At 43.4% G+C, this 53,921-nt stretch overlaps 2 protein-coding genes and 1 pseudogene across 2 annotated transcripts in view; all 3 read left to right on the top strand.

The window, feature by feature from the left end:
- The window catches only part of LOC116635847 (glutathione S-transferase A4-like), a 10,724-nt gene extending 3,750 nt beyond the window's left edge, over nt 1–6,974 (top strand). The window contains 5 exon segments of the mRNA XM_032410147.1: nt 408–540; nt 2,665–2,806; nt 4,140–4,271; nt 6,097–6,163; nt 6,166–6,974. Of these exon segments, the coding sequence (XP_032266038.1) occupies nt 408–540; nt 2,665–2,806; nt 4,140–4,271; nt 6,097–6,163; nt 6,166–6,218 (527 nt within the window). The 3' untranslated portion in view covers nt 6,219–6,974.
- Nucleotides 6,975–29,228: 22,254 nt separating this feature from the next.
- Nucleotides 29,229–36,175, top strand: LOC116635848 (annotated as a pseudogene).
- A 3,855-nt stretch (nt 36,176–40,030) lies between these two features.
- Nucleotides 40,031–53,657, top strand: LOC116635849 (glutathione S-transferase A2). Its single transcript, XM_032410149.1, has 7 exons — nt 40,031–40,226; nt 46,700–46,804; nt 47,595–47,646; nt 48,633–48,765; nt 50,667–50,808; nt 52,255–52,386; nt 53,229–53,657. Exons 2-7 carry the CDS (start codon nt 46,718–46,720, stop codon nt 53,352–53,354), a joined length of 672 nt encoding a protein of 223 aa, XP_032266040.1. The 5' UTR covers nt 40,031–40,226; nt 46,700–46,717; the 3' UTR covers nt 53,355–53,657.
- The last annotated feature ends 264 nt before the right edge of the window (nt 53,658–53,921 follow it).

Below are 53,921 nucleotides of genomic sequence, written 5' to 3' on the forward strand. Positions count from 1 at the left end.
GCCACACAGACCTGGAGTGATACCTGCTGTGCTTTTCAAAGAATTCAGGCTCCCAGCCTCCACCCCTGAATCAGAGTATCTGGGGAGTGGGGTGAGTATTTTTAACAACCCACCACCCTGAGATGAACTTTGAGAACCAGAAGCACTTATACTATAACACAGTCATAGTAAATGTATAGCGTCTTAAACAATCATGATTAACCAAGACACAAAAATGTGTGAAACCATCAAACAAATCTCAGATTTTCCATAAAGCAAATGGTAGGCATTTCCTCAACAACTGGGGTCTTTAACTCACTACTTTGGATGAAAACAAAATCACTCAACAAAATTAGAAGAGACCCTCCTACAGGCTTACGTGGACCATGGAAGGACAGTATCCTAACCTCACTTTGCTCAACCCACAGATGGACGCTTGCTTTTCGGCCAAGTGTCTATGATTGAAATTGGTGGAATGAAGCTCACGCAGACTAGAGCCATCTTCAGCTACCTTGCTGCCAAGTACGACTTGTATGGGAAGGACATGAAGGAGACAGTCAGGTAGCATAGTGTTCACATCTGTACTTGATTCTTATCTAAGCTCTGTAGTCCTGCACCTGCTGGGACCCAGTTAAGGTGTAGCCTTTCCGCCTAGACTGCGGGGAGAAGGCAAGGGGGAACAAAGGGGAGATGCTCTTGCTACACCCATATGCAAAAGCAATCTATTTCTCATCATTTTGATGCATAACTGAATAAATACTCCAGTTCTTCCCTTTTACTACTCATAGTGGTGGGCATTCAACATTCTCATATTCTCTCTCCACTCCTAACAAAATACGTTCTCATAAAATGACCTGGTAAACTATTCTACATGAAGGTGGAAATGACTGACTCAGCAAACAAACATTGAGCATTATATCAATAATCTATTACCACAAATAATGCTGTGTAACATATCACCTTGAAACACAGTGACTTAAGTCAGCATGCATTTATTACTGGGTCATGTGGGCTTTGGCATTATCTGGGCCAGGCTTGACTCCTCTTGGCTGGACTCACTCATATGGTCTGTGGTCAACCAACAGTCAGCCAGGAGGCTCTGGTTTTGGGTGTTGAGTATCAACCGAGGGGCAAATGAGCCACGTGTCTCTCATCCTCTCATGCCGCGCTTGTTCTTGGGGTAGCTAGGGAGGGTTCTAAGAGAGAGACTGAAAGCACACAAGGCCTCTTAAGTTCTAGGCTCAGAACTGGTCAATTCCACTTCACTCCATTAGTCAAAGCAAGTCATGAGATCAATGCAGAAAACAGACCCCATCTATTGATGGAAGGAGCTGTTGAGTTTTATCACAATTACTCAGGGGTGAAAATTGGTGTCCATGGTTTTGCACATATATACAAGCATCTACTATGTGCTGGGCACTATGCTAGGCCTAACTGAGGATGGCTGGATTATTACTCCCAGGAATGGTTCAGAGTTATAGGAGACAAGTAAACTAAAGACAAAGCAAAGACTTACAACTATTAAAGTTTTATCTGGATTTGGGGTCAAAGGGCCATTTTAATGGTCCTTGAAATCTCATCCCCACAAGCATGACACTATGGGATGGTCCATACATATATATAGAAGACATGGTGGGAGAAAGATCCAAATTCAATTGTTCAGAAGGAGAGAGAGAGTATATCATAGGAATGAGCAAAGTCCATAACAAGAAGCAGCATGCCCCAACTTTTCCATTGCTCCAACTTTAAAATGAACTTAGTCATCCTAACTTGCAGTCCCAAAAGTATATGGCAAGAGAAGCAATTTCAAACTGTGTGAAAAGAATCCTTTTATAATAATGTAAACAAGTAGTAGTATGCAAAAGCAATCTGTTTGTCATAGTTTTGATGCATGTGTTGTTTTTTTACAATTAAAGGTGACCAGCTAGGTAACAATCTAACCTGTAAGAAAAATGATTTGTAATTCAGATAGGACAATAATGTAAATTATGCTTTTATATATGTTAAAATGCAAAACACAAAGATGACCATTGAACCAAATTTGTTGAGCAATTAGCATATAGTGGGGGATACACAGACACACAACCCCTAATGTTTGCGCACTGGTCGTAGAGATAACTTGCACAGCATAACTGCACCAACAGGGAAATAATCAATGATAATAGATCTACCATTCTTGGCTATTGTTGTTGTTGTTTTTAGATTTTTGTGTTTGTCAATGAAAGGAAAATTTTAGAGAATGAAATCCAGGTATCTGTCTGACCTGACTAGGAAAGCAAACTTTTCTTTCTCAGTTGCCAGGTCAGGGGAAGACCTGCTAAATTATGTATCTTCCCTAAAGAAGTGAAAAGGTTCTGGTACTAATAGTTTTGCACTTCTGGTAAACTTCATTCGGTTGGGTTTTTAAAACCATAATAATTATTTATTTATGGCAGATTTCAACTTGGAGGCGCTTAATTTTTTCACACATCCCTTCATCCAATGAACATTTCCAGAGACCCTAGTATCCTCGGGTCCCTTGGAGGGCTCTGGTTCCAGAAATCATTCCTGAGCATGGACTCCTAAGGGAAAGGGTGTGAAAAGTCATTTGGCCCAATATCCATTTACGCCATCGCGGTGGCGAAGTAGGACACTCCCATACTCCAAGGTTACCGTGGGAACGCGAGTCACGCGCTCTTTTGTCAGGATCAACATGTACACTGATGGCACCCTGGACCTCATGATAACGATCGCGCTGGCTGCGTTCAAACCCTCCGCGGAAAAAGAGGAGGATCTTGCTTTAGTAGTGAAGAGAGCGAAAACTCGTTACTTTCCCGCCTTTGAAAAGGTAGGCGGCGGGAATCCAGTTTGCCTCGTGGCGGCAAGCTCTCACCCCGCGCCGGGCAGGGGCGCCTGGTTGCTCTCGCGAGAGCCTGGGTCTGGGTCGGCGACCGCTGCGCGCGCAGATCCCGCGAGGGGGCGGGGGGAGCAGGGGGCGGGGCTGTGACGTCCTCGAGCGGCCCCCAGTTCCCCCTCCCATTCCAGAGAGGGGCGAGAAATGAGAGGCGGGTTTCGGGCGCAGCAAGTTCCCACTGACGCTTCCCGGGATGCGGGGATCCAGGACTGATTTCCTGTTGCTGAGAAGAATAGTTCCCGAGTGAATATCTGAAAAGACCAGCTATGGTAGTGCTTTCTTGCCCTCGGACCAAAACTTTAATCAGGGTTCCAAAACAAATGACATGACGGAATTATGTGGAACCTCTAACAAAACAGAATGGCAATAAACCAAATGCAACGAAAGGATACAGCCTTTCTGTTCTGATTTTTAAAATAAGCCATCAGCAACCCAGGGCATCGGCACCTTAAATTCACCGTGTCAGATGTTTCTTTAATACTGGAGGCTAATCATGCCTCAATCAAAAGAACAAGGTCTTTTAAATTTACAACTTTCTCAAAGTCATTTTGGAGTGAATACTAATTACGAATGTCCTTGAAGTACATCTGGTAAGTTTCCAAACATAGAGGACAGCATGGGACATGGTAAGAAAGACTCGTTAGCAGAGGGCTCCATAAATAAAGGCTTGCCAGACAGAAGAATTCTGTGGGATTTCTCCTCAGTCTTAGTCTCGGGAAAGAATGATTTACTACTGATTAAGCTATAATGAAGACTCTTGCCGGTACCTCAGAGTCCTAGACGATCCAGTTCCTCTTTGTTCGGGAGCAATGTACAGTGTTGTTGAAATGCCTTCCATTTAAAAAAACTTGTATGATTATTTGAGTTGTAATGTTAAATGGGCTTTCTGATACTATTTTCTACCTCTGGTATAGTAGCCTGATTCTAACTAATCATGACCTTCGTGTCTGCCTATACTGGTGGGTATAGTTTTACTTAACCAGCTGTAGGCTTTTAAGAGAGTGCTCCGTTCCAGCCCTTCACTACCCAAAATGTCTTGATAATCACTGACAAACTTCCAGCAAGACTGTGCCAATTTACAGAAATGTTTAAGAGTGCGTAAGAGTTGGTTTCATCTGATCCTTTCCAGCAGTCTTGGAGATAATCAAGAAAAAGATTCTTTAGTAAATTTGATCTGGACAGAAGACTCCCTGCTTTTGTAAGTGTTTAGCCAGGCAAAATAGTCTTTACTTTTATTTGATATTCTTTGTTATTTCTCTTTCTGTAGATTTTGAAAGACCATGGAGAGGATTTTCTCGTTGGCAACAAATTCAGTTGGGCAGACATACAACTGTTAGAAGCGATTTTAATGGTGGAAGAACTCGATGCTTCTGTTCTTTCTGACTTCCCTTTGCTAAAGGTAGCGTATTCACATCCACACAAAGCCCATCCACACAAAGTGAATAGAAACGAAGACTAAAATGTATCTCCAGGTCAATCTTAAAAGAAGACTTGCTAAAAAATCATTATTTCATGCATCTTGGCAATTTTCTCCTGCTCCGTACTACAGGATCATTAGGAAATAAACCCTTATGATGGGAGAGAGATAGGTTATTTTGGTTTCTAACATAAACATTTAGTGCTTTCCTTTTTTTTTTTTTTTTTTTTAGTGCTTTAAGCGTTTTTTCCTGATGAAGCAACGCTGACAAGTCTGTCTTTGTCGTTTCCCTCCCCAGTGCCTACTGGACAACTCTGCCCCCCTTTAGTGCCCCTGATGCCGAGGACACCCCACCATGTCCCTCCATTGCTCAGAGCTTCTGCCTGGGTGTCCCTGCCTGTCTCCTGCTGTTACTGGTCCTTAGACCTCCCTCTCTCAATCCTGCCACTGCCAGACCAGAGCTGGCCTCTCTTCCAATTCCTTAGAAACATTTTATCTAAGAGGTGACCATAGGTTTTGTGGTTTAAGAATAGTATTTTTTTCTTACTACCAAAGAAATGAAAGTTCAGGTCTTTACGTTAGGTATTTGTATGAAACAAAAAAAGAAAAGACCTAACTAGCCAAATGCTACTACTGGATTAGACTCTCTGATCTATTATTTTACATTTTTCCTCAAAATAAGATCATACTAAATATTGTTTTGTGGCCCCCTTTTAACATTTAAAAAAATTATCATGAATGATTTGACAGGTTAGCAAATATTCTTCTACAATATCATTTTATTTTCATTAGGCAATAGAGTCACATCTTTTTGAATAATCAGAACTATATAAAAAGGGCATAAACTGAGAAAGCTTATTCCCACCACTGCCCTCCCACCTTTCTGCTCCTATAATCACTTTTATTGGTTTCCTGTGTAACTTCCCAGTGTTCCTATTTATGCAGATACAAGCAAATATGAATATCTATTTCTCTCTCATCCCCATCCCTGGCTTTCTTACACAAAACAGCAAATATATTCTGTTCTGCCCTGGACTTTTTTTTTTTCCTTTCTTTAAACTAAACCGTGCATTCTAGAGCTCTTTCCCTGTCAATACAGGGACCTTCCTCTTTCTTTTTATATATAAGTCATTTTAAATTACTGGCTTATATACCTTGTAAGGACATACCATAGTTTATATGACCAGTTTTCTTTTCTTGGAAACATAGGTTATTTCCACATTTTCACCCTGCTAACATTCTTTTTTTTTTTTTTTTAAGACTTTATTTATTTATTTGACAGAGAGAGAGAGAGCCCACAAGTAGGGGGATCAGCAGAGGGAGAGGGAGAAGCAGGGTTCCGCTGAGCAGGGAGCCTGACGTGGGGCTCGATCCCAGTACCCTGGGATCATAACCTGAGCCGAAGGCATACACTTAACTGACTGAGCCACCTAGGCACCCCCACCCTGCTAACATTCTTAACATGATTTCTTTGCTCGCACCTTACGCGATTTCTTTGCTCACCCTTATAATAAATTCCTAGAACAGGAATCGATAGGTCAAAGAATATGAATTTTTTAGAGTTTTTAATATGTGCCATCTACTTGGGACAATGAGTTTTTAAGAAGATAATTTCATTCACACTAAACACACTAGCCATTGTATTAGCTTTCCGGGAACCCCCAGCAAACAGGTGTTGAGGGGTTAACTCAGGTTCAACCCACTGGACTCCCTAAGCTGACAGTCTAAGCACCCTCCTCCCGTGGCAAAGTTCTGTTAAAGGTCACGACTGCTATCGAGGCTCTGACTTGACTGGTTCTCATCTCAGGCATTTAAAACAAGAGTCAGTAACATCCCTACAATTAAGAGGTTCCTGCAGCCTGGGAGTCAGAGGAAGCCCCCCCAGATAGCCACTACGTGAAGGTGGTCAGAAGCATCCTGCACTTCTAATGGCAGCAGGCCTTACCATGGCAAACAGCGATGGTCTGGTCACAGCATCGGTACGGGCCGCCCAGCGAAGCGAATTGTACATTCTGGGAGCCAAGTGTCTGAACAGAACAAAACCATACAGCCAGGAAAACGGCAGACACCAATTAAATGCAATACAGAGCCATTCTGGTGTGTGAAATTTTTGTAAACTTGTCGGTTGTGGGTGATAGTTCCAACTTTGATGAAATCAGTGTTCTGTGTGAATAAATCAGAGGCTGATTTATTTAGGGCAAGGGGAGGCCCACGTAAGGCACTGTTCTTACTGTCTGTACCGAGATCAGGACCCCTGTTGGAAGAAGGAGCAGAGATTGGGGGCCCAGGATCTCCCCAACACCCACAATGACCCTGAGTACTTGGCATAGGAAAAAAAAGTGACAAATGACAAATCAGGAGTAAGATGATGGTTGTTGCCAGAAAATCCTGTGAGAAAGGATAGGGAAACAGAGGATTTCCACAGAACATCATTCTGAGACCGTGAAAAAAAAAACTTGGACAACGAGACAACTCTCTTCCACCTAACAGAGCCACCTGAGACTGGGTTTGGCTTTGCTGAAACAAGTAACACTGAGATTAAGATATAACTGATATTTATACGAATTGACCCGAAGATTCCCTGTCCTTTAAGAGTAACCCTGGTGTTCCCAAGTTGGGTAATCTGGACCTCAGCCCCACATCCGGGTCCTGTGTGGTGGAGGATGGAGGAGCTGCGCAGGTGACGTTACAGGCACAGCTGTGGTTTCCGGTGGAGGGCTCTGTGGTCCGGAGCAGGGCTCCTGCCAGTCCTTCGAGGTATACAACTCTACCAGCTCTCAGCTGCTGCTGGGCCATCCTGCCCGGGCCACACACTTGCTCAGCTTCTGAGTGAGTATCCATGTGCATGTCCTTACTTGTGAAATGACCTAATGGCTCACCAGACGTCATGCCCTTTCCTCAGGACCACCACAGGCCAGGACCATTCCTACATGATATCCGGTCCCATCCATTTTTCCTCCCCAACTCAGGTGACAGGTTGATCAACAGAGTTAGGACCACCTGGGCCATTCGGCGTCCCCCAGCCCAGCCTGTGTAGGGCCTGAGCTCTTGCTCCCACCGTGGTCAAATCCCAATCCATCGCCTGATCTCATTCGCCACTCTGGCAAGGCCATGGCCAGCTACCAGATGATGCGTAAGACAAAGGAGGAGAAAAGGCTTCTCACAGGAAAACTCTGCCCCTCTCTGTGTGAGATGACTTTTTCCTCTGACCTCCACCAAAGCTAAGAGTCTGCCCTGGCAGAAATTAGGTGAGAAAAGGAAAAGAACTTATTTTTTATGATTCATAATCGCAAGCCAATCTCTATTTGTTATAATCACATGGTCTTGGTAAATAATTCAATGGTTTAGAAGACTTTCACAGTGAAAGAATAAAATCCTCCCCTCCCTGGATTGTTCTTAAACACAAGCGCTTCCTGGGTCCTCCCTCCTTGCTCCGGTGCCTCCCTTGAGAATCCAAGCACAGTGATTGAGTTCCCAAAGCTCTAAGCCTGTTTTGCCTAGGGCACTACTTCCTGGCTTTTGAAAACAAGCCCTAGGTCTGACCCCAACCTGGCACATTTTCCGAGTACACCCTAAAAGCACCTGACAGAGGGATGGCCAGCCAGGGCCAAAGCATGGTTCATCATCCAATAACCCCATATGTACAACTTGCTGTCTTTATTGTAATAGTTTTTACACCTTCATTCTTCCCTATAGGGTTCTCTTTGGGCCCATTGCCTAGTTACCCAAACTAGTAGAGGTAACTCTGGGTACCCAAGGAAGTGAGCCTCACAGAGCCCAAGAGCACTCAGCAACATTCAACTTCTCCCCCACCACCAGAGAGTCATAGCTTTGGACCGAAAGAAGAAGGACAAGTGAAGACGGTCAGCTCAATATACCTGTAGAAACAGAGAGTGGGGGCCTTGTTGGTCCTTGGTCCTCTCTTCCAGAAGATACGGGGATGGAGATCCTGTTACCAGCTTTGTTCTCCCATTTCAAGAGTTTAGCACTCTAGAAGGTGAGAATTTCTTTTCTTGGCAACTATGAATCTCCCGTTTCAGTTAAAGCCCATTTGTTTTGTTTGTTTAAACCTCAGCATACAAAGAATTAAAACCTGTGCAGTGGCCCCATAATGACCTTTCCTAACTTGGTGTTGATAATTAATCCTCCTTTTGGACTACAGCTTGGATTTTAAAATGTGGGATTGCTGCGTGAGTTTCTCTGCACAGGGCTAGAGTGAAAAACTTAAGACAAAAGACAAAGCCCCGCGACCCGCCCCCCCCCCCCCCCCCCCCCCCGCTGCCCCCGCTGGATTGCCAGCCTTGAGCAAAATTGGGAGAAAAGGATTTGTTTTTGTTTTTGATTTTTGATTTGGGGCACGGGGTGTTGGTTGTTGCTTTTAAGCAAAGAAGGAGGTTTATTAGCTCATATGTTTGAAAGAACAAGTATGAATCCAGAGACCTTTCAGACCCATCAGGATTGCCCAGATTTCATTCTGTGTTGGCCTCAGGCTCTTCCAAGGTTCTGTGGTTGGCTCACCCTCATCCCAGGTGACCCAGGGGCTAACACTGAGGTAACGCTGCAGCCACTGGGAGTTGAGGTTCCTCAAAGGAGTGGGCTGGCAGTGCCAGGAGGAGAGGGGAGACATGCTGGCCACAAAGGTTTACTATCTCCCCAGTTTACAGATAGGGAAAGTGAGGCTCGGCAAGTCTGTTACCCCATACGCCAAGCTCCCATCCTGTGTGCTGCCAGCAGGAATTATATTCTGGCCTTAGGGATGGGAAAAACTAGACCCACGGAGGGGAGACAAATTAGTCTAAGCTAATGAGTGGCTGAACTGAACCCAGACCCAGCAGTCAGGATCCATGGTCTTTTAAATAGATTTGGCAGTAGCCTGGTGTTCAGTTTGCGAGACTGAAGATAGCTGGGAGATAGTCTTTCCTGGTTGCTTAAGAATAGGCAGATTTGGATTGGGTATTCCCATGCCCTGCCCTCTGCAGCAAGCATATTGTACTTTTTGGTTTTTGTTTTTTCCCCATGGCCCTTTCCATCCAATATCTATTGTATCCTCCCCCAAACCTTGCAAGACTAAGACTTCTTTCTTTCAGATTGTAATACTATTGGAACTTGATGCCTTTTTTTTTTTTTTTGGATAAAGCTTTTTAACTAAGTAAAGCAAACACTCAGTAAAGGGGGTAAATCTTACATTTGCAGCTCAATGTTTTCTGTTTCTGTTCTTACAAATGTCACATTTCTTTTTTTTTAAAAAAAAGATATATTTATTTGAGAGAGAGAGAGCAAGAGAGAGGGAGAGGTGGGGCGGGTGGTAGAGGGAGAGGGACCAGCAGACTCCCCACTGTGTGTGGAGCCTGTTGCTGGGCTTGATCCCACAACCCTGAGATCATGACCTGAGTGGAAATCCAGAGTCGGATGCTTAACCAGATGGTTCAGTTGGTTAAATTAGAAAATAGAATTATAAATTCTTTTTTAGTTTTAGAATGCTCCCATTCCGCAAAAGCTTCTTTGTCCCAGTCAAAGGCTGCTCCCACCCCCAGCCCCAGGCCATCTCTGATCTGCTTTCTGTCACAGACCATTCACTTCTCCAAGATAAAACTGGCATGAACCCACAATGCCAAGGTAATAACCCTGGGTCATCTTCCTATGGCTTTTGCTTCCTGCAGAAAGGTCCAGTAAGACTTGCCCTCGTAGGTGAGAGGGTGTCCTACCTGAGCTGGTAGCCCCTTCTCTCAACAGTGAATGAAATAAGGTATTACAGACTCCGCTGGGCAAAGAGAGAATGTCAAGGTTCTGTGAGGAAATCTCAGAAGCTCCTAAGTCTGTTAAGGATGTTGAGGTCTAACCTCAAGAAAATAGGATTTAATGCAAAAGGGAGTTAGGATTCACTTAGCAGTTTCATAAGGCAGGGTGCAAAGGACGGGAATTTGGAGACTGTTCCAGCACCTGATCATGAGTATTCTGGGCCCCCTGACACAGAGCTTCCCAATCTGGGTGTCCTGGATGGGTTGCAGAAGCCAGGAATTAATCAGCCAACCCCTTGAGGCAGTTAGAGCAGTGTCGTGATTTACCTCCAGGGCTTACAAATATGACCATTTCTTCTCTCTACTAGTTTGTGAAATTGCCCTGGGAAGTGCTGATGGTGGACCCTGAGTTTATAACTTCATGAGTCGAGCCAGCTCTCAACATCACCCCACTTCCTTACCTTGGATTCTGCGTTCATCACGGCTTTTCGTACAGACTTTTTTTTTTTTTTTAAAGATTTTATTTATTTATTTGACAGAGAGAGACAGTGAGAGAGGGAACACAAGCAGGCGGAGTGGGAGAGGGAGAAGCAGGCTCCCCACTGAGCAGAGAGCCCGATGCGGGGCTTGATCCCAGGGCCCTGAGATCATGACCTGAGCTGAAGGCAGACGCTTAACGACTGAGCCACCCAGGCACCCCCAGACTTTTTTTTTTTATGTCCAGGATTGTGGGTGTGTTGGCCAGCTACCAGGAACATTCTGATGCTCCAGGCAATTATTTTCTTCTTGCAAAGTAACAGGTGTCTCTGGTTTGTATATATGTCTCCTCTGTGTGTTTTATTTCTTATTTCTTTTAAGATTTATTTATTTATTTGAGAGAGAAAGAGTGCAAGCATGAGCGTGGGGAGAGGGAGAGAGAGGATCTCCAGCAGACTCTGCGCTGAGCGTGGAGCCCGACGTGGGACTCGATCTCACAACCCTGAGATCATGACCGGAGCCAGAATCAAGAGTCCAGTGCTTAACCAACTGCGCCCTCCAGGTGCCCCTCCTCTTTGTGTTTTATCGTGGTAAAATATGCATAATATAAAATTTACCATTTTAACCATTTTTAAGTGTACATTTCAGGTGTGTTTACATTGTCGTGTGACCACCGCCATTCTCCATCTGTAGAAATTTTTCATCATCCCAAACTAAAACTGTATACCCAATAAATAATAACTTCCTATTCTCCCCCAGCCCCTGGTAAATACTGTTCTATTTTCTGTCTCCATGAATTTTCCCACTCTAGGTACCTCATATAAGTGGACTCATACAATATTTGTCCTTTTGTGTTTGGTTTCAAGGCTCACCCATGTTGTAGCATGTGTCAGAATTTCCTTCTTCTTAAAGCTGTCTCCTGTATTTTTTATGAAAGGAAGTTTTCTCCTGTTGTGTTACCTCTGAAGGCACTTACTCTATTGTATCTTAAGACCTGCAGAGCTGACACACAGACGCGGGGCTGTTGATCCTACAAGACACTGCCATCTTTGTCTGAGAAGCCAGCTGGGGTCCTGTTCCTTCTGGCTTCTCTGATCACAACACTCTTCCCCTCCACAGTTAGTTCTCAGATTTATGTAACCTCTCTCTGCACAATTTGTACGTTCTACCTCATATTTAATTGTAAAAACCTTTGTCCCTTCTAAGAGGAATCTCAGATATCAGAAGATAGGTATGGATATATCAAGGATCAAAGGTTCTTCATGCTGAAACTATACAACATAGAGATTGCTTCAGACATATGTCATGAGTGAAAAGTAATGTTTACTGGAAATTTTCTATGGACCAGGCTCTCTTCCAGGTGCTGTACACCCATTATAATATTTAATCCTTTCAATAATGTTCCAAGAGCCATACCATCATTTGAGATGGTACAGAGGAACTCGAGGCCCTGAGAACCCGGAGGACGAAGATTCCCAGAGATAGAACCAGGACGAGGGGGAAAAGCCAGGGCTACTCATGCCAGGCCCAAGGTGCCTTCCTTTTCCAGAGTTAAGAGCAAATAACTGTAAAATACAAGGCTTTAAAAAGATCCAGACACTTGTTGGGGAGAGATCATTCCATCTTGTTTCCCAGCATGGCCTCTGATAGCATTAAGAAGTCCAGTCCTGTGGAGACATCCTTGCTCAGCCCAGGCTCCAGGTAAGACCGTTCTAACAAGCCAGGTCCACCAGGCCAGTGGCCCCAGAAGGGGCCAGAGAGGCAATTCTCTTTTGCTTTCCTGGTAGTGGTGGTAGATCACTATGGGCATCCTGGTTGGTAAGTCTATGTGGCCCCATTCTCCCCGGCGGCATCCCCTAAGACCTGCCTGGCAGACTGAGGTTGGCTTCCTGGCTAGACTTCTAACCATGTGAGATAGCAACCATTCCCAGAGGCAACTGACTTGCCTCTCTCATCCCCACTTTCTATTAGCACTCCTCGGTGCTTTTAAATTCTCTTTCCGTAGCCTCTTGCTACTGTCTTTGAGTGCCTTCCTTGTGTCTAGCGTTGTGCTAGGCAGGTTTTACCTATGACTATGAGGTAGGTCTCTGAGAAGTTAATGGAATAAGTTAAGTGATTGAAAGGGAGTTTCCGCTGCCTGGCCCAGGAACGCCTGTTGCGAATCTCACTCCGGAGGAGGGTCAGGGGCGGGAAGGGCCTGCAGTGTTATCAGACTGCGCACACCAGTGACACCAGCACAGGGGAGAGGAGAGTGTGGAGAAGTCTCAGGTTCTGCTTTAAGCTGCATCACCTCTTCACAGGGCTGGAGTGCGCACCTAGAAGGAGCCAATATTTCCCAATAGTCTGAAGGCCTCTGTTGTCCCTTGACATTTGCAAAAGAATTCAATAATCTACTTAATTTGATTATTTTTCCTTTCAGGACTTTGTGGCCGAATGAAAAACTATAACTTAGTTGCATTTATTATTCCCAGAAGGCATCAAAGAGAATAGCTTTATGTAGTGATAAAGCATCCGGTCAAGTGCAAAACAAGCAGACAAAGGAATCTTGGGATTGGAAGAGATGCCAGAGTTAATTGAATCAGATGATACCTCCAGAGACACGTCCACTGAACGGGCGGGGCAGCCCCAGTCTCTTCTAGGGAATGGGATTACAAAGGCTTTTTCTCGGGTAAGATTATACCCTATCTGAACAATTTCCAAAATCAAATTTTCTGTTTAATCAGGGCATCCATATCAACAAAAGCAAAAAGATTTGAAGTGTGCGTGTCTATCAGTACTCTAAAGATAGATATTTATTCTCACAATTGCATTGAACAAAAATTAAAAACCAGCTGCTTTCTGCCTCTTCAACATGGATGTGTTTGTGTGTGTGTGCGTGTGCGTGTGCGCGTGCGTGCGTGTGTGCGTGTGTGTGTGTGTGAATCCAATGATGGATTGAGGCACAATGCCTGGCACACAGCAGACCCTAGATACATTGCAGTTTTCCTCTTTCTTTCCAACCCTAGAGAAGAGAAGTAGAGATTTTTGCTGATGACCCTGAAGCCGCTATCTGCCTTCAAGTTTGCCAAATATGAGGTGCCAGGCCTTGATATCTAGAACAGTTTCATTCTGTAGCATCCACATTGCTGATCTGGGGCAGGGAAACTTCTCTGCTCCCCAAGGCTGGCTCAGGCCCGGTGCAGCCGGCTTCTTATGAGCCTCTCTGGGTCTGGCCCCACAATTCGATCCTGCCCCCTGTAATTCAAAAACAATCAAGCTCTGAAAAGTGAGATTGTGGGGAAGGCGTTCCTTTGATCTGGAGATGGAAAGATGAGATGAGATCATCCTCATCCTTGAACGCAAATGTCTGCAGGTAGTAAATGCTCCCGTGGCCAGCCCAACTGCTGTGGAAATGCAGAAATCTTGCCACTGGCAGGAAAGAGATAGCACCCCCAGACCAATAGTGTTTGTATGTCTCTTGCTAAAAGTAAACAGTTAAGACCCACAGTTGGACTGGGACAGCAGCAGAAAAATAACAGCCATGCCCAAGACTGTGGTTATCTGAAGCACAGAATCCTGGCACCTCAGCGGCTGTCCCCCGGTGCCTCTGTCCCCCATCCCAGGGTGGAAGCCTCCATCTGTAGAGGGCACTTGTGTCTGAACTACCCATTCAGCTTACATGGTTTACACATACTACTCAGAGTGTGGCCCCAGACCAGCAGTATGGACAGCACCTGGAAACGTGTTAGAAATGCTAAGTCTCAGGCCCCCCCCCAGACCCACTGAATGAGACTCTGCATTTTAACCAGATCCCAGGTGATCTGGGTGCCCACTGAAGTTTTTGACGTGGCCTTGTATTATTACTTGTCTTTCCAAACAAACACACTCTTGGCTCCCCACGGAGAATGCTATCCTCCCCAGGTGTGAGAATGTTCTATTGCCTTTCATCCCCTACTTGTTGTCTACACCACAGGAGCCATCAGACATTTACTTAATAAGAACAACTTCAAGGCCCTTGCCTCCAATTCAAACAAGCCAAATACAAAAGGCGTTCAGAAGTAGGGTTGCTAATTTAGCAAGTAAAAATACAAGACGCCCAGTTACATTTGCGTTTCAGAGAAGCAATGGAGAGTTTTTTGGTACCAGTATGTCCCAAATGTTGCATATGTCCTGGATTTTACTGGCAGCCCTACTCAGGTGTCAAAGTCCTGGGTTGCCCTGACCCCCTCCCACCTTCACCTCTGCCTGCTTCAGGTTTCAGACCCTTACTTGCTTCCAGTGGTGGCAGCTTTGGTTCATGTTTCAAGCGCCAGATCATGGTATGATTTCTTCCTCCCACGGTGGGTGAGAGGCAGGTGGTAAAAATAGCACAGACTTTGGCATCCAGGCAGCTCCTTGACTCAGCAACTTCTGTCTTTCCGAGCCTGTCTCCTTGCCAGAGAGTGCCCAGGACAGAACACATCTGCTTATCCAATGTCCTTGGCTGCCTTTAGTTATCTCTTGATAACCAGGTCCCTGGCAGGCTCTCATCCAAACTCAGGCAGGCGAGGCCCAGTTGTCCTTGAGTCTGTACCCTTGTCCGGTATCAACTCCAGAGAACTGGATGTGAACAGCACGACGACGCAGATGGGTGCCATCCTCCCATGACGTCCGTCACTGGTCTGCCATGAATTCAGCTCTGACTGGAGCAATTCCTGGGTTGCAAATTTAGCATGAGATCCTTTCCTCAAGGTGCTTCCAAGCAAAATGTGGTAATTATATGGTGGTTATGTTGTACCTATAGCAACTTTTTTTTGTTTGAAAGGAAACGTGTTTAACAATCACCAATGGATGAGTTTTCATTTGGGTGGTTTCAACTGCATGTCTAAGGAAAACATGTTTGGGCTATTAGACATTCCATGCGTTCCACAAACACCATGTACTTTTTTCCCCCTTGCATTTCCCCTTTGGTTGGCTCATTTAAGCGCTCCTGCTGACACCACTAGAGGTCAGCAGAGGTAAGAAGGAACCTTCTATTCAACGGGTCTTTGCCTGGTGGTAGCTTTGAGAGGGGAAGTTGAATTCTTCTGTAACTTTTTCTTTTCCAAATGGGGAGAAACAAACCTGAAACTGATGTATCTACGTAATCATTAGTTTTACTAGGTCTATTATACAAGCTGTGTGTATATTTGATGATAGCTGAATAATCAAAAAGTTAAAGAAGTACCAGCTTTATGAAGTGTGTTGCATCTAAAGTTTACTTCGATTTCAACGTCAAATCAGCAGCAAGCTCCAGCCGCAGCCGTTAATGTTGCATAGGCAGTGTGGGGGGTCTCATTGCAGTTAAGGAAACAATATCTCACAATAATAAGAAAGAGGAGCTGGGATTTAAAAGGTCCATCCGCCATGAGCACCAGGTGATGTATGGAAGTGTTATGGAAGTGTTGAATTGCTATAGCATACACCTGAAACTAATATAACACTGTGTTAGCTATAATGGAATTAAAGTAAAAATAAAAAAATAAGAATGACATCTGCTTGCTTTTCCTCAGTTAAGATTTTGGTTTTGGTTTCTTAGCTGGCTCTATTTTTGTCAACACAGATATTTGTACCCATCAGTTTGCATTGCTCGTCATGACCAATGACTTCCGTCCCAGCAGGCCCCTTTTGCCCTCTGGATAGTTCCAAGCATGTTCGAGGGAGGGACAGAGCTCCTCTCCACCGTGCTACAGACCTGGTGTGGAGACATCTGACAGTTAATCTCAATCTAAAGTCATCTGGGGATTGGCTTTAACAGAAGCACCAACTTGATTGTTGATGAGTTTCAAATGGTTGGTTTTCAACGTAGAACCTTGTAGCGGAAGGAGGATATATTAAAACAAACACTATCTTCATTGGGGCGCCTGGGTGGCTCAGTTGGTTAAGCAGCTGACTCTTGATTTCAGCTCAGGTCATGATCTCAGGGTCCTGGGATCGAGCCCTGTGTGGAGCTCTGTGCTCAGCACAGAGTCGGCTTGAAGATTCTCTCCCTTCTCCCCCCATGCACACACGCACTCTCTCTCTAAAATAAATAAGTAAACCTTAAAAAAAAAAACCCACTCTCTTCATTGAAATGAACTTGGAATTTGTTGTTCCTGTTGTAATATGAGAAAATAAGCTGGATTTTAAGTAGAACAAGCAGACATGATCAAAACAGGCCATTGTTTGCTTTTGCCTTAGCATGTGTCCCTAAAAATGTCAGGGGAAAGTCTCTTTATTGGTCATTTGATGGCCTCCATGGTCATTTTGTAGCTTTTCTTCTGTACTAGACTCCTACATTTCTGGAAACTACCAAACATTGAAATCAGAGATTCCAATAACCACTTGTCAGATTCCAGGCATACTAAACATTGATCCAAAACCTTTAGAACCATCCTGAATGAACCTAATTTTCCTAAAGAATTTGTTTCCTCCCCATAGACTGGGAAAGTCTGGACTGTCCTAAACCCACACTATGTACACTGCACAGTCTTTCCATCCACTGGCTGGAGCTCTCTCCTGGAAGCACGTTCAGATTCAAAGCATGTACTCACCTATCCCGAAGGAACCAGGGGTCACCTGGTCCAGGCTCTCACCTAAACTCTCATCTTCTGGACATGAAAACAAAGACCCAGGGAGGTTAAGAGATCTGCTCTCTGGAGAACAAGCACCAAGTCGCCCAGTCATAAAGAGGGAAGATGGTATCCCTAAGAGCTAATTTGGTTTCAATGTCAATGTTTTTATGGTTGGTAGTGTCCTCTAAATGTGTGGTTCATAAGTCAGCAGCATCAGCATCAGGGAGCTTCTTAGAATGCAAATATCTTTATTATTATTATTTTTTAAAATATTAGTAAAACACATAAAAGATAAAATTTACCGTCTCACTGATTTCTAAGTGTACAGTTCAGTGGCACTAAGCACACTCACACTGTTGTGCAACCATCGCCGCCACCCATCTCCAGAACTCTCTTCATCTTGCAACATTGAAACTCTATACCCATTAAACAATCCCCCCTTCCCCTCTCTCCCCGGCCCCTAGCAACCACTGTCTCTATGAACTTGACTCCGCCAGGTATCTCATGTATGTGCAATCATACAGTCCCTGTCTTTTTGTGACAGGCTTATTTCATTAAGCTTCATCCAGGTTGTAGCATGAGTCAGAATTTCCTTCCTTTTGGAGGCTCAGCGCTATTCTGTTGTATGTACACACCGTATTTTGTTTGTCCATTCATCTCTTGAGGAACCTTGGGTGCTTCCACCTTTTGGTTTTGTGAATCATGCTCCTATATGAACTTGGGTGTGCAAGTATGTCTTCAAGACCCTGCTTTCAATTCTTTTGAGTTTATACCCAGAGGTGGAATTGCTGGGTAGAAGTACAAATTCCTTGGGCTCACCTGAACCAACTCAATCGGAATGTCTCCTCAAGGAGGCCCACGATCTGTGCTTTCTCATGCTCTCCAGGTGATTGTCTTCTACCCCATAGCTGGAGCAAGCACGACTCTGGAGGGCTCCTCAGGGTGGTGGGCTCGCGGGGAAGAGAGGGGCTGGCTTTCCTCGGGCAGGAGCTTGGTTGCCCCCCTGTCGTCGTGGTGCAGGTAAGAACTGACTTTGCAGTTGGTGAGATGTGAGGTGTGACTACAGAGTCCTGAGGTAGATGTCTTCAAGAGGGGACTTCGGAATCCAGCTTCCTACTTGAGGGCTCTAATTCATTGGAAAATGAGAGTGCAGAGTAATAGGTGGGGCTTTAATAAAAACAACAACTAAGAAGAGGCCAAAAAAAAAAAAAAAATCGATTACTCTGCTTTTAAGGAAAAAAAGGAGGAAATTGAATGATAATAAAGGAACTTATTATAAGGACTCGCTGGAAGATCAGGGATAGCAAACTCAAATGCCTGCAGGGAACATGGAGGCCAATGAATGAAGTGGGCCCTTCTGTGGAGGGTGTGTGTGAGTGCCAGGAGAGGGGCATGCCGTGGCCTCACCAGACTGGCCGCTATGACTCAGCTCCGGCCCATGGCTGACCTGTCTGAATTTGCACAAATTCCTTCATTTTTCTGAAATTTTACAAAAGAAGCTTGATTTCCGGGTGTGTATGTGAAATCTCCCCATTTCCACTGTTGGCTTTAATGTTTTAAAAATATTGGGCAAGTCAAATAAAAGACTGGGACAGATATAAGCCCATGGATGATATTGAGAACCTATCTTTCGCCTTCTTTTTACTAAGACCAGGAGGTAAAATAATGTGTTCAAGACAGCAGACTCTCCTTGGACAAACTGTTTAAACTCCTTAAGCCCCAGATTCCTATCTGTAGGAGGAGGATAATGGTGCCAGATCAAAGGAGGGTTGTAAGGGTTACAAAAGAGGACTCATGAAAAAGCAATTAGCACGGGAGCTGCGACACAATGAGTCACTTAGTAAGTCTTAGCTAGTATAAATATTGTCAACATTCATTCATTTATTCAGTCATTCAATTAAGAAATAGTTCTTAAATGCTGTCTGCGGTGCTGGATGCTGGGCTGGACAGACCATGGAGACCAAAGTAGACACAGTCCCTGACATAATGGTGCTTATAGACTAACAGGGAAGATAGTCAAATCATTAATAATAATAAAATAATAATAATATGTGCTAAGTATGACAATGGCAATAGAACAGGTTCCTATGGGAGTTGCCAGGAGTGGGATCAGGAAGTCGTGGCACCTAAGCTAAAACCTCCAGCCCTCTTTGGCCCATATATACAGGTTTTCAACTGGAGATGAATAGGTCTTTTCTGGTGCTTTACATGATCTCCTCTGCACTGATCACTATACCACCGTTGTAACTTCTCCTGGCCCCAGAGATAGACTCCAGTCTTTCATCTTACTGGGGCGGTCCTGCCATTGCCTAAAACTCCACATGGCCAAAACTTAACCCCACAACACCTTTGTCTCTCCTCCCCACCCCCAATTGGCTCTCCTGCTCAACTTTCTTCCTGGCAAAATTATTTCACTTATCACCATTATCTTTGACTCCTTCCTCTCCTTTATCAGCTTGTATGCAACTGGTTCAACAATAACAATGCTTTAAGTAATTGATAGTTCACTTTATGCCAAATCATGGAAGGTATGGGGGCTACATAGATGAATAAGATAATTATCTCAATGAGCTTATATTTGATAAAGAATCATTACATTAAGAGGTAACTACTAAGATAGATTGCAAGAGTGTTACAAAAGTAGGATGATGTAAAACGTATTTAACAGTAGGTTTTAGGAAGGCCAGGGACTAACCAGAAGGGAACTCAGCCCTGAACAACCACTGTGGTGGTTTCTGTACTGAGTAGATATAGCTCAGAATGGGACTTTAATAAGGATTATTTAGCCCTATCTTACATTAGATGAAAGGGAGACTATCGGGCGCCTGGGTGGCTCAGTAAGTTAAGCATCTGCCTTCGGCTGAGGTCATGATCTCAGGGTCCTGGGATCAAGCCCTTCATCAGGCTCCCTGCTTAGTGGGAAGCCTGTTTCTCCCTCTCCCTCTGCCCCTCCACCTGCTTATGCTTCCTCCCTCTCTCTCTCTTTCTCTCTCAAATAAATAAAATCTTAAAAGAAAAAAAGAAAGGGGAGACTATCTCCTCCAGGTGAGTCATGGAGGCTCAGTATTAGCATGAGAATAAAGGAGGGAGAGGACAAGCATGGAGCAGATTGATTGGTATGTGTAAAAATACTTCTTAGTTTGTATTCATGCTGCCAGAATGTAGAGTAGGGGACTTAAATCATGGGGAGCCACTAAAGGGCCTTAATCTGGAGTGCAGGTGGGGGTATGCGTTATTGGGATGCCTTTTGTGCAGAAGGAGGTTGGTGAGGAAGGTGAGGCATAGTGGGCACGCTTGGTTGCCTATCCTACTGGCATCCAACAATTTGTTCTGTCATCACCCTCTCATGGGCTTAGGGAAAGTGGCCCCTTCTCAGTTCCATCAATGAATTTTGATTAATCTATAGGCAATCATGGTCATGTGTTTATGTGCTGCCATGCAACCTTAACTAAGGACACAAAAGCAGAAGTCAGCTGAAGAGCCGAGCAGACTAGGGCTGTGGCAGTCATTGTGTGGCCAAGGGCACGACGTCATGAAGCTGCCAACATACTTGCAGAGTCCTTGATAACCTTATTGTGTTGCCAAGTTAATGATCTCTTGAGATGCTTCCAGATTTCTTGTTGAGACAGTGATACTCTCTATTGCTAACACGCTGTGGTTTGAATTTTCGGTAACTTCAAGCTGAAAGAATCATGGGGCAGGGAATCTGTTTAGGGGCTCCTGGAAGGACCCAGCTGAGCGATGGTGGAGCCAAAAGTAAGGCAGAGGGAAGTAAGGATAGAGGAGGAGATGGATTCAAAAACAGGGATGAAAATCAGCAAACTTGGTGGACATTAGTTATGGGAGTGAGGGAGACATGGGAAGCCCATGACTTCCTGTCGGCCACCAACTCCTTAGATTCTTCCAGCAAAATATCAATTGTGTCGAAATATGTTTTTTTTTTTTTTTTTTTTTTTAAAGATTTTATTTATTTATTTGAGAGAGAGAATGAGATAGAGAGAGAGAGCATGAGGGGGGAGGGTCAGAGGGAGAAGCAGACTCCCTGCTGACAGCAGGGAGCCCGATGCGGGACTCGATCCCGGGACTCCAGGATCATGACCTGAGCCGAAGGCAGTCGCTTAACCAACTGAGCCACCCAGGCGCCCCTCGAAATATGTTTTAAGGAGGAGTTAGGGATAACAGCAGATTTCCATCTTAAACCAATTAAAGCTCAATAAATATATTGAAATCTACTTTGAAGGTTTGGAGTTGCTTCATCTGTGTTTTCATGACATTTTCTTGGCCATATCTAAGCATTATTTTATACTGAGTCCTTGGTCAGAAAGAAGCTCTACAAATATATCACAATTCTTGGGAGAAAATAAGCTCTGATTTACAAAACTTGCTTTAGAAATTTTTTTGTGTGATGTAATTGACATGTAATATTATATTAGTTTCAGGTATACAACATGATTTGACACTTGTATATATTGCAAAATGATCAGCACAATAAGTCTAGTTAACATGTATCACCACACAGAGCTACAAAGAGCTATAAATTTTTCTTGCCATGAGAATTTTTAAGTTCTACTCTCTTAGCAACTTTCAAATATACAGTACAGTTTTATGAACTATAGGCACCAAGCTGTACATCACATTCCCACTACTTTTTTATTTTGTAACTGGAAGTTTATACCTTTTGACCCCCTTCATCCCTTTCACCTGCCCTCCACGCCCGGCCTCAGGCAACCACCGGTCTGTCCTCTGTATCTATGAGCTTTCCCCCTAAGATTCCACATATGAGATCAGACAGTATATGTCTGAGTTCTCTGTTTGACTTATTTCACTTAGCGTAATACCCTCAAAGTCCATCCATGTTGTTGTAAATGGCAAGATTTCCTTATTTTTTTTTTTATGATTGAATAAAAACCTGCTTTCGAAATAGTTTCTAGAACCACATTCTAATGAAAACCTGGGATTTAATGTATTTATTGAGCCAGAGTCTCCAGCATCTGTCAGCAGACTGTTGGTGAAAGGGCCCAGTCCCAGTGTTTGCATATTGACCTCTAGCTTTATTGACGACCCTCCCACAGCTGGGCGTTTTTGTTTGTCATCCCAAATGATCTCTAGTGTTTTTTTTTTTTATATTTATTTTATTTCATGATAAGTGCACCCTTTAATCTCCACCCCCTTTTTGTACCATCCCCCCACCCACCTCCCCTCTGGTAACCATCAGTTTGTTCTCTATAGTTGAAAGTCTGTTTCTTTTTTTGTCTCTCTCTTTTTCCTTTGCTCGTTTGTTTTGTTTCTTAAATTCCACATATGAGTGAAATCATATGGTATTTGTCCTTCTCCCACTGACTTATTTCACTTAACATTATACTCTCTAGCTCCATCCATGTTGCAAATGGCAAGATTTCATACTTTTTATGGCTAAATAATATTCCACTGTGTGTGTGTGTGTGTGTGTGTGTGTGATGTGTGATAACCATTTTTAGTTAAGTGCCAACTATTTTACACATATTACTTCATTTAAACCTCACTAAAACCTAGCGAGGTAGGCATTACTCTCTCCATTTTACTCATGAAAAATTAGGCTCAGAGATATTAAACAACTTCCCAAGTTTGCATAGTTAGTAAGTGGTTAAGCTGTGTTTTGAAACTAGAACTCCAAGGCTCACTTCTTCCTTGTACAGTTACAGTAACTGATGAGGTGCAAGGAGACCCTAAGCTAACACAAGGCAATGCAAAGCAAAGTTAAAGCCTACACCAGGTTGGGCCACACTAATGCATGTTCAGCTAAGCACTAATTGCACTAGACCCTGCAATATAAGGTGATGCTTGCCATCTGTGCAAATCTGTGTTCAGGTAAAGTGAATCCTGCTTCTTCTTTTTCCTTTTATCTCTCCCTCCCTTCCTTCTGTTTTATAGAGGAAATTCCCTTTTGCTTCATGCCTGTTCTCCTGATTTTAATTAATTTATTTTATTAAGAAATGATATTATATTAAATTCCAATACATTTAAAAAGATTAATTTATCCACAGTTTTGCAACTCCAATGAACGTTATTTTCCTTCTTCTGTGCTCCTTTCTGTCTTTGCCCGTGTACATAGATAGCCTCACATATTTGTAACCATTGTGAGGAAATGGTTGAGTATTCTGATTCTTCTTAACTTCCTAAAGTATTGCATTACTTTTTCTTTAAATTTCAAACATAGTATAGGCTTAATGTGCAAAACTTATGAAAAGACAAAATGTACACACCCACACCACGCCTAGTTTCACAACCCAAAGATAACCATTGTTAATCATCAAAATGTATATTCTTTCATATTTTCCACATACAACCTACCACCTAGTGGGATTAAAGGCTGACATTCAGGAAACACTGGGACAGGGGCAGAAATATAATGATTAAGACATATATATAGTGCTTTTTTACTATTAGGCTCTGACCAATGCACTCCACATTTAATCCTCACAATAGGGTCATGAGATAGGTATTATGGTTCCATTTTACAGGTGGGGAAACTGAAACACAGAAAGGAAACAATTTACCCCAACCTACACAGTAGTGAGGGCCAGAGCCATGATATGAACCCAGGGAGGTAGTCTGGCTCCAAAGGCTGGGCTTGTAACCACCACAGGAATGTAAAGCCGAGCTCTTAGCAGACCTGGTCTGTGGGACATGTCAGGAGAAGCTTCGAGCAGGCAGTGGCTCTTTAGCTGGCCTGAAGTGTGAGGAGCAGGTATCCAGAAGGGGGAGGGGGAAGGCAGATAGAAGAGAGAATTCTAAGACCAAATGGCCTGTGTCAAGGCAGGAGGGTAGGGAGGTGGGAAAGAAGTTCTAAAGGGGAGGGGTGCCTGGGTGCCTCAGTAGGTTGGGTGTCTGCCTTAGGCTCAGGTCATGATCTCAGGGTCCTGGAATTGAGTCCCACATTGGGCTCCTTACTCTGCGGGGAGTTTGCTTCTCCCTCTGCCTGTCGCCCCCACTGCTTGTGCCCTCTCTCTCTCTGACAAATAAATTTTTAAAAAATCTTAAAAATAAAAATAAAGGTGAGATGGTGGGGGGGGGGGGGGGGGGGAAGTGACTGAAATGAGGCTGGACAAGAGTGGGGGACTCGGGAGGGCTTTGTAAACTCTGTGCAAGAGTCTGGACTTCACCCTGAAGGCAACGGTGGCTTTCTGAAGGGGTTTAAGCCAGAAAATGACAGGATTAATTTGCTTCTTAAAAAGACCCCTTTGAGGGACGCCTGAGTGGCTCAGTCAGTTAAGCATCTGACTCTTGATTTTGCCTCAGATCACGATCTCAGGGTCACGGGATCAAACCCTGCATCGGCCAGCTCTGTGCTCAGCAAGGAATCTTGAGATTCTCTCCTCCTCTCCCTTTGCCCCTGCCCCCCCCAAATAAATAAATCTTTAAAAAAAAGTTTAGAAGATATATATTAAATTATTTATGGATGAAATAAAATGAAGTGTGGGATTTGCTTTGAAATATTGCTGACAATTGTTGAAGCAAGGTGATGGGTACATTGAAGTCTATTATATGTTAGAAATTTTCCATTAGGAAAAGATAATAATTTTATTAAGTCCCTTCCATGGGCCAGGTACTATAGTTAGCCCTGGGCACTTGCAGCCCTGCTCTGACGGAGCCCATAGTCAACACGGGGAAAGCAGCTATTAACACATGATGTCAAAATAGTGATGGGCTAGAGGATGCACAGGTTGGCTAAGAGTAGGGAGGGGAGACTGTTTCCAAGCACAAGAAGCAATACAGGCAAGAGCCCTGGGGCTCAAGAGAAAAGCTAAAGTACAGTCAAGAAAAGAAGAGTCTGCAAATGATCCAGTTAAGGCAGCTGAGGTCCTCCCACCCAGGGCTAGAACAACTCAGCTAGATTTTCTGGTCGTACGGGATTTGGGTTGCAACAGTATTCACTATATAGTCTTTTTGACCAATTTAGATGGCTATCTCCCTATTCTCTCTATCATATCTTCTTTGCTGACAAGACCCTCCCATGACGAGACCATCCCATGCCTTTCCCCACAGGACTTTTTCCATCTGCCATAAACTTTGCAGGCAATGTAATGAAACCCATGGGCCATGGTGTTCATAGCAGCCGGGCTCCGCTGACCTTCTGGGCAGCAAAATAAGCCTGAAACCTCTTGCTTGTGCATTCAGGGATCACCTTGAAATGAAACATTGTTGATTTGTCTTTTTTTTTACCTGGTCTGGTGGGGAACCCTGTGGAGCCTGGAGAGCCATGGGAGGGGCTGTTCCCTATTGGGGAACACCCTTTGGATGGGACCGGCTTGTCTCAATATTAAAGCATTTAATATACATATCAGAAATTGACATTGAGGAGTGAGCGGAGGGGCAGCCTGGACTTTAATCAGGTTATGGTCCTGACTTTATCGACCTTCATTAATTTTCTCATGCCTGTTTCACTAGGAAAATATTTTCGAATGTGTTATTTTGAGTACTTTATGTTTTTATTGTGCCTTCTTTGTGTGCTCAGGAGACAATTCAAGCATTGTTTATTAGCTCCTCAAGGACATATCTTTAAGAAAAATAATCATAGTCAAGAATTTAGAAAGCAAGAACAGAGGATTTGATAATATGGGAAAGGTCAGGGTGTTATCATTATGGGCAATCTGAAAATACCACCATTCCAATGCCAGGAGCATTGGAATGAGCTTACACTAAAATTGCTTTCTCTATTAGAAATGATGAATGAGTGTGATTCATCCAGAAGTCAACACACAATTATATTAGACTCAAACTTGGCAGCGTCCCACATCTGGGGACTCCCACTTAAGCAATGAAAAGAAAATATGTCCGAGTGGTTGCATGCCCCTTGAACGGACATTTCCTGTTGGGAAACCGATCATGAATGCCTGCCAATCAGAATCAGAATTTACACCCCAAAGCTGATTTCACATTCATTAGCTGGTTGTTCATACGAGTTACTTTATGATTTGGTGCTAAGTAGCATGCTATTTTTCTTTCTCCTTCTCTTTCATTTTCTGCTCCTTCTTTGCAGCCTCCTCCTTTTCTCCCTTGTTCCTCTCTTCCTCCTCCCCCTCTTTCCCCTCCTCTTCCACTTCCTCCTCCAGCTCCTTCTTCTCTCTCTCTGCCTCCTTCTCCACACCATCCTCCTCCTTCTCCTCCTCCTCCTTGTTCAGTGTTTTTGGGACCAAAGGATGGGCAAGGTTTTTTATGGAGCAAAGACTCAAAACTGCAAGTGAATCTAAATGTGTAGGGCTTTTGGGATAGTAAGGCTAGTGCATCTAGATTTACCTCCTAGGCAAAGTTAAGAGCAATAATGCCCTTCTCTTGAGCTACCCTGTTCCCAGTCCAACAGAGGATTTGTGAATTCATTCTGTTTGACTAGTTAAACATTCCCCTGGGCTACCTTGCCAATGAACTGTCCAAATTTTATCACACAGTTATGTTTCTGCCATGTGGGAGGGTTCCACTGCTTTGATAAGTCTGTTTAAACAGCACCATGTTGGGCTTTCTAATCAGGATCAGTCACTTCGTTACCACGATCCTAGATTATTATTTAATTACTTTATACTCCCATATTGCAAAATGGGGGCCCATGAGGGAAGTGCCAAAAAAAAAAAAAAAAAAAAAAGTGTGGCTCTTGAGTATCCAATCATGCTGTGTTATATGGAGGGTGCCGAACTTTGAGCCATACTGAGCCATACTGAGCCATACTGAGCAATGTACTGTGTTAAAGGACTATGACAACTTCTCTGCTTTCTGGGAGCTCACAGTTTAGTGAGGGGCACAGAAACTGTAATCGCCGCAAGCTGTGAAAATTCAATAGTTAGGAGTAACAGGGAGAAACTAGTCTGAATGTCAGGAGAACTAGGAGCTAGTCCAGACATCATTGCTAGCTGGCAAACCAGACGCTTTCTCTGGGGTGCGGCGTATGCATTCCACATTTGGAGGACTAGCTGACTTCTCAGTTGCCTTGTGGCTCCATGGCTCTGGAGTCTTGAGGGGAGAGCTGGATACATCAATGGAGCACAGAATTAGTCTTTAGAAGGCACATGAAGGCATCAATTAGGATGCAACATAATGAGAGTCAGCAGGGCCCTAGAAGTATTGCCAGCATTTAGAGAATAAAACAGGAAATAAATAAAACAGGCTTTCCCTTATACAGGAAAGCTTCAGACCTTCAGTTGTCTACCAGCTTATTTTTCTGACTAGACTTAAACCCCTTCAGGGGAGGGAACAAATCAGACTTGTATCCTGCTCCTGACCGGCCATTTTGGCTTCATACACAGAACCGCTCAGTGAGTTAGTGGAGGAAGTTTGAAGGAAACTTCTCGAGAAGAGGAAATGTGCTATGTGTCAACCAGGAGCCAGGTGTCCAAGAAGAAAAATAAATAAATAAAGGACCCCTGGAGCATTTAAACTATTTTGGCATATAAAAATCCAAATTTCATGTCACTTTTCAAAAATATGACAGTTACGTAAGGACGAACACGTTTGTGCTAAAAACTCAACCACCACGAAATCTTGCAAAGATGTTTAAAAATATTTCCTGACCAGAGCTCTGATGACTAAAAATGGGACTGAATCCTTGCTTTGTAATGAATCTTGTGCTTCTGTCCTCACGTCACTGACAAGCCCAAGACCATGGCTGATTTTCCCAGTAATTGTGTGAGGAGCTTTCTGGGTCCTTCCAGCTGTGAGCAGCTTGGCGTAGAGCCATGGTTCTCAGCCAGGGCTGATTTTGCCTCTGGTTTTATTTTGGGTTGTCATGGTGGAAGAGGGACACTATGCATCCGGCATCTCATGGGTAGAGGCCAGTGACGGTACTAAGTAAATATCCTCCAATGCACAGGACTGCCTCCGATAAGAAAGAATTACCCAGCCCCAAATGTCAATAGTCCAGGGAAGCCTTAGAATAGAGTAATGGCTGTCAGACTTCTTTGGCTGCTCCCTGTCAAAATATTTCACTTTACAACAATTCAGAGCACCCAGTCACACAGGGACACTCACATGCAGCATAAATGCAACCAAAATTAAAATTTTACCCCCAAAATACGTACCCTTAATGCATATGATACACTCTGATGTTTACTTTTATATTGCAATTGAAAAATCTAAGCAGAATCCGCTGTGTTGATTTCACAATCTGCTAATGGGTCACAGCCTACAGTTGGCAAAACACTGGTACAGAGAAGCTCTAAGACTTTGGGTCAGATAAAAGCATGTTTGAATGCTAGATTCACCACTTAATTTAGGCTAGTCACTTAACCTCTATAGATATCAAAATCCCCAAATGTAAACGGAGAATAATAACAGAATGTAGGGGCGCCTGGGTGGCTCAGTCGGTTATGCATCTGATTTTGGCTCAGGTCATGATCCCAGGGTCCTGGGATTGAGCTCCACGTCTGGCCCTCTGTTTAGCGGGGAGTCTGCTTGTCCCTCTCCCTCTCTCTTTCTACCTCTCCCCTGCTTGTTCTCTCTCTCTCAAATAAGTGAATAAAAAACCTTTAAAAAAATTACAGAATCCCCCTCAAGTAATTTTTATGGAGATGAAATGAGGATAAAAAGGAGAAAAACGCCTTTTATGTGATCACTATTAGTTCCTTTACATACACTCTAAAGGTAATGCACTAACATCCTCTTTTTCTAGATTGTAAAATCAAATTTGCCCAGCAGTAGAAAACCATAGAATTTCAACTGAAAAAAAATGGGTTGAGTATCCTTTTCTATGGAGAGAATATAGAAGGTTTTGGCAACAGTCAGGGGAAGACAAAGGCCCAGTTAATGCTTTTGAGCAAGTAGAACATGACAGCCAATGGGTGGAGACTGACTGCTCCCTCTTCCTCCTCCCTGTGAGTGAGGTCCTTTGGTCTCAGTGCCCCTCACAGGCTCCCAGGGCCAGAACCTGTGCGGGATCGAGGCGGCCCTAGTTATGCCCTCCTTGTGAGAAGGAACAGCAACCTGAGCCTGGTTTGGTGCAATTTCATGATGATGGCCACTGATGGGTCAGAATTTGGGCCATGAAGCCCTCCATGGGACTCCTCCAACAGTCCTGTGAAGAACGCAGACACTTCGCTCTTCTGTTTGAATGCACATCATAAAGTACAGTTTGCTTCCATGGTTTCATTCGTTCAATGGTTATCCATCCATCCATCTATCCAGGTTTAGGGAAACCAGGAGACAGCATCATGGCGGGGGAGCCCAAGCTTCACTACTTCAGTGGATGAGGCAGAATGGAGTCCATCGGGTGGCTCCTGGCTGCAGCTGGAGTAGAGGTATGTTCTAAGTGAGGTCATCTTAAGGTGGATATAAAAGTATGACTGGATCAAAGTAGTTTTCTCTCATAAACTAGGAGATTTCCATACTAGATGGCAAGTGAATAGTTTTACCTTAAGTAAAAATATCCACATGTTAAGAAAGAAATGGACTGGGGACGCCTGGGTGGCTCAGTTGTTAAGCGTCTGCCTTCGGCTCAGGTCATGATCCCAGGGTCCTAGGATCCAGCCCTACATTGGGCTCCTTGCTCAGTGGGAAGCCTGCTTCTCCCTCTGCCTGCCTCTCTCCCTACTTGTTCTCTTTCTCTCTCTCTGACAAATATATAAGTAAAATTAAAAAAAAAAAGAAAGAAATGGACCGATTTGACTGAATGAAAATTCAAGTCATCTTGTCCATGAGAGAGCACATAAACAAATTTTCAGGGAAACAAAAGACACAACAACTGATCAAATGTGTGGACCTCATTTGGATTTGTATGTCAACAAACTATAAGTACATATGACACCTACGAAATTTGGAAACTTGATATTTGCTTGAATATTAGATGGTATTAAAGAATTATTGTTAATTTTTAAGTATAATTTTAGGTGTATTATTGTGGTTATTTTCAAAATAGTTCTTATGCTTCTGAAATATACATAGCAATAAGTAGAAACTTTGGATAGCAGGGAAAGGGACCCCTACATAGGAATGTCTCTCAAAACCTGCCTTAAATGCCATGAATACCATGAGACTTGTTACCGAGCCCCAAGTTCGGCTGCCTGTCATTTGAAAGGCCAATACTCAGGAGATAGGATTTGATTGAAGAGGAATATGAGCTTTAATCAGAAGGCTGGCCACCTGGGGAGTAGCTGGACTCTTGTCCAAAAGCCAACTCCGAGGCTTCTAAAGGGGTTTTTAAAGGAGTTTAGGGCAGTTAATCAGTAAAGGGAGTGTAGTGGCCTGCAACATTCCTTGATTACAAGCAGCCTCCATGATACAAATGTTATCTCAGTGCTCAGGGTTGTGCGAGGGGGTGGGGTTCCTGTTTCATGACGTGCAACAGTAACTGTTCTTTCTGCAAAGGAGAGCAGTCTACAGATACACAAAGGAAGGTTACTAAAATCATTTGTGTGACCTAAAAAAAGAACATTTGGCTAAAAAAATTGCTAGGCTAATCAGAAAGCAGAGGCCGCTTCGAACAGACTTACTGGCCTCTGCATCCCGGGAAAGTTCTGGTCTTTCCCTCCTCAAGGCCAGTGGTCTGTCTGCTAAGAATCCAGGGACTTAACGTCAGCAAATCAGGAGCATGTTAGCTTGACATAGGTTAACCCTTCAGACCAGCCGGAGTGCTGTTACAGACTTCCTTTGGAACTTCCCATTTGGAATGGCACCTGGTTGGTAGCCTTGTTGTAGTCTCTTCCGACATCTTCCTAAAATCTCCATGATTTAAGAAATAAATTGACACAAAATTATAAGGGACTTCTCATGTACCTGGGTGGGTATTTGAGCAGGTACCCATGGATACATACATGGATGGACACATGGCATGGTGGCTAGAAAGTAAAAGAGTGATTGCTAGGAAAAACGAAGACTCTGGGAACATAAATACAAAATGCCATTCTGCTAGAGTGTTACCGGGTAATTCTAATTTCATTTTTAATCTCAACAAACGTGTTTTCCATCTGAGAAGAGTGTAACCCAGAAAACATTTCACTCTGCTTCTTCTTTTCTTTTTTCAAGAGACAGAAGTCTGATGTCCCAGCAAGTACCAATGGTGGACATCGATGGAATGACGCTGGTGCAGACCAGAACCATTCTCAACTACATGGCCCCCAAATACGACCTCTATGGGAGAGACCTAAAGGAGAGAGCCCTGTGTGGTACTTTTTCTGTGCTTTCATCAACAATTAGCAGGAACAATCTTGTTCCTTCCCTGAGTGAGCAAGACTGTGCTCACAGGTTTCATGGCCAACAGCTGTGTAGGTCTTGGTGTTAGAGGTTCTAGAACAGCAGAGACCTATGAGGGAGAGAAATAGTAAACTTGGAGTGGATTCAAGTGAGTACGATTGTATAAGGGGGTGCAGTCTATGGATATAGTACACTGACAGAGTTTCCCAAAACTGATGAACTGTGAAGCCAGGAGGATAGTGGAAACATGACTCCAGGTACTCAGGCTTTTAGGAGCTGGATACACCCAACAGCTAGAACCAAGGCCAAAGTATCTGAGTGTCTAGAGAAGAAGGCTTGGGAAAGCCAAAGGAAGATCCTTTGGATTCTCAAGTTCCAGAAATTACAAGAATAATGACCTGGAACCTAACGTATCAGCCAATTACATGAACTGGCCACTTGACAAGGGTTAGCAGAGGCTGGTCCTCAAAATGCTAGGATTACCTTGAACATTTTGATACAGGACTAAAGCAGCCAGATTTAGTCAATATGGAAATATCTGGGGGATCTCCTGTCTGTTGTGATGGGATCACATCATTGAAATTTAAATCTTATAGGGAACTGTAGCAGTTACACAAAAATTACACGTAGTTATTGTGTGTCAGTAAATCCACTGCTATGTATACATCCAGGAGAATGAAAAAATCCACACAAGAACTTGTTCACAAAAGTTTATAGCAGCATTGTTCTTAATAGTCACAAAGGCGAGGGACGCCTGGGTGGCTCAGTCTGTTAAGCATCTGCCTTTGGCTCAGGTCATGATGCCAGGGTCCTGGGATCAAGTCCCACATCGGGCTCCCTGCTCAGGGGAGTCTGCTTCTCCCTCTCCTTGCTGCTCCCCCTGCTTGTGTTCTCTCTCTCTCTCTCTCTCTCTCTCTGAAAAATAAATAAAATCTTTAAAAAATTAATTAAAAAAATAGTCACAAAAGTGCAGCAAATAAAATGACCATCAATGATGGATGGATGAGCAGAAGGTGGCCTATCCATACAATGGGATATGGAGAGGGATAAAGTATTGATGCGTGCTACCACATGGATGAGCTTTGAAAATGTATTAAATCAAAGAAACCAGTTACAAAAGGTCACATATTGTATGATTCCAATTATATGAAATGTCCAGATATTCAAATCCATAGAAACAGAAGGTAGTTGAGTGGTTGCCTGGGGCTGGAGGGGCAAGGAGATGGGGAGTGGCTGTCAAAGGCACAGAATTGTTTTCAGGGTGATAAAAATGATCTGGAATTAGAAAGTGGTGATGGTTTCCTAATATCCTAAAAACTACTGAAAATATATTTTGAAGGGTGACAGTTATGGTATGTGAATATATTTCAATAAGCTGGTATTGAAATTTCTATAATTTCTATTATACTTATGTATAATAGAAATGCCAGTTTGAAACAAAAGAAAAGAGATCCCCTATAACATGTACTGGTTGAAACTATATTAAGAATTTCACCATTTCAGGGGATGTTTTAGGTGAAGACTTAAGAAATGCAAACAAGGTCAGAGTTGGGCAACTGTATGTGGACATGGTTGTGGAAAATAATTGGAAAGCCTGCTGATATTGGGCACATCAGTGGGCCTGGGTGTGTAACAGGACGAGACAGGAGGGACATGACTGAGATGGCTGTGCCAGGGACTCTCTCTAGAGATCACTTCGGTGGCAGGGCTTAGCCACATGAGTCACATTACCTTGTGCAGAGAACAAATCACAACAGATATGGCAAGGCCCAGGTACGGTGGGTACATGCAGGATTGCACCAATTTCTCTGCAACTCTGGACAGGTCACCAATGCTCTCTGTCCCTCTCTTTGGTCATGTGTATAATGAAAATTTTGCACATAATGGCTAGACATGTATCTACGTCGATGGCTTGTTCTAGGATGAAATTTTCAAATCAAGTAAAAATCTGAGCTGAATGGGTGGCAATAAAAATGCATCCAATGGGAGCTGAGCCACTTTGCCCCCTCCTGATGCCCATTCTTGTATGTTTTTCAACTATAAAATCAAGGCAGGAGACATTTGACAACTTGGTCCCTTTGTCTTTCAGGATAGATATGTACACAGAAGGTATGGCAGATTTGAATGAAATGATCATTGTTTTGCCTCTATGCCCACCTGACCAAAAAGATGCCAAGATTGCCCTGATCAAAGAGAGAACGATAGATCGTTATCTCCCCGTGTTTGAGAAAGTAAGTGGACTGGTGAGCGCTTTGGGGCACTGGACTTGGAAGCAAGGAAAGATAGTGCCTGGCTGGCATTCCTTAGGCATTGACCTTCACTCCCAGTAGCACCCTGACTCTCAAGGCATTTTATAAAAACTGATGGTGAGGGAGAATTGTACCAGTTATACCCAAATTTCAGTTTTCCAGCAAGACTTCAACTAACCAGGACCCAATCTAGAATTCTCTATTCAGCAGACCTCCCTGGTCATAGTCAGAGCTTGGGCGGTTGAAGGCTCTGAGGTTGGAATAGATCTTGCAGAGCACCATGCGGGGGGCTTTGATCCAAGAGGAATACAATGACAGCAATGGGTCAGGAGAGACACTAGCAACATGGGTAGGGAGACGTGAGGCCAGCTGCCCTTCAGAAAATATGGTAGTGTTTTGGGGATGGATGGATGAGATGTATCTGGACAGAGATGGGGGCAGTGGGACGGAGAGGAACAGACGGATGGAGGGATGTTAAGGAAAAATCAATTGACATAGTTGAAGACATGGTTCTCAGACTTGAGAGAAAAGTCATGCAAACTAAGGAAATGAGGTTCCACCACTATACATAGTATGTATGTTAGTTAATGTTTCTCCTGGGAGGTAAGAGGAGAACATTTCAGGATCAAAAGTACCTGAAATTGTGCTAAATAAAAACTATGGGCCAAAAAAATGATTGTAGGAGATACAGGGGGCCATACATAGAATGAAAGGGTTAACACGGACACACCCATCTTTATGAGGCATTAGATCATTCTGTTAATCACTGACAAATGTTAAGTCATTGCTTGCGTGTTGGCCCTTTTCAAGGAGGAAAGAATTCATAGTAATCAGGAAATATTCTCTCTCCTGACCCTGTGGTGCTGAGAGTTTGGGGCACATTCAGATGATGAAGTCCTGAACAGTCTTCCCATTTGAGCACAGCTATACTTTGAAATCACAGAGCCCTATGATAAGATAAATGAAAACTGTAGGTTACCATATAGCATTTGAAGTTTTATTATATTCTTTGCCTAATAAATTGTCCATGTTTCCTTATGTGTACATAGGCTGAAAGGGTATTTGCCAAAATTTCCTGAAGTTGGTGGTGCCGTGGGGTTTTCTCTTCATGTTATCATTTGCATATTATTGGAATACTTTAATAAATTTCATGAATTTCCCCAACATTTTATTAGGAAAAGTTGCATATGTCAGAAGAGATATACAGGGCGCCTGGGTGGCTCAGTTGGTTGAGCGACTGCCTTCGGCTCGGGTCATGATCCTGGAATCCTGGGATTGAGTCCTGCATCAGGCTCCCAGCTCGGCGGCGAGCCTGCTTCTCCCTCTGACCTTCTCCCCTCTCATGCTGTTTCTCTCTCTCTCGCTCTCTAATACATAAATAAATAAAATCTTTAAAAAAAAAAAAAAAAAGAAGAGCTATACAGTGAACACATGTTTTAGGGAGACATTAGCCAGGACTTCAGCTGAGGGAAAGAACAGCAGAGACCCAGTGTCTCAGTGAGTCAGGGGCAATGCAGAAGGTCTGAAGCCCACACCCCCTCAGTGAGGCGGCAGAGGTGGGGAGGTCGGGCTGGAGAGCAGAGAGGAGCAGAGGGGCCCAGCCTGACTGTGCCTGAGCACATGATGTGATTCCTCAAATACTCCAGGTATTAAAGAGCCATGGACAAGACTACCTTGTTGGCAACACGCTGAGCAGGGCTGACATTCACCTGGTTGAACTTCTCTACTATGTGGAAGAGCTTGACCCAGCCTTCTGGCCTACTTCCCTCTGCTGAAGGTGATCTCTCTCACAGCTTTCAGGAGGGAAGGCTCACATCTCCCACCTCAGGATTTGACATTTGGACTCTGGTTCCATCATTGTTCCTTCTCAGCCCCACAACTCCCTCCAGAGTTAGGTCCTAGGGGCTGGTTGAGGCACAGAATCTTGTCATGCCAAGGACATTTGAGGTGGATGCTTCCCCAAGAAGAATAGATTGTCTTCACCAGGAGAAGGACCCAGGGCTCAACATCAACCTCCCCATCCCCATTCCATTATGGTTTCTGTCCTTGTTTTCTCTTATCCAGGTGTATCCTTCGTGTGTCTGCCTGAGCAGCTCTCCTTCCTCCCGCTTCCTTCCCTCCACTCCTGCTCCTAATGTTTCTCTGGGCAGAGTCTCCCTCTCTCCCTGTCCCTCTCTCAGTGGGCTGACTGGTTTTGACCAGTCTCATGGTTTACCTTTCTGTATTTTCTGTCTTCTGTTCCAGGGCAGTTTTCCTATATTTTCATCTGTCTGGAGACTTTATGTGTGTTGATATCTGACAGACACATTCCTCTTCCCTGGGTTGCACAAGAGTGATGAATCTACAGGATTTATGTGTAGGGAAGGAGATAGGGAAAACCTGAAACCAAAATGAGTCTGAAAGAAAGATGTTTTTGGGGCAAATGGCATTGAGCTGTCTTTTCTCCTCCAACCCTCATGTCTCCCTGGGTGTCTTTTTCAGCCACACACTGGTGCTGATGGAGGGGACTCAGTTGGTCGTTGCAGGACAGTCTCTGATTCCCTGGGTTGTGCTAATGATGGGGTTGGTCTTTGGCTCCGTTCTGAGGCTGTGCCCTTGTGCATTGCAGAATCAGCAATCTCCCCACCGTGAAGAAGTTTCTGCAGCCTAGCAGCCCAAGGAAGCCTCCCATCGATGAGAAAAGTTTAGAACAAGCCAAGAAGATTTTCAGGATTCAATGAAGCAGGAATGGATGCCCAGCAGAAGCAGAACCAATCTGCTGAGGTTTTCCAGCAATGAAGTGCATTACCTAAATGTAAATCCTGGCTATCATGAGACTAGGAAAAGTTGCCAAGGTTTAGTGGTAATTAAATAATAATACTCCTATGAGCCAATTTAACTTTTTAAACTATTATTTATTCTTTTTCATTAGTATCAAATATAAAATCAGTATTCAGTCCCTCTATTCTGTCTCTTGGAATTAAAAATTAACATAGGAAAACATAGATTATGTGGTCTCTTTGATCTTTCTAGGAATTGTCATATAACATTTGTTACCTAGCCTCTCAAAGAGTTGAGTGTAGAAATTCATATCTGACCTTCTCATGTACCCACAGGAAAATAGTTACCCCTCTGGGTAATGCCATAAAAATATGTTCTTGTTTCATCTTTGGGAGTCATTTTTCTTTCTATAATAAAAATGTTTTGGGAATGGTGTGTCTGGAAATGGTGATAACATTGCCCAGGGCTCCGAGTACACCTCGATGGCCCAAGGGTGTGAGTCTGGGCTTTGGGAATTTCTCACAATTCCCCTGTCTGACGTCTGTGTTCATTTATCCATGTCTCAAAATATATTTATTCATCTCACTCAAATGTGATCTGTGGACCTTGCTTGGATTCTGATGCCAATAAACCAACTGTACAGAAAACTTCATGAGACATTGGGGGAAATTTGAATGCTGAAAATTTAATAAAAGTCAGGAATTAAAAAGTGAGCATGATAGGAGAATAGTATGGTTCTGTTTAGCCAAAGTGTTTACCTTTTACAGATTACCATGCTAAGTTTTTGACAGATGGAGTGATATGCTGTCTAGGATTTGCTTCACAATAATCCCATGGTATTGGGGGCAGTAGGTGGGAGTACATACTAGTTTCTCATGGTTACTCTACCAGTTACTACAAACGGGTGGCTTAGAACAACACAGTCCACACTTTCAGAGGCCAGAAGTCCAAAGTCAAGAGGCCAGCTGGGTTGTACTTCCTCCAGAGGCTCGAGGGGAGAATCCTTCCCTGCCTCTTGCAGCTTCTGGTAGCTTTCTACAATCCTTGCTTCTCTTGGCTCAATGCCACGTCACCTCCCTCTCTGCCTCTACCTTCAAACAACCTCACATCTGTGTGTCTGTGTTTTCTCTTCTGTTATAAGGACATGCATTATTGGATTTGAGATCCACCCAGGTCATCCAGGATGATTTCATCTCAAGTTCCTTAATTTCATGACCTCTGCAAAGACCTCTTTTCCAAATAAGATCACATTTCCAGGTTCCAGGGATTTAGACATTTAGGAGGCCTGCGTACCATCCACTACAGGGTGTTGATGAAAAAAGATTGTTGGCAATTGCTGAAGCAGGGGGATCAGTACATCAGGATTTGTTATACTATTCTCTCTACTTTGGCATTTGCTAAACATTTTCCACTTAATTCTTTTCTTTTTTTAAAAAAATATTTTATTTATTTATTTTAGAGAGAGACAGAGAGAGAGAATGAATGCATGAGGGGGGTGGGGAGAGGCAGAGGGAGAAGCAGACTCCTCGCTGAGCAAGGAGCCGGACGCGGGATTTGATCCCAGAACCCTGGGATCATGACCTGAGCTGAAGGCAGACGCTTGACCGACTGAGCCACCCAGGTGCCCCTCCATTTATTTTCAAACACTATATTATTTATTGAGCTCTCTGTGCCAGGTGCTGTGCCAGGCAATGGGAGCTTGACTGAAAACAAGATGAAGATCCTTTTCCCAAGAGTTCATAGCATGGGGGAAATTGATATTAAACATATAATGTCAAAATACTGTGAGAAAGGACATAATAGGGGACAAACAGCAGCTCAAGGTAGAGTATTCCAAACAGAACAAATAGTAAGTGCAAAGGCCCAGAGGCTAGGAAGGCTGACTGGAGTGAGGAAGAGAAGAAAAAGCATAAGAACTGAGTTTCCAGATTTAGCAGAGAAAATACAGGACACCAGTTAAATATGAATTTCAGGTAAACAATAAATAATTTTTTAGTGTAAGTATGTTTCAAACAACATTTAGGACATACTAATACTAAACAATCATTTATTTTTTAAAAGCTTGTATCTTTTTTTACTAAAAATTTGTTTTTAATTCTAGTATCAGTAACATATTAACATGTTACATTAGTTTCAGGTATACAATATTGTGATTTAACAATTCTATATATTACTCAGTGCTCATTACAAGTATACTGTCAATCCCCATCACCTATTTCACCCATCCCCCACCCACCTCCCTTCTAGTGACCGTCTGTTTGTTCTCTGTGTTTAAGAGTCTGATTTTGTTTGTTTCTCTTTCTTTTTTTTTTTTTTTTGTTCTGTTTCTTATAGTCCACATATGAGTGACATCATATGGTATTTGTCTTTCTCTGACTGGCTTATTTCACTTAGCATTATACCCTCTAGGTCACTCCGTGTTGTTGCAAATGGCAAGATTTCATTCTTTTTTATAACAGTAATATTCCATTGTGTATATGTGGTATGTATTTATCCACTCATTCATCTGTGTTTAACCCATTCTTTATCCATTCATCTATTGATGGACACTGGGGTGGCTCCTATACCTTGGCTATTGTAAATAATACTGCAATAAACATAGGGGTGTATATATGTTTTGCATTAGTGTTTTCATGTTCTTTGGGTAAATACCCAGTAGTGGAATTACTGGATCATATGGTAATTGTAATTTTAATTTTTGAGGAACCTCCATACTCTTTCCCACAGGGGTGGCACCATACTGTTCCTACCAGCAGTGCACGAGGGTTCCTTTTTCTCCACATCTTCACCAACACTTGTTGTTTCTTGTGTTTTTGATTTTAGTGATTCTGATGGGAGTGAGGTGATATCTCATTGTGGTTTTGATTTGCAATTCCCTCACGCTGAGTGATGTTGAGCATCTGTTCATGTGCCTGTTGACCATCTGTATGTCTTCTTTGGAGAAATGTCTGTTCGTGTCTTCTGTCCATTTTTAAATTGGATTATTTGTTTTGTGGGTGTTGAGTTGTAGAAGTTCTATATATATTTTGGGTATTAACCCCTTAGCAGATATATCATCTATAAATATCTTCTCCCATTCAGGAGGTTGCCTTTTTATTTTGTTGATTGTTTCTGTTCTGTGCAAATCTTTTTATTTTGATGTAGTCCCAATAGTTTATTTTTGCTTTTATGTCCCTTGCCTCAGGAGACATATCTAGAAAAATGTTGCTATGGCCGATGTCAGAGAGATTACTGTGTCTGCTCTCTTCTAGGATTTTTATAGTTTCGCGTCTCACATTTAGATCTTTAATCCATTTTGAGCTTATTTTTGTGTGTGGTATAAGAAAGTGGTCCGGTTTCATTCTTTTGCTTGTAGCTGTCCAGTTTCCCCAACACCATTTGTTGAAGAGTCTGTTTTTCCCATTGTGTATTCTTGCCTCCTTTGTCGAAGATTAATTGACCATATAAACGTGAGTTTGTTTCTGGGCTCTCTCTTCTGTTCCATTGATCTATATGTCTATTTTTTGTGCCAGTACCAAAAAAAATCATTTATTATGTGTCTGAAACTCACATTTAATTGGGTGCCCTTATTTTATCTAAAACCCAATATAAACAGTATTCCAGAGATCTACTTGCCATTTACGGACATCAGCTCCCTGCTAGGCTCATGTAGCGGTTTCTCATCTACCTTGGACCTGGCATCCAATTCATGAAAACCTCACAGTCAATTTCTTCCAAAAGCCATACTCCACTGACTGGCAGAGAGAGTCCAATCAGTCTGAAATTGTTTAATCTTTTAACTGCCAACCTTGAAAAGGTACATATTACCCAGCTGTTTCATAAGAGGATGACTCGCCATTTCCTTCTAATCTAGCATGGAATCCAAGGCCCTGAACACTGTGGGAGTAACTTTTCCCTCACTGAACTCTACCCTTATCAGAAAGGAGGCGTTACTTACTGTCAAAGAGCTTATAAACGCATGAGGGGTTGGCATGGAGCTGCTGAGCCTCCTGGGAGAGCGACTTTAATAAGGTAAGTACTGCTTTCATACATCTTCTGATGTTGCCTCACATCCTCATCTCTAGGTTACCAGAAAACTACTTTAAAATGTGTCCTTAGCACAGGGAAAAGTCTGTTTTATACTCACATTGTGCCTTCTTGGTGTGTTTAGGGGATAGTTCAAGAGTTGTTTACTCAATTGCTGTTGGATACATTTTTACAGAAATGTAAAAATGAAGAGATTCGAAAACCAGGGCATGAGAATGTAGATAGAAAAATAGTCATGGTATGAGGGGGAAAAGAATGAAAGCATTTCAGCAATCCGACAATATGACAAGAGCAAGAGTGAGCAGACGTGTTTGTGCCAGCCTGACTTTCTCTGTAGGTATAGCGCACCCCCTTATGTGTGGTTTCAGTTACCCATGGTAACCAACCACAGTCTGAAAATACTAAATGGAAAATTCCAGAAAGAAAAATATTCATAAGTTATCAATGCATATCACTTTTATTACAGCATATTGTTGTAATTGTTCTATTTTATTTTATTTTATTTTATTTTATTTTATTTTTTAAAGATTTTATTTATTTATGTGACAGAGAGAGACACAGTGAGAGAGGGAACACAAGCAGGGGGAGTGGGAGACGGAGAAGCAGGCTTCCCGCTGAGCAGGGAGCCCGATGCGGGGCTCGATCCCAGGACCCTGGGACCATGACCTGAGCCGAAGGCAGACGCTTAACGACTGAGCCACCCAGGCACCCCGTAATTGTTCTATTTTATTACTAGTCATTGTTGTTAACCTCCTACTGTGCCTAATTTATGAATTAAGCTTCATCATAGGTATGTATGCATAGGGCAAAAACATGTCTATATAAGGTTTGGTACTCTCCTGGTTTCAGGCATCCCCTGGGGGGTCTTAGAACATAGCCACGCAGATAAGAACTATTGTAGTCAACCCACAACGGTTGTGAATTATGATACTGCAATGTTATGTAGCCTGTGAAAATTAAGACTTACTATAATAGAAAAAAATATCAGCAGAACTAGATTCCAAGTCTCTGCTCTGATTAGCTAGCTGGCGAGGCCCATTCTCTCTCTAGGGTTCAAGCAGCTCATGGCAACCTAGAGCAGGGCTGGAGCAGGGCTTCACAACCTTGGTACTATTGACACTTTGGGCTGGCTTACTCCCTGCTGTGGGGAGCTGTCCTGCTAATTGTCCTTTTGTTGTTGTTTCGTTAAAAAATATGTATTGTAGAAATGTACATTTAATTCATTTTAAAGAACATACTTGACAATAATCTTAACATACGTATTTCCTCAAATTTGGAAACTTCACACCTTTAAAATATCTACAGTGATAGTTTATTTACAAGTTTTATAAGAAACGGTCACTTCATCAATACTGTTGACACAGTTTAGATTCTCATAGTGTCTGTCCATTTCATTCAGTACTTGTAGAAAGAGCACAGTGCAGGGGTAAGGCTCCATCCTAGTGCCAGTGACGGACAGCCCGAGGAGCAGAACGAGAAGTCCCAATGGCTAACAGGAGCATGAGTGTATTTTCCAAAATGGCCATGCGCTCTCTCCTGGAAAGACTACATAGATACAGCAGCCAACTACAATCAATCATAAGATATTTCCAACTAAATATCCAATAAATGTGTCTGTCAGGATAACATGGTTGATGAAAAACAGGCAGGTAAATTGCAGAATGACTAGTAGTAGATAAAAAGCATTCAGAGGCACATGAAGCATGGCCTCATGCCACATCAGAAGCTTTTCTGGTCTCTACCCAGCTGACATGGTGACACCCTCCCTTCTGGTTTTGACAACCAGAATGCCTCCAGACATTGCCAGATGGCCTTCAGGATGCAGGCGAGCAAAATCACTCCCATTTAAGAATCACTGGCCTACAGGACTTCCCAAACTCCCAAACTCAGGAAGTCTTGATAAGAAAACTAGGTGATCAGCAGAGCATATCATTCATTTTTAAAAGGCACAGGAATTCACCTAGCTAGAATGCATGAGTCATTGGAATCAGACTGGAAGAGTCAACAATGTGCTGCCGGAAGTGTTAATATCCGTGGGGAAAGACAGGTTTTGTACAGGTGAGACGAGAGGGTCAGTGACATCACTGTAACAATCCAGAATCCACGGGGAAAAATACAGTACCTATGGCAGAAGATATTGAGATGGCAATGAGGAAAAACACTCTGCAAGATGCTAAAGAGAGCAAGGTTGACAGGGATGTGGCGTGACCCTAATCGGAAGGGCAGGGAGGCAGACAGGTGGGGGTGGAAGAGGCACGGAGCGTGAGGATGTCATGCTGCCCCGGGAGGCAGGAGCCGGCCTGGACAGAAGGCACAGCATCCTCGGCTTACAGCCCGGCAGCCTTCGCCTTGCTGTGACCTGCTTGGCCATGGGAATCATGACTCATGATTTCATTGGAACCAACGAAACTAGAGTCGCCACTGGGCCCTCTGTGTGCTGTCTGTTGTCTCCAAACCCTCTTGGGCAGGAACCAAATCAGGCTCCTACCTTGTTCCTGTGCAGCCATGGTTTCTTAGTACGGGAGAGTGCTCAATGATGCTAGTCGAGAAAGCTGGAAGGAAACTTTTTGAAAGCAGGAAATACATGACACATCAGCCAGAAACAAAGTGTTGGAGAAGGTTCAGTGAAATGTCTGTTACCAGGTAGGGAACAGGATGTTGGAGAGAAGCGATCATTTTCGTCAAGTGTTGACAGCAAGACCCTGCACTGCGGTGCGGTGACCAGCAATCCCACTCACGGGGCTGGAACCCATGCGGAGGAGCCTGGGGACAGGAAAGACTCCAGAGTGTCTGGATCAGGGAGCCGGGGGCACAGGGGGGGTGGGCCAGAGGTGAGAGATGCTGCGGGGTGCATGGGGCAGGGGCCGAACCAGAAATCTGCCGACGTCTTGAGGCTACAAAAGTGTGTTTAATGATGTGCCCGACCTCCCTGAATCTTCGTCAAAGGTCCTGCAATTCCGGTTAGCACACAGTCAATATCACTGGTCTTTCCACACAAGCCTGATAAATGATTGTATGACTCTGAAACAACATCTGGATATATGTAACATCTGATTCCTACTGGAGCTCTGTGGGTCAAGAGGTAGATAGATACACACAAGGTGATGGATAAATAGGCAGAGAGATGAGATAGACAGACAGAAGAAAGATGTGTGCTACCCAGTGTGCCCAGAGACCAACCTTCGCCCAGAAACAGGGAGCAGGAGGGGACTTGCATTTACTGATCCCTATTATGAGTTTTAGGTCCATGATCTCACTTAACTTTCCCAACAGCCCTCAAGAGTAAATGTAACTATCTCTGTTTTTAGAAGAGAAAATTGATGGGCAGAGATTTAACAACCTGGCTGAGTTTATGTACTCAGAAGCAGAGGGGTTGGCATTTGTCTCCAAGGCTTCCTTCTCTCTCTCTGACCCACACACTGTGATTAGGACCACATCCAGAGCCATAACTCCTTTCATTTACTACTGGAATTATCATAGGATATTCTCCTTTTGAGGAATACGAGTCTACTTTTTTATTAAGGTAAAAGCAAAGCAAGGTGTGCTTGTGTTAATATTCTTATCAAGCCCTGTAAATCAGCTAACAAAAAAGGAGCTTCTGAATTCCATGTTTCCCCCTCTGCCTCCTTCAGCCAGGAGTTGGCTAATGGGCTCTGAATGGGAACAAATTAACAAGGGTCTCAGAGAGAAGCATAGAAGCTGTCAAAGTGTTACATGGTTTTAAAAGCCCAGGACCTGAAATCAGGTGAGTTCCGACTAAGCCAACACCCACACAACCTGGGAGTGGAGGAAAGCGGCTTTGTCTCTTTGTACTTGAATTTGCTCATCTTTGAAAGAGGATATTAGAAGCTGTTTCCTGGGGTTGTCCTGGGGGGTGGTCAGGCTCACCAGATACGGAGTGCCAATCAGGAACATAGGTGTGTGGCTCTATGGCCAATCATTGAGTCTCTCCGGTTCTCATTTTCCGCTGATGAGGCAAAGTTCTGTGACAACCTTTGCCCTAGTCTTGATGAGACCTCCCGTTCAGAAGGGAAGCAAAGTTGCTTACCTGGGGAGCCTTATGATCAAATATTATATAAGGTAAACATCGTTTACTTTTGTATCCTGACCCTCAGTCAATGGGTAAGGCAGTGTGAGACCTTTTATCACAGCTCTGTGATCTGTAGTTCAAAACACACTCAGTAACAAGCTGCATTCTCCTTTTCATTCTGCTGAGTCACAGCACCTCCATTCCCCATGATAAGGAAGTACAATAAACAAAATCTCCAATTACAAGACAGATGACTTGATAAGTACATTTCCAAACAGTTCTTTACTTACTTACTTTTTTTTTTTTAAGATTTTTTTTTATTTGTTTGAGGGGGGCGGACAGAGAGGGAGGAAGGAACAGGCTTCCCACTGAGGAGGACCCTGGGATCATGACCTGAGCCGAAGGCAGAGGCTTAACTGACTGGGCCACCCAGGCGCCCCAACAGTTCTTTACTTTCTAAAGGTTAGAACTATTGAGTGCCACATGAAAAATGTGGACATTGAAAACATTTTGATATCTAAAATTCAAGTCACACACACTTTTTCAGAGATACATCCATTTGAGGTAGTTTTTTGGAGTAGTGTTGGTGGGGTCTGGAGCGGATGGCCAAGAACAAATTCTTGAGACTTGTTCAGTGCAAAAAAGGTGGTTTTAATTAAAGAACAGGGACCGGACCCGTGGGCAGGAAGAGCTGCTGCCTCAGGATTGTGAGGAGCAACTGATGATATGCTTTGGGGGTGGGGGTAGTAAAGATAAGGGATGTTCCAGGAGGATCTTCAGATGCTAAAGAAGACACTGGGTACCAGAGGCCTGGCTATTGTCAAGCTAAGGTTGTTTTTCCCTCTAGCAAAGCATTATCGTTAAGACAGTTGGGAGTTTCCTGGAGGAATGTTACAACTCTGCCTATCTCAAGTGTTTGTCAGTGGGCTGTGAGGACATTTAATTTTATCTACATTTCCTTCTGCCTTTGTTTCCCACATCACATTAGGTAAAGAGAGGTATCTTTTTGTCCCAAACTCCAAAACAAAATTTTGCAAGAGAATCTTAATGTTCTGTAAACAGAGTCTGGGATTTGCACAGAATATGCACCTGTTCCTTTTCAAGACCTGGCTTTGAGACTCCTGGTTTTGAGTCCTGTGTGTTTCCATTCACATCTATGATAGAGCATTCATTGTTTGAGCCATTGGGTTTCATTGTCTGGCTCCCTGCTATGTTCACTTCTCATGCAGGCGGGGATGAACCAAGGGCTTTCAAGCTTCACTGACCAGGCAGAACCAAAGTATCCCCTACCATTATACAGATCAAATGAGTGTGCACTCATGCACACGCCCAAACACACACTGAAGAAATGTTAGTTCTGTTCCATTTACTGTAAAGTTAATACAGTAACATCCCCTTTTCCAGATTATAAAATGCCACCAAGTAAAGGTAGAATGCAGAATTCCAAAAAAAAAGGAAGGGAATTAGCATCCTGTGTCTACGGAAAGAACTAGCGTCTTTTGAGCTATAGGTAAGTGAGTCTCAGCCCTAATTTTGCTTTAAACAAAAGCAGCATAACAGCCAAGGAATGGAAGACTGACTCTGCCTCTCCTCCCCTTCTTGTAAGTGGAGTCCCCTGGTTTCAGTGCCCCTCACAGGCTCCCAGGGCCAGCACTTGTGTGGGTTCCGGCCCTATCCTCTCTTTTTCATCCTAGGTGTGGATTTCCATGTCCATCACTAACTTGAGAATGACTATAGACACGTCTTTTCACCTCTGAGCCTTGTTCTCATTAACTGATATGGGTATGATAACAACCAGTTCTTGGGGCTGTTATGAAGATTAAAGGTATAATGTATCCAAAAGGACTAGCATTGGGTCTTGATCGTTAGGAGATTTTTCAATAAATATCAATTCTCTAATCCTTCCCCCTCCCCCTAACGCCCAGACTTACATCCTTACCGTACACTCTCTCCTATTAGCCTTCCAAGACAATCAGATTCTAGGGCTCCTGGGTGGTTCAGTTGGTTGAGAGACTGCCTTCGGCTCAGGTCATGATCCTGGAGTCCCTGGATCGAGTCCTGCATCGGGCTCCCTGCTCAGCAGGGAGTCTGCTTCTCCCTCTGACGCTAACCCCTCTCATGTGCTCTCTCTCATTCTCTCTCTCTCAAATAAATAAATAAAATCTTTAAAAAAAAAAAAAAAGACAATCAGATTCTACCCAGTGGAGATATGAGCATGGTTTGGAACAATTTTCCAGGGTTGGCTACTGATGGATGAGAATCTGGGCCATGAAAGACATTCTAGGGACTCTTCCGACTCTGCCATGAGGAAGGCAGATGCTCCTTCCACATGGTTGGTGCTATCTGACCATACATCAAAAAGTACATTTTTGCTTCTGTGGTATTGTTCATTTGTTAATCCATTCGTTTGTTCTTTCATCATGTTTAGAGAAATTCGGAGACTACCATGGCGGGAAAGCCCAAGCTTCACTACTTCAATGGACGAGGCCGAATGGAGTCTATCCGGTGGCTCTTGGCCGCAGCAGGAGTAGAGGTTTGATCTGAGTCCTGTCATCTTAAGTTGGATCTAAAATTGACTCTATCAAAGTACTTTTCTCACATAAGCTAAGAGAATTTTCTTACTAAATGACCTGTCAAGAGTTTTGCATTAAAAAAATTGTCAGCTGGGGCACCTGGGTGGCTCAGTTGGTTAAGTCTCGGACTCTTGATTTCAGCTCAGGTCATGATCTCAGGGTCGTGAGACTAAGTCCCACACTGGGCTCTGCCCTGGGCGTGGAGTCTGCTTGGGATTCTTTCTCCCTCCCCCTCTGCCCGCCCCCTCACGCTTGCACTCTCTTTCTAAAAAAAAAAAAAAGAAAAAAAGTCAGCTATTAAGAGACGAACAGATTTGGGGCGCCTGGGTTGGTCAGTCAGTTAAGGGTCTGCCTTCGGCTCAGGTCATGATCTCAAGTCCTGGGATGGAGTCCCAAGTCGGGCTCCCTGCTCAGCGGGGAGTCTGTTTCTCCCTCTCCCTCTGCCGCTCCCCTTGCTCATGCTTTCTCTCTCTCTCAAATAAATAAAATCTTTTAAAAAAAGAGAGAGATGAACAGATTTGACCTAATATATTATTAAAATTTCTTCTCATCAAAGAACATAAACAATTAAAATAACTTAAGGAAACTAAGCACAGTGTGTAGGCCTTATTTGGATTTGGATTTAAGTGAACTACAAAATATCATTTATGACATGTGTGCAACAATTAGAAACATGGACCTTGATCTTAGATGATTTTAAAGAAGCATTGTTGATATTGTAGGTATGCTAATTCAGTTTCTGCTTTCCAGTTCGAAGAGAAATTTATAGAAACTCCAGAAGACTGGGATAAATTAAGGAATGGTAAGACCAAGTATCTAATTCCTGGGATGAGGTTATCAGGTAGAAGTCATAAGCTGAGGTTTTAACACCTATCTGTGAGTGTGGTGGGAGTTGGGGGTGGTGGAAAGGAAGAAAAGTGGCTCCAGTGTAAGGGGTGGGGCTCCTTGGGCCTGTGTTCCATCTCATTCAGGGCTAGGAAGGGCTTGAACTCTGAGTATTTACTAAAGGAATCATGCCACTTGTCCTGCAAATGCCCTCTCTTTGCTCTCTCCAGCTTTTCTGCACCCCGAGTGAGCTGGGTCAGCTCAGCATCCCACACAGCCGCCCATCCAAGGACCCTCAAACACATGCAGTAGAGTGAAAAAGTAGAAATAGGTCAGCAGTTGCTGTGAGTGCTTTTCTCTGGTGGGGTTGACAAGATCATACCTAGCAATATTATAGACTCAGAGAATGAGATGGTATTGCCTTAGTTGAAAGGCCAGGTGACAGTATGAAGAAGGAGATGAAGCACAAGGTCCAACACTACAAGCATCAGCGGACTCAGGAAAGCAGGGCCTGCCCTGCACACACTGTCCAGTGGTAGAACTGAAAGAGCACATAAAACAGCCTACAGAGACATCTCCTTCAGAATTGCCCTTAACGGCATAAGCTCCAAGGGACTTCTCACTTGACATACAGGTGCTTGCTTCTCTGTTGCAGCTTCTCTCAAGATTTCCCAACACATCCACGGAAGTAAATCAGCTGCAAAAACTACAGGAACCTACCATGTATCTGCATGGGAAAGAAAAAGATAAATGAAATAATAGGTGAAAAGTAAGAGGTAGACTGAGAACAAAGAGGATTAGGGGAAAGCTAAAAACAAAATGCTGTTTTGATGAAATGTGACCAGGCAATAATTTTTTGTTTGCTTTTATGTCTCAGGTCATGGCAACACATGTTTTTTCATGCTAAAAGAGTATGATCCAATAAAACATTTCACTCTGCTTCTTCTCTTCTTCTTTCAAAAGATGGATGTCTCATGTTCCAGCAAGTGCCAATGGTGGAAATGGATGGAATGAAGCTGGTGCAGACCAGAGCCATTCTCAACTATATTGCCACCAAATACAACCTCTATGGGAAAGACATAAAGGAGAGAGCCCTGTACGGTATTTTTTCTGTTCTTTCATGAACAATTGATGTGAAAATTTGGGTTCTTCCTTGGGTGAGCAGGACTGTGTCAGGGAGATTATGGCCAGCAGCAGCACAGGATTTGGTGGGATAGACTGAGGTCCGACACCACAGAGATCTGTGAGGATGAGGGATTCTACTTGGAGTGGATTCACCAAGTGGGGTCACAGAAAAGGAAGCAGTCCATGGATAGAGCACATATGGTGAGAGGGTTTCCCTAATGTTGATGAACTATGAAGCCAGAAAGATGGTCGGCTCATCACTCCAGGTACTCAGGCCTTTAGGAGCTGGATACCAGCTAGAGACAAAGGACAACGTGTCTGAGTATCTAGCAGATAAGATGGGGGAACAGAAGGATCCAAAGGAGCTGATTCTAAAGGTTCATAAATTACAAGAATGCTGACCAAGAACTTCACTTGCCAGCCTGTTATATGGACTGGTCACTTGACCAGGGTAAGCAGAGCCTGGTCCTCAAGATGCCAAGGTTATCTTGAGCATTTTGATATGGGACTAAAGCAGCCAAATTTTAGTCAACACAACCACATCTGTGGGTTCTCTTCTCTGTTGTGATAGGACCACATGATTGATATTTAAATCTCAGAAGGCTCTGCTACCAGTTACTCAAAAAGTTAAACATAGATTTACCATATACCAGCAACTCCATCACTAGGTGTACACATAAGACAATTGAAAATCCATCCACACTAGAACCTGTACACAAACATTTATAGCAGTGTTGTTCTTACTGTTCAAACAGTGGAAATGATACAAATGTGCATCAACTGATCAGTGGTTGGAAGATTGGCCTATCCATCAATGGAATATTATTTGGCCATGAAAAGGAATGAAGTAGTGATGCATGGTACAATTTGGATAAACCTTACAAACATCATGTTACATACACTAGACACAAAGGCACATATTGTATGATTCTATTTGTATGAAATATCCAGAACACTCAAATCTAGAGAAACAGAAAGTAGCTTAGTGGTTGCCAGGGGCTGGAGGAGGGAAGAAATTGGAATGAGTATAAAAGCATACAGCATTTCTTTTGGGAATATGAAAATATTCTGTAATTAGGGTGGTGATGGTACAGTATTGTTTGTCTTTACTATAAGAATCACAAAATTGTTACACTTGAGAAGTGTATACATTATGGTATGTGAATTATGTGAAAATAAAGATTTTATTTGAAAAAACTCTTATAGGAAGCCCAGTTTAGAACAATAAAGCCAAATCTCCTAAAATATGTACTGGTTGGAATGTACAAAGAATTTCACCCTTTTTGGGGTTATTTTAGGTGAAGACTTAAGAAATGCAAACAAGGTCAGAGTTCAGTCACTGTATGTGGGTAGGGTTGTGGAAAATAATTGGAAAGCCTGCTGATATTGGGCACATCAGTGGGCCTGGGTGTGTAACAGGACGAGACAGGAGGGACATGACTGAGATGGCTGTGCCAGGGACTCTCTCTAGAGATCACTTCGGTGGCAGGGCTTAGCCACATGAGTCACATTACCTTGTGCAGAGAACAAATCACAACAGATATGGCAAGGCCCAGGTACGGTGGGTACATGCAGGATTGCACCAATTTCTCTGTGACTCTGGACAGGTCACCAATGCTCTCTGTCCCTCTCTTTGGTCATGTGTATAATGAAAATTTTGCACATAATGGCTAGACATATATCTACGTTGATGGCTTGTTCTAGAATGAAATGTTCAAATCAAGTAAAAATCTGAGCTGAATGGGTGGCAATGAAAATGCATCCAGTGGGAGCTGAGCCACTTTGCCACCTCCTGATGCCCATTCTTGTAGGTTTTTCAACTATAAAATCAAGGCAGGAGACATTTGACAACTTGGTCCCTTTGTCTTTCAGGATAGATATGTACACAGAAGGTATGGCAGATTTGAATGAAATGTTCATTGTTGTGCCTCTATGCCCACCTGACCAAAAAGATGCCAAGATTGCCCTGATCAAAGAGAGAACGACAGATCGTTATCTCCCCGTGTTTGAGAAAGTAAGTGGACTGGTGAGCGCTTTGGGGCACTGGACTTGGAAGCAAGGAAAGATAGTGCCTGGCTGGCATTCCTTAGGCATTGACCTTCACTCCCAGTAGCACCCTGACTCTCAAGGCATTTTATAAAAACTGATGGTGAGGGAGAATTGTACCAGTTATACCCAAATTTCAGTTTTCCAGCAAGACTTCAACTAACCAGGACCCAATCTAGAATTCTCTATTCAGCAGACCTCCCTGGTCATAGTCAGAGCTTGGGCGGTTGAAGGCTCTGAGGTTGGAATAGATCTTGCAGAGCACCATGCGGGGGCTTTGATCCAAGAGGAATACAATGACAGCAATGGGTCAGGAGAGACACTAGCAACATGGGTAGGGAGACGTGAGGCCAGCTGCCCTTCAGAAAATATGGTAGTGTTTTGGGGATGGATGGATGAGATGTATCTGGACAGAGATGGGGGCAGTGGGATGGAGAGGAACAGACGGATGGAGGGATGTTAAGGAAAAATCAATTGACATAGTTGAAGACATGGTTCTCAGACTCGAGAGGAAAGTCATGCAAACTAAGGAAATGAGGTTCCATCACTATACATAGTATGTATGTTAGTTAATGTTTCTCCTGGGAGGTAAGAGGAGAATATTTCAGGATCAAAAGTACCTGAAATTGTGCTAAATAAAAACTATGGGCCAAAAAAATGATTGTAGGAGATACAGGGGGCCATACATAGAATGAAAGGGTTAACACGGACACACCCATCTTTATGAGGCATTAGATCATTCTGTTAATCACTGACAAATGTTAAGTCATTGCTTGCGTGTTGGCCCTTTTCAAGGAGGAAAGAATTCATAGTAATCAGGAAATATTCTCTCTCCTGACCCTGTGGTGCTGAGAGTTTGGGGCACATTCAGATGATGAAGTCCTGAACAGTCTTCCCATTTGAGCACAGCTATACTTTGAAATCACAGAGCCCTATGATAAGATAAATGAAAACTGTAGGTTACCATATAGCATTTGAAGTTTTATTATATTCTTTGCCTAATAAATTGTCCATGTTTCCTTATGTGTACATAGGCTGAAAGGGTATTTGCCAAAATTTCCTGAAGTTGGTGGTGCCGTGGGGTTTTCTCTTCATGTTATCATTTGCATATTATTGGAATACTTTAATAAATTTCATGAATTTCCCCAACATTTTATTAGGAAAAGTTGCATACGTCAGAAGAGATATACAGTGAACCCATGTTTTAGGGAGACATTAGCCAGGACTTCAGCTGAGGGAAAGAACAGCAGAGACCCAGTGTCTCAGTGAGTCAGGGGCAATGCAGAGGGTCTGAAGCCCACACCCCCTCAGTGAGGCGGCAGAGGTGGGGAGGTCGGGCTGGAGAGCAGAGAGGAGCAGAGGGGCCCAGCCTGACTGTGCCTGAGCTCATGATGTGATTCCTCAAATGCTCCAGGTGTTAAAGAGCCATGGACAAGACTACCTTGTTGGCAACACGCTGAGCAGGGCTGACATTCACCTGGTTGAACTTCTCTACTATGTGGAAGAGCTTGACCCCAGCCTTCTGGCCAACTTCCCTCTGCTGAAGGTGATCTCTCTCACAGCTTTCAGGAGGGAAGGCTCACATCTCCCACCTCAGGATTTGACATTTGGACTCTGGTTCCATCATTGTTCCTTCTCAGCCCCACAACTCCCTCCAGAGTTAGGTCCTAGGGGCTGGTTGAGGCACAGAATCTTGTCATGCCAAGGACATTTGAGGTGGATGCTTCCCCAAGAAGAATAGATTGTCTTCACCAGGAGAAGGACCCAGGGCTCAGCATCAACCTCCCCATCCCCATTCCATTATGGTTTCTGTCCTTGTTTTCTCTGGGTTTTCCCTTATCCAGGTGTATCCTTCATGTGTCTGCCTGAGCAGCTCTCCTTCCTCCCGCTTCCTTCCCTCCACTCCTGCTCCTAATGTTTCTCTGGGCAGAGTCTCCCTCTCTCCCTGTCCCTCTCTCAGTGGGCTGACTGGTTTTGACCAGTCTCATGGTTTACCTTTCTATATTTTCTGTCTTCTGTTCCAGGGCAGTTTTCCTCTATGTTCATCTGTCTGGAGACTTTATGTGTGTTGATATCTGACAGACACATTCCTCTTCCCTGGGTTGCACAAGAGTGATGAATCTACAGGATTTGTGTGTAGGGAAGGAGATAGGGAAAACCTGAAACCAAAATGAGTCTGAAAGAAAGATGTTTTTGGGGCAAATGGCATTGAGCTGTCTTTTCTCCTCCAACCCTCATGTCTCCCTGGGTGTCTTTTTCAGCCACACACTGGTGCTGATGGAGGGGACTCAGTTGGTCTTTGCAGGACGGTCTCTGATTCCCTGGCTTGTGCTAATGATGGGGTTGGTCTTTGGCTCCATTCTGAGGCTGTGTCCTTGTGCATTGCAGGCCCTGAAAACCAGAATCAGCAATCTCCCCACCGTGAAGAAGTTTCTGCAGCCTGGCAGTCCAAGGAAACCTCCCATCAATGAGAAAAGTTTAGAACAAGCCAAAAAGATTTTCAGGATTAAATGAAGCAGGAATGGATGCCCAGCAGAAGCAGAACAAATCTGCTGAGGTTTTCCAGCAATGAAGTGTGTTACCCAAATGTAGATCCTGGCTATCGTGCAGCTAGGAAACTTTTGAAAAGTTTAAGTGCCAATTTCATTAGGAATTATGCAGATTTAGTTGCAAAGCAGTTTATTTTGTTTTGATCAAATATCAAATCATGATCACCTCCTAGGATGTCTCTTGGCCTTAAAAATAAATAAAGGGAGAAAAATTTCATGGATTCTTTCTTTGATCTATTAAAAAATTGTCATTACAGCTATCATGTACCTTGTCAAAAAGAGTGAAGTAGAAATTTTCATGTGACATTTTACTAACACAAAAATAGTATTTTTCTTTTGTATTTTGCTATATTTCTGATCTGCAACCTAAAGGATTCTGTCTTCCTTTCTTTCTTTCTTCCTTCCTTCCTTCTTTTCCTTCCTTTCTTCTCTCTTTTTCTTTTTTGAATCAGAACCATTTTCCTTCAGGAAATCTTTTTTTTTTCCTGTTCACTTATGGAACTTATATTTCTTTTATGTGGAATATAGAACG

The sequence above is a fragment of the Phoca vitulina genome, unplaced genomic scaffold, assembly GCF_004348235.1.
Source record: "Phoca vitulina isolate PV1807 unplaced genomic scaffold, GSC_HSeal_1.0 scaffold11, whole genome shotgun sequence".
NCBI classification, from domain to species: Eukaryota; Metazoa; Chordata; class Mammalia; order Carnivora; family Phocidae; genus Phoca; species Phoca vitulina.

What these genes read in the sequence shown, in the direction of transcription:
- LOC116635849 (XM_032410149.1), top strand. Translation starts at nt 46,718, where the DNA reads ATGGCGGGAAAGCCCAAGCTTCACTACTTCAATGGACGAGGCCGAATG. An exon ending in ATCTCCCCGTGTTTGAGAAA is followed by an intron (nt 50,809 to 52,254) that starts GTAAGTGGACTG and finishes CAAATGCTCCAG; the next exon opens with GTGTTAAAGAGCCATGGACA. An exon ending in CCAACTTCCCTCTGCTGAAG is followed by an intron (nt 52,387 to 53,228) that starts GTGATCTCTCTC and finishes TGTGCATTGCAG; the next exon opens with GCCCTGAAAACCAGAATCAG.